Source organism: Crotalus tigris, unplaced genomic scaffold (genome assembly GCF_016545835.1).
Source record: "Crotalus tigris isolate CLP2741 ecotype Arizona unplaced genomic scaffold, ASM1654583v1 scf7180000024506.7606697, whole genome shotgun sequence".
NCBI classification, from domain to species: Eukaryota; Metazoa; Chordata; class Lepidosauria; order Squamata; family Viperidae; genus Crotalus; species Crotalus tigris.
Window position 1 is genome coordinate 5127614 of NW_024100678.1, and position 72089 is coordinate 5199702.

A 72089-nucleotide genomic window follows, 5' to 3' on the forward strand; every position below is an offset into this window, starting at 1 on the left:
AGGCAGGGTGGGGGATGGGGGCAGAGTGGGGGCAGGCAGGGGAGTGGAGCAGGGGCAGGGCCAATTTTTGGGCACTTGGTCTCTAAAAGGTTTGCCATCACTGTCCTAGACTTTACAAAAGTGGTATATTACTACTTCTAGGCATGAGTGGTGTCTAATCTTATTTTGTACTTGAAAGAAGGTAGGCTGAGAAAGAGTGGTTGGTTCACATTCCCTGCTTGATTGTGGAGTGGATCTGCATCTCATGTTTGTGCAACACCTTATCCTCTTCATTATTACAGGCTTTTGTTTTTTCTTTTTATTGCAATTAATTAAATCTTAAGTTTGTCTCCTTGGTGAAATGTTTCTCAAACTTTCTAGTGATGCAACACTTTCTATAGTGATGGAATGTGGAACCCACTCAATTAAACAGATGCTTCCCTCTGCCCTTTTGACTTTAGTACATGAGAGCTCATTTGGGTAGTTTGTTTTAGAATGAAACATAATAAAAATTTAATCTAAAATTAACCATTTGAATTATGTATCTGTTGCTATATAATAAGAGCTCTTAGCGTTAAGACGTTGAAAAATGTTCTTCAATAGAAAACTCTTGAGTACAAAGACCTAGGGGCAAGTCAGTGTCCAGTCCAGTGAAATCCTATTACCCTATTTCTGATCTTTTGAGGTTCCTTGGGCAAGAACACAAGTTAACTTAGCACAGAACATTGATTCAAAATCAGTAACTACTCTTGAGACCAATTCACTACTATCATTTTAAAAGATAATGACAGCACAGTACTTAAAGTGCATATTTTAGGCAAACTCTGCCCACAGCTAGGAGTTCGATTCTGATGGGGCTCAAGGTTAACTCAGTCTTCCATCTTCTGAGCTTGGTAAAATGAGGACCTAGATTGTTGGAAGCAATATAATGTCATTGTAAACCATTCAGAGAGTGCCATAGAGCATAATGGAACAATATATAAGTGCTATTGCTATAAGCTCTCTGATTTTTAAAAAAACAAAATAGATTAAAACTTTTATTTTTTAATGAACCACTGACCCACTTTCACAATGAACCAGTAACAAGAAGGCTTGGCAGTTAATGTGGCAAGGCAAAATCTTAGGTGTAAACGGGCTCTGAGCTGCTGTTTGGCAATGATGCAAGGATTGAGTTGATGAGTGGCTGGTCTGGCCAGCTGACTAGCTGTGAAAGTAGAAAGGTGGAGTTTTGAGGCACTGAGAGATACCTCTTTAGACCACTAGTTTCACAATCACTACTTTAGTGAATTCCTCACATTTCTTGTTTCTTGGCTTAAAAATCAAATCTTGTTGATTTGTATGTCCTTGTTTCAAAGATCTCTCTGTCTCTGTCTGAGAGAGAGAGAGAGAGAGAGAGAGAGAGAGAGAGAGAGAGAGAGAGAGAGAGAGAGAGAGAGAGAGAGAGAGAGAGAGAGAGAGAGCAATTAAAACCAAAATTAAAGAAGACTTTATAGCTTTCCTGCCTTTCTTTCCATGTATTACTTATTTCCTGGAGACCCAGGTGATGGTATAATAAAGAAGAGAAAGTTATCTTCCCTTCTTCTTTTTTTCCAACTTTAGCCTTTCTATAGCTTTAAAAGAATCTCCTTTACTAGTCTCATTGGTAGCCAGAAGCCTTTATGGGCAGCAAATAATGAAAGACATGTCCTGATTAAAAAAAAAAACTTAAATATTTACATCAACCATTAAGAATGCAAGTTAAGGATGGAACTTACAACATGATGTCATTAAAAGTAATAATTTTGCACAATTCATTTTGTGTAGAGGCCTATAGCAGGAGATGGACAGGTGCATTAGAGAAATTGAAAACCTACAAGAAAGTGGTGCACGGATCTGATTAGACTGGAATTTCCAAATTTTAAATTAAAATGTAAGGGGTGTCTCTGCCTTTGAAGACTATTTGGAAACAGCACTGAGTCCAGCAGAATGCAGCAGACCCACAAATACAATGTCTGGCACTTGTCATATTATGCCCATTCTGCAAACTACCACAGTGCCTGCCAGTGGGTTTCTGGATGCAATGCAAAGTATTGGTTTTAAATTATAAAGTCCTCCATAGCTTGGCTTCTAGGTGCTCTGGTCTTTTCCAGCTATAGACAACACAATCAAGATATTCATTCTTATAGAAGCTGCTTGCAGTGCCCCATTTTTAGGAGATGAAAGGACAAGAAATGCTGCCTTTCTATGCCTGAGTTCTCTAGGATATCTTCCCTCAACTTGCTGATTGTGCCAATAGTAACCTTTATATTTTGATTGTGGTTTTAATTACGAATCAACTTATCTGTTCATATAAACTTTATAAAACAGATTTTAGCCAATGTATTCTTTTTTTAATTGCTGTATTGTGATGCATAGGAATAAAAAAACATACACTGAATAAACAAACATTTTAAGCCTAGTATTCAAGCATAGCTTGATTGGACTAAAGAAATACAAAACATTACCCCCTCTCCCTGCTCCACCTATATAGGAACAGGGACACTTTTAGTATTTTACATGAATGTATTACACATACATTTTAATGAATTCTTGCATTAAGAGGGAAAGAAATGAAATAATGTCTGAGAAATTACAAAATCAATGGATAGATATTCTGCTTTTGCATCCTGCCATTTATCATTGGCAAATCTTTCTAATTTAGATGAACAAACACATTTGCTGAAAAAAAAAATAACACTGAGAACCAGCTCTCTATCTCTTTTGTAAAGATTTTGCCTTCCTAGTAAAATAATTATACCTGAATTGTTGAATGTATGTTTAAGTTACATTATTTGAAAGAAAGGCAACTCTCAATGCAAGAGCATCTTGAAATGGAATATGAAACAGAAAAAAGTGTGCCGCCACGTTCTTAATGAATTTAAGGTGACTCTTAAATTAAATTATTTGGAGAAAGCTACTGTTGTCTTTTCAGTTAAATATATTGTTAGTCAATAAATAGTTTGTGTTAGAAAAGCTGTGTTTTAATGCAATGCTTTGTGTATTTTCTTTGTCTCTAATTTTAGACTTGGGACTTATTTTGTGAAGCTTGCAATGAAGTATCTTTTAATGTACCTCATAAACTGAAGATGGGGATGTTTATTGGCAGAGGTGAGATAACAACCTCCCTCCCATGCATTGTTTGTAGACACTGACATTTCAATCTGGGTTTTGTAAAAGTCTTTTACAGCAACAGCAACTTGCTAGAGGCTAACAAAGTCATCACTGTAAGTGGTAGCTAGAAAATTTCTAACTGCTATGAATTAATATAAGCATATATTTATTTTAAATTATTTAGGCCTTAAGAGGCGTACATTCACAAAAAAAATTAATTGTACAATTGGGCCAAGCAATGTAGTTGTTAGAACGGGAGGGTTGGAGTTTAAGTCCTTTCCAAATATACTTATTGGGTGATTTTGGATTCTTCTTTATGCTTTTTCTCTTTTCAACTGGTTTTTAAATTTCTTTCTTTTTTCTTACAGTAAACTTGAAACATTGTCTTAATGATACTGGAATTATTGGCATAAACAATCCCAATTTTATAATTTTGGAAGATGGTTCACTGTATACTAAAAATGCTATTTCTTTGACTACTCATGAAAACAGCATTACTATATTTTTAAAAAATGTTTATACACATGAGCAAAAGCAGATATATGTTACCTTGCTAACATACCCTGAAAAGGTAGATATAATTACAATAGTATATTATATACGTACAATTCCTTTCATTTTTGAGTCTATCATTCACTGTCTCACACACACATCTTATCATCCTCCCTGCATTCATTTTACTTTATTTGAGAGTAATAAAAAAGTAAGTTTAATAAAGTAAGAATGGGACATTTAACTGTATTGATAAAAGAAAAAGACATGTGCTCAAGAATGAATAGGTGATGAATACACATGGATGTTCAAGAAGAAAAAAAGTATGTTTAGTAGGCTTAGTGATGTAGAGAGAATGAATGAGGACTGATTTTCATAACAAATATAACAAGGAAAAGTGAATGGGTTGAAGGCAAAATATGTGGTTGGATGGAGTTAATAACTTTCTTAAAAATGGAGAGGTGAAAAGTTTAAAAAACAAAAGGCAATATATGAAACAGTTTAAAATCATAAGGAAAGCAAGATGGTTTGCAAGGATAAAGAAGTGTTGGTATAAACTAAATTATTAAATGATGAGAGAAAGCCATAGATCAAAACAAATAAAAAACAAAGCATCCAATATAATTCCCTTTTACATAACAGAAAGTAATCTTAACTTTATTGCTTACCATTTCTTACTTGTTTTCTGTACTTTGCATAATGATGCTTATTGCTCAAGAATATTAATCATATGTATATATTTTATTTTCATGTTTGTACTGCATCTTTTAGCATTACTATTTTGTTACATATTGTTTATATGACAGTATAAAAATCAGAAATGTATGTACTGTTAGCATTTTTTTTAATTTATGGATAAACATTCCTATGAAATAAAAAATGGTTTATCAAATAAACTTGATCAGCGGCATTAGTGTTTTAATAATCAATTTAATCATGAAATGGAAAAACAATTTAATTGCGTAATCTGAGATATAAAGTATTAAAATTGTTTTAAAGAACAAAAGAATTATATTTTTCCCATGCTACAATTATGTTAGGAATTAATATTACCTGTTACAATGTTTGCAATAACAGAGATTAAAAGATGTAACTAAAAACAAAAGCATGATTGCTATAGATATGTGTTTAGGTTTCTCTCTTTTATCTCTTCTAGGCCTCAAAAACTAAAAGAAGGCATGACCGAGAAACTGTTGTGGGACGAACAAAACGAAGATGGGCTCCAGTACCAACTACTATAATGGAAAACTCACTAGGGCCTTTTCCTATGCAAATTCAACAGGCATGTTTTTAATTTAGTCTTCATTTGACATTTCAAATGATCTCCACATCTAAATTATACCATAGTCATAGAAGTAGATTTCCTCGCAGAATGTAAATTTTTCTCCTAATTTTCCTGTAGTAGCTTGCTTAAATAGTGTTCTAGAGCACTGGGGGACTCTTGTTTGAGGAGGAACAAAGTCCCTCTGCAAAATTCTTTGCAGTGCTTAAGCAAGGCAAAGTAGCTCCAGGAGGCAAACTGAGGCATATCACTTGCAAAACTGCAGATGCATAATAAACCCATTGTTGTGAGGATAATATTTTCTTCGTTGTAATCTGAAGAGGTCCATACAGTACTTACAATAAAGCAGATATATGAAATGTATTCTACTTAATTTCAGAAATGAAATTAAATAGCTACCAAGTCCATCTAGAAATAACATGCATACAGTAACATCTGATGGAACTTTGTCTTTAAAAATGAAATGGGCAATTATAATTGGCAGAGTCTTATATGGAGTTCTGTTAGATGTTTAGAATTAAAATTAGGAGAAAAATTTACATTCTGAGAGGTAGTCTACTTCTATGACTACATTTCATTTATTGATTGGCGTAATTTAGAGTTGATTGACAGTCCATTGCTAACATTTTTTGAAATTAAGATTGTGTAGATGCATATGCCATATGCTAATTCATTTGGTTAGCAGGTTACAACCATTACACACCTAATATGCTGCCTATTGTTCATTGAAGTGTACTGCGATCTTAATGACCCGTAAAGAAGTCCTTTGCAATAATCCTTGGCTGTTCCAATTCACAAAAGATTCTTAATAAATTTTGAATAAATTCAGTTCAATTGAAGTGAATTATGTAGGCATGAAGTAAAGAATTATATTTGTCAAATTAATTTAATTTCATGTCTTTATTTTCATGCAGCTGTCTTCTGACATGGCACAAAAATATAATATTAGATATTTCATCACTGGCCCTGGTGTAGACAAACCACCACTGAATTACTTTTACATTGAGCAAGAAACTGGAAATCTCTTTGTTACTTGCCCAATAGATCGGGAAGTATTCCCAGAATTTCAGGTATGTGATTCTATACATAGACATAGACATATATACACACTACTCAAATAATGGTATGACTTTGTATGCACTGCATAGATTTCAGAAGTGCAGACATACGCCCTTCTGAATTTATTCTTTGAATTTATATTTAAGCATCAGCTCCATAATAGACAGCTTTTTTGAAATTAATTAAATTGTGTTAATATAATTATTCCCTATTTATTTAATAATATTTACTTCCTATTACATTAAAAATTATTACTTGGGGCAATTTTTAGAGGATTCTTGTGGTTATACTCAAAAAGCATACATAAACAATGAGAACAATTTGATTGTAGGAACTGTTTGTATCTGAGATATGGGATAAGCAGCATTAACTTGTTAGTCAGTCACAAAGTTTCCTGGGCACGCAACCTTTGCCTCAGGTTCCTTCAAAAATCTCCAACTTTTTCCCTATCATGAATCATGCCAGGGAAAATAGACAGTTTACAAATACACAGACATAAAGTACATATCAATCAGAGGCTATCCTGGTCCACCAATAATCTTATGGCTGTAATAATGGGTTGTAGAAGAGGGCAAACCTTATAGTTCTTTCTCAGTTTCCACCTGAACTATCATTTTTCTTATCTCACCCTTTGTCATTTTTCCTGGCTTTATATTGCTTTAGCATCTTATCAGTCTTCCTCCATCAAGTCTCTCTGCTTACACAAAGACATCCTTTCTATGATTTTTGCATCTTTCTCCTTTCCTTGGTTATTTAATGGGTCCTTTTTCCTATTATTATTATTATTATTATTATTATTATTATTATTATTATTATTATTATTATTATTATTATTATTATTTTCCTGTCTTTTTTATGTTTGGTTAGTTCAAGGCAGGGAACATATCTAATATTTTCTGCTGATTTTTTTCTTCTACCAACTTTCCTATGTTTCTTTTATGTCTATGGTTTCTATGTCATTTTATGTTAAAATAGCTTCCTTTGCCTTGTGACCTTCATCTATTATGTATGATAGTTGTATGCTCGTTACATATTTTGAACATCTCTAGGATTTAATACTATACCTTGCTATAAGGAAGGTGTTTACTAATGCAGGAGGATTCTTCCTGTGCACATACAAATACTGTTAACAGCTATTCATCATACAGAAAATTTTGTATGATACATGGATTAAATAATTGTGTCCTGATTTATCAGAAACTTTTCATTTGTTACAGAGAAGTAAGTGCTTCTTTTATTGCATTTTCTGCAGCTCATTTGCTATGCAATGACACCGGATGGATATACCCCAGAAGTCCCACTTATTCACATCATCAAAATAGAGGATGATAATGATAATGCTCCAGAGTTTGAATATGAAATTTATACTTTTCATGTACCTGAAAACAGTGTAATTGGTAATTGCATTTTTAAATAAATCTTTGTAATATATGTATTTGTAATATAGTACTATGGTATAGTGGCTACAAGGCATTGAATGCCAGCATAAGGTCACTGCACAAGGCCACCACTAAACGCGGACTACATGTATCTTTTGATATGTTTTGGATGAAATTATCACATCAGTTATTGAAATGTGAATATAGACTTTGTTATTGAGGAATGCAAAACATATTAATAGGCAAATATAGCGGCAGCATGGAAGGGTATGTTTAATAACATGTCAAATAGTTTTTGTATGTAAGTGTACTTGGAAATCTTGCAAATATTGCCTGTTTTGATTATTGTAATTGTATGACGCCCACATTTTTTCAGTTTTCTTCTGAGCAGATTATTAACAGAATTGTGCAAAAACAGCAGGAATCAACATACCATACTTCATAGAGATATGTGTAGGGAATTTCAAGCTACACTTCTGTAAATATGATTTGTTTAAGAAAGAGCTTGTAAAGTTTGTCTGAGGCAGAATATGATGTGTTAAAATTTGACAATATTTATTGCCTACCTGAATCCTAATGGACTCTAGACATAGAAGAATGAGGCATAAATAAATAAATAAATCAAACACAAATTAATCACTAGGCCAAGTATGCTAGCAAAGCTGTTTCAGATGACAGGTTTGTGAGGATGTCATTGAGGGAAACTAATGAAGTACAGTTGCAAGAATCAACCTGATGTGAGGCCAGAACTGACACTAAACTGAATCTCTTTCTTCCTTAAGTCATGTGCAAATATCAAGAAGTGCACATTTTTACACAGGCAGTGACTGCATAGCTACTTTTTCTAGTGCAAAAGAGCTCTAGAGAAACATAGTGAAGCTAGACTTGCATACAGGGAACAAGTTAAGATCTGTCTGGTCTCCTTTGGGAAAATGTTCTGAATGATCCCATTTGGAATTTAATTAATAATAATTTCTAAATAAGTTGTTTGTTGGAATTCCTAATTCTGGATTCCTCAGTGCAATTTCATTTATATTCATTTCACAAATATTGTCATACCAGTTGATGTTAGATGCGTTTCAGGTTCTAACTTGTTAGGGTAGAAAAAAATTCAAAGGTTAGAAAGATTAAATTCAGAACATTTTTTCTGCTTTAATTTGGAGCTTATTTCTCAATTTGGAAGAGGTGTTCAAATTCGTACATCTGAAATATGTGGCATTCACCGATTCATTCTTTAACATTAATATTATAATCCATGTTATATTTGCACTGGAAAATCTCTACCTTCAGTGATCCAAAAAATATATTAACACATTATTTTCTTTTGAGAATATGCAAAGTTATGCGAAGTAAGTAAGTAAGTAAGTAAGAAATAATAAGATAAAGTTTTAAATTTGTTTTAAGTTTTAAGGTAGGAAAGGTAAGGTAGCTTTGTATAATCTGCAAATTTGATAACCCTTCCCTCAAAGTCCTCATTCGTATCATTTATAAAAACATTGAACACCATTGGTGCCAGGACTATAGCTTTGCTCAATTGAGGTTTTCACACAATGTTTTTAATATGATAGTGGTGGAGATTAAATCACAAGCTTTAGTCATATGTGAGCAAGATACAGCATTTCTAGTTTATGATAAGAAAAGTACCAGTCACTCTTGGAAGTCTAATCTGGGTCAGTCACTAGAGATTGAGTTTTCGGACTCACGATGGGGCCCATCGTCAGGAAACTTCTCTCTACTGGAATATGTGCTTTGGGCTATTCTGTGAGTTGTGTTTATGTGATGCCTTTCTCTTGGCTGATTGGTGTGTTGATGGCTGGCAATTGGCTGTTGTTTCCTTCTGTTGCCAAGCCCTATGTACCTGATAAGTTGGTGGTACATCAGCACTCCTGTTAACTGACAAGGGGCCCATTTTCCAGGCTTCAATCATTTCCCTGGCTATCTTTATACCTGCATGGCTAACAATCTTAGTGGCTGTGAAATTAAATTGTATCCTTGTTCATTGCAATGTGACGCTACCAATGAGTTTGGGTCTCTCTCCTCATGATTGCTTGCTTGGTTTCTTGCAATCTAGTGGTTAGCTTCCTCCCATCTGTCCTACAGAGTCACAGGGGCAGTCCATGCAGGGGATCTGGTGGATTACATTGGAAGTATCTTCCACTTCCAAGCAATCCTTACAATGCATTATTTGTCATCGTGTGCTAAAACTCTTCAAAGTTTTTGCCCAGGATGCCACAAGCAAAATAAAAGCCCATGGTTATTCTTGCATGGGTTCTTGCAATCTAGTGGTTAGCTTCCTCCCATCTGTCCTACAGAGTCACAGGGGCAGTCCATGCAGGGGATCTGGTGGATTACATTGGAAGTAATATTTTATGTAAGCTAGGATCTCTAATCTGGAGACTGTTTTGCCTGCATCCTAGCATCTAGTAATATAATGTATTGAACTATCAGGCCCCAAAACCACAAATGAAATGTGGTGATTTTTTAAAGTTGAATTATTTATTGTTTCCACACCTAAAGAGAGCACCTTGCCAGACTAAGCACCTTATTATATGAATCTATCATATATCTTAAGAACTATTAGAGAGGGGTTATCTTTACCCTTTCTTTCACACAAAATACCTGGACTGAACTGTCTGTTATTCTTTGGGGATGCACTCCCTCCCTCTTGAGAATCCAGCCTACTACCATTACACCACAGAAGCATGCCTACCCGTGTGTATGTTCAGATATAAACATTCAAGGTACATTTTCATTTTTTGTTATCAAATTTGCAACTGTTTTTTAAAATCCCAATTTAAATAGATATTTGTAGAGGTAAGATGCAGGACAGTAAAGTTATTGTGTATGAGTGTATGTGTGCCTTCTAGTCAGTTTTTGACTGTTGATGACTGTCTGGATGAGTTCCTGCAGTTTTCTTGGCAAGGCTTTTCAGTAATGGTTTGTCTTTCCAAGGGCTGAGAAAGAATCACTGGCCCAAAGGTGCTTTGTGCCTAAGGTAGGACTAAAACTCAGTTTCTCTTGGCTTCTAGCCTGCTGCCTTAACCCCCAGACTGGCTCTTCTTTAAAATGATATTAGATGGTGAAATTGATGTAATTTACTTTGATATTTGAATAATATGGCCATAGATTTTTTTTTCTAAAGGAGGATGACCTGAGAATTATGAAAACCTAAAGTTGATGCCTTCTATATACAGGAACATTAGTTGGACAAGTGACTGCAATAGACAAAGATGAGCCCAATACACTGCACAGCAAACTGAAATACAGAATTATATCCCAGAGTCATCAGAAACTTCAGGAATTCGTTGTAGATCCAGATTCAGGCTGTATTACGGTAGCATTACATCTGGACAGAGAGGTAATTTTCAATTTAGTTCTATATCAAAAACGGTGAACTCATAAATGAAATAGCATAAAGCTAACAAATGATAAAATTGGTCTTAGATAAGAGTAGCTGCAATATAGCTGAAGTCAAAAGTCCTTTCGGTAGTTAGGAGTTATGTAGATATTGTGAAGCCAAGTTCAAATAATTTAGTGGGTAACTTTGGAACAATGTCTCAGTCTGTCTGACTTATTTCATAAGATACAGTATTTTTAATTAACCCAGGAAAATTATGGCTATATTTTGTTCTAATGTTTTTCAGACGGTATCAGCCTACACACTACATATAGAAGCAAGAGATATGGGAGGTGAGGAGTTTGGTTTGTACACTACAGCAGCAGTACATATTGAGATTACAGATGTAAATGATAATCTCCCCCAAATAGCACAAAATATGGTAAGTCTATCATAGTAAAACTAAATGATGATGTTAATTCTTTATGATATTTTATGGTATTAACTCAGTTAAAGTGAATATTAAATTTAAGAAAAATAATTTGAACAATTCCATTTACATTCTGGAGTTTCTGTTACATTGCTAATGCTTATTTCATCATGCATGTCCCAAATTTAATAATAGATAATAGAGATAGTATCAGGAAGACTAAAAGTCAGAATGAGCAGAAATTGGGGAACAAAAAAGCATAATGAATGCTTAACAACTAGATATTATAAAAAAACCTCAACATGGTAAAAAGCTGCTCAGTTTCATGACAACACCCTAGAAGATGACAAAGAAATAGAACAATTGTATTTTGACTCAGTCTTCTCTAATAAGAAAGTAATGGGTGAAAATGGAGGTTAAAGTGGAAAGATTAGACTTTGAGATAGTCAGAAAATATTTATTAACTTGGCAAGAATTTTCAGAGAGAGATGAATCCTATCTTATACTACTGAAGGAACTTGTTAATGTCTAACGATTAGCTATCACCTTTGGGAAATACTTACGGGTGGATAAACAGCCAAATAATTGGAGAGCAAATGCTGTCCTTGCTTTTTTAGAAAAAAGTGACAAAGGATCTGAGCAATTAGCTAATAAGCCAGGTAAATCTGGGCAGGATCATGATTATTGGATGAATCTTATCTGGCATTAGAACTATTCATAAACTAATATTTGATTTTTTTTAGTATGTAGTGGAAATATATGAAAACATAGCACATGCAGAAATATTATGCATTCCTGTTGAAGATAAAGATGAACCCAGAACATCATCATGGATGGGTATATTTGCTATTACTAAAGGAAATGAAGACAACAGTTTTGATATTAGAGTTGATCAACAGCAGAATATTGGGTGTTTAAGCACTTTAAAGGTAACTATCGATAATAAAAAGAGTTACTGCAATAATATGAATTGAATTTTACTTAATTTTAAGGGGTGAATTAATTATTTTTCACAACTTTCTAAAGATGTATTTTACATTTTTAAAATGTAATACTATTTCCCATTAAAATATGTTGGGATAGAGGAGGGAGAGAAAACTCAAATTAAAATTTTAAAATAGTTATAGATAAGATAACCTTTATTGTCATTTTTTTTACTGTGGGCACAATGGCACACATCAAAAATGAAATTTAGTTGCCCGCTCTTAAAGTGAAACACAGACATGACACACACCTAAATAGTTATACACACTGTATTTTCATCAGTAACCTAAAATCATAATAGTAAGGTGTCTTAGTAGTAATATATCAATTTGAATAGCATTTACTTCCTCCAGGAACTGGATTATGAGAAAAGCCATGAGAGAAGATTAGAAATTGCCATAAATAATGAAGCACCTTATGTTCCACCTCCAAATTCAAGAGTTCTTCCAACAAGTATGGTGAGCATTGTGATCAAAATTAAGGATCAGGATGAAGGACCTGTATTTGAACCTTGTGAATATATTCTATACATAAAGGAACGCTTGTTGGTTGGTACAATGGTTGGTAACTACCACGCAATAGATCCAGAAACTGGAAACAAACATTTAAGGTACAAAATTATTATATTGTTTAGTTTTTATATAGATTGTGTATAACATCAGAAAGCAATTATAATTAACTTACATTGTTGGAATAAATTGGAGGTACATAACCTTGTTAAAATATTTATTCTTAACAGTTACAGAATAATTAAGGATCCATGCAATTGGATCACCATTGATGAAATAGGAAACCTCAGAACTACTGACATTTTAGAAAGAGATTCACAAAATATAGAATACAGTCACTGCAATGTAACAGTATTTGCAACTGATCAAAGTAAGTATCAAATATTGTGAAATATTGCTATTTTTGCTACATGCATAAAGCTTCCTGCAAAAATATGATCAGCTGTTGATGGCTGTATTCTCTTTTATTGAAATCTAATGATCACTCAATTTTTTGCAACTCTGATCTGTAGCCATAAGTAGGCAGGTCTAATATTTGAAATCCATTAATTGTATATCTTTTTAAAAATCAATCTCCTTTGAATTGTTTCACAATATTTACTTGGGATGATTATTTGACATTTTTCTTCAAAATCCATCTTTTTAGCTGTAGAGCCTGAATTATATTGTCCTATAGTGGAATAGAATCAGCAGAACAGATCCTTGTCCACACTACCCCATACAGTTTCTGCAGGACCTTATCTATCAAGTAGAAAACCATGAGCTGATTGTTATTTAACTTACTTTTGTATGTATTAGATACTTATTGCACTTTTCCTCTGAGAATTTGGGCAACAAATATACTTGGCAGTAATTCATTCTGTTAGCAATGCATAATTCTGCAGTTTAACAAACTACATTACAACTTTGTTGATGTGTGCTGCAGCTGCCAAAAAAGCTAATGCAGTCCTAGACTGAATCAACAGAGGAATAGTATCAAGATCACATGAAGTATTACTATTGCTATATACTGCTTTGGTAAGACCACACTTGGAATATTGCATCAAGTTTTGGTCAAGTGATACAGAAAAGAAGTTGAGACCCCAGAAGGATTGCTGAGGAGAGTAACAAGGATGATTAGGAGGCAGGAACTGGATATGTCTAGTCTAACACAGAGAAGTCTTCCAATATTTGAGGGGCTATCACAAAGAAGAGGGGAACAACCTCTTCTCCAAAGCATCTAAGGGCAAGTCAAAAAATAATGGAAACATATCAAAGAGAGATCCAACCTAGAACTAAGGAGAAATTTCCTGATGAGAACAATTAATTGATGGGATAGTTTGCCTCCAGAAATTGTGGGTGCTCCATCACTGGAGGTTTTGAGGAAGAGATTGGACAGCCATTTTTCTGGAATGCTATGGGGTCTCTTGCTTGAGCAGGGGGTTGGATTAGAAGACATCCAGGGTTCCCCCCCAACTCCGTTATTCTGTTATTCTATTGTTCTGTTACAATGGCTTTCTTCCTTTAGATTATGGATTAGCATTTTGTGAAACCAACAAGATGTTTTATTTAGCTTTCACAGAGAAATAATACTTTTGTAATTTTATATGATTTGATCAAGTTACTTTCATTACTGTCTTAAAACTAAGCATTTTAATTTATCTAGGTGGTAAAACAGGAAAAGGGACAATTGTGATAAAACTTGTGATTGAGAACAATTACCCAGTGAATACCAGTAAACACTACATCATGTGTAAAGATAAAAAACCGATCTGTATAAATGCCACTGACATTGATTTGCCAAAGTCTACTATACCTTTTCATTTTGAAATAGAGAAGCCAGTGGACTTAAAATGGAACTTAACTCCAAATGATGGTATGTTTTTTTAATATCTACAAAATACATTCTGACTAACGTTAAGTATCATATGAAGTGTAATTTGTGGATTTGAATTATTTCTTTCATAGATGCTTCAGCACTGCTTTCTTCAGTTGAAGATATAGACTATGGCTACTATTATATTCTTCTCAGAATATGTAACGGAGAAAGCATCAGAAAAAGAGAAATAATAGTTCATTATTGTGACTGTGCAATTCCAAGTAACTGTTCCGAATCCACCACAAACATGTCACTGGATTCTTCTTCTTCAGACATTCAAGTGGAACGCACTCCAGCAGCAGCACCTGTTTTAGGAGCCTGGAGCATTCCTGCAATGGTCATGGGTTCATTATTAATGCTATGTAAGTATGCGAATGTCTTGAAGAAGTAACATGAACTGTGAAGGGTCAAACTACATTCGGTCCTTGCTTAACAAATATCTCAACTAACTTTAGGTTATAAAAAATTCATTTCCCAACTAATGCACATCTCTCTGACCACGTTTTGTGTCCTTAATAGTGCAAGCTAGAGAGTATAACATGTAACTGTATGAGAACTTTATTTAAATAAGTTGGCAGCAAACAATGATTTTTTGTAGTGTTGTTTTTAATCACGTTTACTTATCAACCATTTTGCTAACAACCAATTGTTGGAAGAGAATTTGGTTGCTATACATATTTGGGTATAAGTATTTTAAAAAGCTAGCTAAAAAGGAAATCCTAGATCCTAACGTAGGGGAAAACTGCTTATTTCCTACCTATGGCTACCTATATAACCGGTGTATCTAAGCAAAATTCTTTCTTTAAAGCTTTTTTCTCTCTCATATAAGGAGAAGAGGTGTGGATAAAATTAAACTCCAATTTAATTTCATTATTTAATAAATTGTAATTCATATAGTCATTTCAAACACATAAATAAGCCGTCTTGTTTTCTGTATTTTTTTTCTTGCAGTAGGCTTTGGTACACCTTATGGTCTTTGGCTCCACAGAAAACGTCACACACCTCAGGAAGAATCTGATTTAACTTTTGAGAATTTAACAAGATCAAACACTGAGGCACCTGGTGAAGGAAACGTAAGACCAAACACTGAGGCACCTGGTGAAGGAAACATAAGATCAAACACTGAGGCACCTGGTGAAGGAAATTCAGTAAGTGACACTTTGCCTTGTATAGTAACAAATGAAACAGATTTATTGGGATAGATTATGAGAAAGAGCGAAAGATGCTGTCTCATTGTTTTCGAAAGCAAAATACATTGCATTTGTATAGTAAGATGGGGATTGTGATGTGCCCATATGCTTAAAGTTAAATACTATTTATTCATATATAGGAACATATAATCTACCATCATTCTTTTCTATTTAAATATTTAGAAGTGTAAATCTTCCATAAAAAACTGCTCTGGCTGAATCCAGAAAAGTAGATACTTTGAATATTTTTATACTCCAATGGAAGAGAATATTTGTAGCTCTGGGATGAACTATAAGGTCATTGGTACTCTCTGAACTTGGGGTTTTCTTGCAGACATTTCATTACCAAACTAGGTAACACATCAGTACAGTGATGATGTTAACTAGTTTGGTAATGAAATGTCTACAAGAAAATCACCAAGCTCAGAGAGAACCAAGAACCTTACATCTGTCATATGATCAGAATAGTAAGTTAACTGGAACACTATATGATTGGCCTCACTGGCTGGTATGTGCTGGGCTATATACATACATGAATCCTGATTGTAGGCAATGGGTAAACAAGATGAAGAAATGGATGACAATTTAGGGGACAAGTGGATTATTATTCAGCTAGTTTGCATACTAAAATATACAATTAGATCGGGGTTCAGGCTGTTCAGGAAAAAAATTTCTAGAATGTTTTTCCCCCAGAAATTCTATTATTATTCTTCACATTCCAGAATTTAAATATATTTCCTGTGCCAACAATGAATGAATTTATAAAGATGAATACAGATGTAGTAAAAACTGAAAAGAAAGGTTTGGAAGCAGGAAAAAGAGGATGGCATTCCACATCAGAATTAATCAGAGGAGGAAAAATGAATCATGTGGCCCTATCTTTACAAGATTGTACGCCTTCTTTAAGGAATTCATTCAGAGATTTCTGTTTAGAATGGCAGAAGTTCTCTAACCCTCGTTTATCTGAAGTAAGTATTCTGACATAGATTTCTAAACTAGTTTTGAGTATTACAAATTTGGAAAGAACAGGCTGTCTTATGTCATTAATTTTAAGGTACTACTCTGTATAACAGTTCTTAAAAATAATCCATAGTGGATTATTATACCATTCATATAAAAATAGTATATCAACTACCTAAAACAACATGAACAGTGAGGCAGGAAGCATGATGAAAATCAGCACAATTTTCCAGATTTTGCAGCAATCCATGTTTTCCCATTCTGGTAACACACACAAACATTTACATCAATTCCCACAGCCATAGGGAATCTGAGACCTGAAGATAATACATCTAGAATATACCATATGGGGAAAACAGCTGTAACATGCTTTCAATATTTGACTTGAAAAACATAATGCTGATATTTAAGACAAGCTATATAACTTAGATCAGAATTACAATTATAGTTGTATTCTCTCAAATAAAACAGTACATTTATACTTGTATTCTTTCAAATAAAACAGTACATTCTTCCAAAAGAGATTTTTAAAAAAATCATTTTATTATGTGTGAAATATAGTATATACGATATAGATGACTGAAACAGACAATTAGAAGACAACTTATTTTTGCATCATACGTATATTTTAAAAAAATAATTATACTTTTATTGTTCCTTGTCCAGATGGTATTTCTTTGTGGAGAAGATGAAGAACATAATCTGGCTAAAGAGTATTTACATGCATATAATTACGAAGGCAAAGACTCACCAACTGGCACTTTAAGTTCCTGTACAGGGGAATCAGAAGAAGAAAAACTGAGTTTTTTAAACCAGCCAGAGCCTCCATTCCGGACATTAGTTGAAATTTTTGTACAGAAGGATTGTGTTTAAACTATTCCTGAAAATCAGCTCACTTCACTAGGAAATTCCCCTGTGCAGATTCCATTGAAATGAATGAATGGTCTTGAGAAACTCTAACTAACTGTAATAGAATTTGAAAAGTATTTATTCCCACAGTTGTGTCTATCTGTTCATTCTTTATGGGATATTTTGGATTTTTAAAGAATTATTTTAAAAAGAATACAATGGAAAAATGATTTAAATTATTAAGGATTTGAAAACTCTTACAGAAATTGATTTATGTGAATAATTCAATTGCGAATTTATATGTTTATTTTTACATCCTTAAATAACTATTTTGTTCAATCTGTGTATTATAGTCTAAAATACAAATGTTTCCATACCCAATCTACTGTTCCCTTTTGAGGTGAACAATAGTATGAAAAGTTGTAGAAAAAAATGTAATTCAGGATTAAGAAAACACAAATCCTCATCTTTAACTTACACTTACAGCATTTTCAAAGGTATCTTCAGAATTGAAGAACCCCATAAAAATGTATGGAACTATGTACTGAGTTTTCAATAATAATAATAATAATAATAATAATAATAATAATAGTAGTAGTAGTAGTAGTAGTAGTAGTAGTAGTAGTAGTAGTAGTAGTAAAGTTGGAAGGGACTTTGGAGGTCATCTAGTCCAACCCCCTGCTCAGGCAGGAAACCCTATACCATTTCGGACAAATGGCTATCCAGTCTCCTCTTAAAAACCTCCAGTGTTGGAGCATTCACCGCTTCTGGAGGCAGGTTGTTCCACTGGTTAATTGTTCTAACTGTCAGGAAGTTTCTCCTTAGTTCTAGGTTGCTTCTCTCCTTGCTTAGTTTCCACCCATTGCTTCTTGTCCTGCTTTCAGGTGCTTTGGAAAATAGCTTGACAGCCTCTTCCTTGTGGCAGCTCCTGAAATATTGGAACACTGCTATCATGTCCCCCCTCGTCCTTCTCTTCATTAAACTAGACATACCCAATTCCAGCAGCCGTTCCTTATATGCTTTAGCCTCCAGTCCTTTAATCATCTTTGTTGCTCTTCTCTGTACTCTTTCTAGAGTCTCAACATCTTTTTTATATCGCGGTGACCAAAACTGGATGCAGTATTCCAAGTGTGGCCTTACCAAGACATCGTAAAGTGGTATTAACAGTTCACGTGATCTTGATTCTATCCCTGTTAATGCAGCCTAGCACTGTATTGGCCTTTCTGGCAGCTGCAGCACACTACTGGCTCATATTTAGGTGATTGTCCACTAGGACTCTGAGGTCCCTCTCACAGTTACTACTATTGAGCAAGATACCCCCTATACTATATTTATGCAGTTGGTTTTTCCTGCCTAAATGTAGAACCTTGCTTTTTTCACCATTGAATTTCATTTTGTTAGATAGCGCCCAGTGTTCAAGTCTGTCCAGATCCTTTTGTATCTTGAGCCTGTCTTCTGGAGTGTTGGCTATTCCTGCCAGCTTGGTGTCATCTGCAAATATGCATGCATATATGAGTGTGCATGTGCATTAATTCCATGCAAAATGCATTCTATTTATTTTAGAGAAAGTTTACCCTATCTCAAAGAATAAGGTTTATATTGAAAAACAAATCTTTGACTATTGGCATCACTTTTGACCTAAACTAGTTAGCATAAAATTCAGCATCTCATTTATCTGAAATACAAGGCCAGAACTGAAGTCTGATCTTCAGAAATTAAACAATGAAATGTCATCAATATATAAGTAGCCTTGACTTATGACCAGTTGTTTAACAACCATTTGAAATTACAATGGGCCCAGCTTCCTTTTAGGACAGTCCCACGGTCAGATGAAACATTGCAATTTGCAATATTTTTCCAGGTTTCTGGCATTTTTTAATTGGTTTTCAGCAAAAGATGCCAATTTGGACTTATGACTGTGGATTTGCTTAATGACTGCAGTGATTCACTTAATGACTGCCACAAAAATGACATAAAATCAGGACTGGTTACATGGGTCCTCATCTTAAAATGGTCCGAAGTTGAGGATTGCCTAAATATTAATTTATATTTTAATGAATTGTGAGATAAACCATGTGCTTTATGATGTTGTCTGATAGCATAGACTGGCTCTAAAAGTACAATTAATCAAAAGAGAAAATGAGCATCCCTGTCCAGTATCTTTACAGGAAAAGAAGATGAAAAAAATTGATCTTCAATTTAGATTGAAGGCCACTTGATCTCGTATTTGAGTCATTTAATAAATCATATAGGTTTTTGTATGAATTTCTGTAGAAATTCAAATTTAGTTACTATAGTATAACATATTGCTTAACCTGTCTCTTTGAAGATTTTTTTGGGATGTTCTGCTTTCCATGAAGTGCATGAATATATGCTTTTCCATTCAGTTTTTATAGATTTTCCTGCAATGAAATGAAAATGATTAAAGTTGCCATAGACAAGGTATTATTAGATGTATTATATCAACACCGATGGCTACTTCAGTGACACATTAGACTTAATTATATATAAAATTATATATTTTTCAATTTCTGTTCATTAATGTTGGCATTAAATATGGTAGTTAAAAGGAGTTGTGCAAGCTCCTTTCAGGAATAATGGCAGAAATCAGCATGCACAAAATTCATACTTATAATACTTAAACAAACACAGACACCACTATATCTCTATTGTTTGAGAACTTGTCAGTCTAGTGGTATACTACACATTTTATACTATATTATCATTTTCTTCCAAATTCCTACATGATTTTTATTCATTCAATGAAGATGATTATGCTGAAGTATATTGATTATACTATCTTTAGTCATGTTTGAACTTCTTAACTGTAGTAATATTACAGTAATTACTGATATTGAATATATTTATTGCTAGATGAATAAATTAAGCATTTTATTTAATACACAGCTTCACATAAGCATATATAATATGAAGGAAGAAAAATGAAGATTCTGTAGATTTCAGATATCTACTTTCAGTAAATATATAAGCATGCATAAATACATGAAAGTATGAATACACGAATGCAGAAAACAAAACAGAAACAGTGGGCTAAAAAGCCATGAGAAGTAAGAAGGTATATTGGGTCCACTATGTTTAAATACACATTGGATTACTGTGAATCAGAATAAAAAAGACCTATTTCTATATCTTCAATAAAGTTATTTTCAAGAATAGCTTGGATGCATACTTTGATAGTTATCACATTTTAATTACTGAAATAGATTACTATTTAGTAATAGAAATAATATAATTACAAAATAAACCACTAATTAAATAATACGCCAAGAGTACTTGCTGTGATTTTGGGCCTTGATTCAAAGCAATAGAATGATATGATCCAGTCCAGGTGACTGCAAAAGACATTCAATTCAATTAAATATCTGACTGTGGAGCAAGATTTTTAAAAAGTTCAATTTTCCCATTACCTGATGTAAATAAAACTCGAACAGTTTTATCTTTTTTTTTTTTTTTTTGCAGAGTGGGATGTGATTTGCACCCATGCTATAGGAGATTAATATATCAAATGTTATGGAAGTACTGAACTTTTTAATTTACATGCTTTTAAAAATAATTTTAAAGTGCTTGTAACTTCGTATAGGGCAAAATATGATGATTTTTGCAGCAATGATATCTCTTATGGTAGGAAAGACATTAAATTTCAAGCAATATGTTAAAAAGAGATTGTGCAAAGAGAAGAGTATTTGTAAACAAAATTGATGTCAACAGTGAAATGTGGTAGAACTGATTTTGGGAGGATTTGGGGAGTATAAAAACATACTATTAAAACTATACAATGACTATCAACATACATGCATGAAATACAAACCCAGATATGATGTTGGAGTTTCATTTATTTTAAATTTATTTAATTATGTTTAATATGTTAGTTACATGTTGCTATCGTTTAAAGTTGATTAGAAAATGGGATGGAGGAAGTCTTTACAGTAATTAATCTTCTGAGTGTGACAAGGTTGTGATTCATTCAGCCACTAATACTTTTGAAAGATAAACTGTTTAAGATAGAAGCTTGATCTCAAAATAGTCATGAAATGGTAAGACCCATCAAGACTAATGTATTCAAAAGTTTCTAAATCCCACAGCAGCTTATTTAAGAGTTACTTGCACTTAAAACTGCCCATTCTATTTACATACAGTGGACTTCCACTGTATTTTACAGGACCTTTGATAATTAAATGATATAGTTTTTGATGTTATGTCATATTTTTTCCTCATAAAACATCTTTCATTCCAAATTAAGGTAGCCAGCTTTATTTTAGACTCTCTTCACAACTCTGTGGAAAAGAAAATAAATTTTATGTTCAGATGATGTTCTTGTTAATTTCAAATTGGCAATTGCTGAAATTTGACCATTCTTGCTCAATGGGGGAATTTTCTTCTATAGCAATTCCCTTGTTTTCCCCAAGATCTGAATCAAGAAAAAATGTGCCTGCCTTGATACTAGTGCAGATGATCTGTTAATCAAATGAAAAAGGTATTGTATGAAGATTAAAACATTTTCAGCTAGTATGTCTTTCCCTAAGCATACACTTCTATCAATGGAAGAGAATATATGTACTTTTACATTGTAATGTACTGCGAAAACAATCTTGGGAAACAGGAGAGATGAGCAGCAGTCTAAACAATGATTTGATAAGAGAAATCTTGAGTCCAAAGGAAGAATAGGGATGGAGAAAGGGGGTCTGAAGAAACCCTCCCTAGTTTTCTGGAAAGTAAACAAAGGAAAGTAGTGCTTTCGGTCTTGGAAGATTCTCTTACTGTAAACTTAAAGATAGCCTCATTATTCATGTTTTTAGTTTCCTGTCTGAAGTAATTTAAAGGGCTGATAATATGCGTGTTTAACTTTGCATTTCAAATACATAAATGTTTATACTGCCACAATTTCAAATGCTAAAATGTTTTAAATAGTTTCTAGAGGCACCATTGTGCCAGTCAATACGCTGACCCCATTAGGTATATTAAAAAAAAATCTTTTGAAGAATTTGTTCTGGGAGGAGATGATTTATACATGTAAAATTCCAAATCCTATTGATAAACCAGTTCTGTAAGAACAGCGTACATTTAGCTCGCATTTGCACAGGGAAAGAAATGGTCACTGGTGAAATAATTCTTGAGTTGCAGGAGGACAGAAGTAAAGAGAAATAAAATAATTGAACTTGCTACTTGAAAAAGGGATTTAGGAATAACTATTCAGTTCTATAATATCCAGTTCCCTTTCCAGGAAAGAAAAAACCGGGAACTTAAGAAATATTCAGTTGCCTTTTTCAGGGAAGAGTCCATTCGTGGCAGGAGTTTTGATGGCGTCGCATCGAAGTTATATCGCTGCAAGCAGACTTATCTAAAGAGAGTAAGGCCACCCGAAGGCAAAGGCAATTACTGAGAGGTAACGAAGCTGAAGGAAGAGCCGCCTTTCTGGTTCGCCTACCCCGTGAGTCGTTTTCTCACACACATTCCTGTGAGTATGCAGTCAGGGACAAAACAGCCGGGGCGGGCATATAATTCCAGTTCATTTCCTACCTTCCCAGAGCAGGGCGGGGTTGGGACTCCATTCCCTGGTCAAATAGAAAGAAAGAACGAGGGAAACTAATTAGGCTATCTCAAAGGGGCCGTTGGTAGTACTAACCTCCCTCCCTCCGATGGCCCCACCCTGGCTAGGAGCGAAATCCTACCGTGGACGGGAGGAGCCGCCAACTGGAGCCTGAGCGAACCAAGAAAGGCAGAGAAAACAAAGTCGTCTCCTCCTCTTCCTCTTCATTAGGGCCGCCCTTGGAGCTGCAGCTGGTGAGCTGGGCGGGGAACCTCAGACTCACCTGGTCGGAGTCGCCAAGAGTTCGGCGCACCAACCCAGTGGCCGCAATTCACGCCAAACCGCGAGCCTCCAGACATGGTCCCACTGGCAAGAAAGCGCAGAGGGGGGCCGCTTGGAGCCGATTGCTTGCAGCTCCTCTTCGGCCTCCTGGTGAGTGGGCACTCCTGGGAAGGGGGGGAGATGCACCTTCCGGAGGGAGTGGAAGCAGGAAGGTCGCAGGGATGGCAGACCAAAAGCCGATGAAGATTTGCCCTCGCGTGGCAAAGACCTAAGTTTGCGCCGGCGTGGCGTGTTTGCTTGGAGGAGCGCCTGTGTCGGGATGCAGCAGAGCGCTCTGACTCGGCGGAAAGTTTATTTGGAGAGATCAAAAGCTTACGCCTGGCATATATTGGTTTCTTTTCTTTTTTCTTAAGAAAACATCTTACACGGTTAGAGGCAAAACCCTAAGACTTAACCTTTTCTTTCACTTCTTTTTCTCTCGCCCGCGCGTGCGCTCAGAAAAATGACGGAAAGGGAGGGGTGGGGGGAAATCCGATAAATGAAATTGTGAAGAAGAACAGCGAAGTAGGAGGATTGGGTGGAAGGTGTCGTCTTTCGCCGTGCCGATTAGATAGCAAAATATGGTTGGTTTTAAAGAAGGGCATCGACTTTTAATTGGAAGTGAAGATCAAACTATACTGAGCGTTGAACTTGCTTTTAAAATAAGGTGGCTGTCTAAGGCTACTTTGCACTCCTTCCTTCCGGAACAAAAGATGATAAATAAAAGTTTCTCCCTATTTTCCTTAACCTGATGCAGAGGTTGGAGGTAGATGGATAGGCAGGTAAGGGATTTTTTAAAACATTCTACTTTAAGCAGCTTCTGAATCACGGGGAAAGAAATAATGCAAATAAAGAGAGGATAGAACCAAATCCTACATATTTCATGTCCTGGAAGGGCGTCCACTTTTAGGGTGCATATAATTTTGAGAGTGGTATTAACTTTTGCAAACTTTGCTGCACTATAGTTTATTTGTTTTTTTGATTTGTCTGATGGTCTCAGGAAATGTTTCCTTTTTTCCTATTTGAAAGCAACAATTACCTGTTTATACCAATAAGATAGTTGCATATTCTTCTGCTGAGAAGAGAGCTGGGTTCTTATTTAATTGCTCTATTTTGGAATATAAATCGCATTATATATATATATATATATATATATATATATATATATATATATATATATATATATATATAGCTTCGAGCGGTATCTAATATTTCTAAGCATTTTTCAATAACCAATATTTTTATTTAAATATGAAGAATGATGGAATATGAAAGAAGTGCAGTTCACTTCATATGTGAAGACTTGTGAAACATAATTGTAATATTTAGGTGGTACTTTCTATTTTGGAAAAAATGAATTTAATACATACACACTTCTTTTATTCAAGATAGAATTAAACAAAAAACCTTGGCTAATACTGATAAATTCAAGAAGTAAAATATTGCAATCATAATGAGTTCAAATAATAATGAATTTTGAAAAGTGACTAGTACATTTTACTTACATTTATTTTGAATAAGAAGCAGAACTTAAAAATATAAATCTGTGTTTAAGTTTTGAAAGTAAACATAGTTTGACAGTGCATTAGTCACTTTCGCCATATTCTGGAATGACTGACCCACCCATATACGACAGGGCCCAGTTCTGGTTTCCTTTAAAAAGCTGTTAAGACCTGGCTTCTTTCTCCAGGTGTTTGGGTTGAGTGGTGTTTCTTTAGTTGTTTAATTATAATCCCCCTTCTGTATTCTTCATATAGGCAACCTTTTTTAATGTGTGGATTTTTTTGGAGGAAATATTGCTTGATTTGTTGTATGCCATACTTTGAGTTGAATGTTGCTGTAAATCCAGTAAAAAATTCATTGTTCAAAGAGATCTATTTTTATTTCTGATAAAACATGAATGTAATATTATTTTACTAAATCTAAACTCTTTTTACTGATTGGTGTACTTTTCAATCTGACAGTCCATATATGAGCAAAGTTGTTGCCTGCTTCTTGCTAAGAATAATGTTTAAATGTACATTTTAGTGTATAAATTTATTATAGTTTGTTTTTCTAAATCATATACTTTAAATTTATTATGAATAACAGTTAATATGATATTTGCATTTATGCTATATCCAACCCTTTCTCCAACAATCAGTACCAGGTAATGAAAATGATGGTAAAAAATGAGTGGTTGAAAATTATCAGAAAGTTAATAAGAGAATATTAATACTTTTTAGTACATTTTTAGTATGTTTATAATTATGCTTACTCTTAAAACTTAAATATAAATGTGAAATTCTTTGTATTATTCTTATGACATAAGTAACCATACAGTTGACTATTTTAACTTCACAGAGAACTGATTTTAATGATTATTTAATGCAATAAAAACAATGAATAATTTTGTATTAAAACACTGTTTATTGCATTTAACCATGTGCATCTAGTTTATGTGCATCTACTGTAGTTATTCTAGATAGAGACCATGAGTTCCAGTCCTTCCTTAGGCACAGAAGCCAATTGGATGACTTTGGATCAGTTATGGTTTCTCAACCCAGCTCATCAATCACAAGAGCTGTGGAAGCATAAAAATGTAATAAACAAATAAATCATCCATTTATTCGCCCTTTAAGATGATAAAATACTTTTTTTCTTTTTATGTTGATATGCTTTCCTTTTGTAGCCTTTAATATTCTTTGCTACTGATATCATTTTATATTATAAACAAAGTAGTAATTTGAGTTAATGGTATTTAATGAAATTGTGGCGTGCTCTTGAATTTAACATTCAATACTTGACAACATTCCAAGAACGTTAGCGAAACCTTTTTGTTCTAATTAATGAGAAATATATACTGTTTATATTAAACGCTACTGATAACTATGATTTGCTGACATTTGTGTTTCCAGAAATAAATTTTACACTCCTTCAGGTAATGTTGAAAAACTAAGCAAAATTGGACCTTGATGGGAGACCAAAAAAATACCAGTGCAGAATTAGATTGTGAAGCAAGAAAAAAATAATAGCCCAAAACAAAACCAGATGAAGGCAAACTTTCTCCTGTTCTTCCCAACAAAATTGCACGGATACTTTCATTAAGAAACTAGACTCAAAAGAGATTCTTCTTTAAAGAGTTTCCAAAGCAGGGAGCAAAGACCATCTCAAGGACAATATCATTTGGGGACATAACCTTTTAAGAAGGATTTAGATAAACAAACAAATGGGTTTAGAGAATGACAAAAAGATAATCAAAAATGGGGAACTGAAGTTATGTGAAGAAAGATTAAAGGAATTGACATGTTTAGTTTTGAGTTGAGAAGACTGAGGAGACATAGAACAGCATTATCAAATACCAGAAGGGATGTTATACAGAAAAGGTCAAAAGTAATTTTCATTCCAGAGTTTAGGACTATGAATAATGACTTTAACATACAGAAAGTCATTCCTCTTGACTATTTAGAAAACTTTCGATGATAAGGGCAATAGGACCAGTTAATCAGAAATATTAAATGCTCCCATTTATTGGGTGTATTTAAGTAGAGTGGACAAATCATCTGCTCAAGAAGCTTTTAGGAACAAAGACTTGGTTTTAGTGGTGAACATTTTCTTTTTCATTGCATTGAGTGTTTTATATGCAATTTGCACTTCTCCCTCTCCCAGCCTTTATAATTTTATTATAACACAAAAGAACTTGATTGAGGATTTGCCTTTAGTTAGTGCTGCATCTCCTGAATCCCTCCTTAGCATTGAGTGATTAATAAATGTTGAAGGAAAAAAAAAATGCACGAGATACACTACTTCCTACAGGAATAGAGTATAATATACAAATGTTTAACATTTTACTTTGTTTCAATATATAATAGGCTATTAAAATCTGTGAGAATATTAAACTATAGCTCACTGTATTTGAGTATGCTTTATAAACGTGTGCTGTTGCAGTCAGTATAGATATCTCAACTCATTATGACCTCCTATTGTAGCTCTTCAACATGCTGGGCAGCAACTCTTAGTTGCCCAACAAAATGCCTGCTACTGTCTTGCTAGATGTGTTGGGGCTTCATCTCTACAATCCTATGCAGAGAAGCCTAAAGATACTTCTCATGTGCCATAGATTCCACTTCAGCTAATGATTATATTGTCTCAGTTTTAGGTCTCCTGAGGGTTGGTCTATTTTTAGAACAACTTCTTAGAGCATTAGTCCTGCCTTGGGCATAAAGTCAACTGGATGACCTTTCTTTCTCAGCCCTAGGAAGTGGCAAACCACTTCTGAAAATGTTGCCAAGAAAATTGCAGAAACTTGTCCCCACAATCTTTAAAATCAAGACTGATAGAGACACACACACACACACATACACACACATACACACACACACACACACACACACACACACAAAAGTATATTTTACAGACATATCTTTTTGGGAAAAAGAACAATGTTGATCTTTTCTCCACAAAGGCAACGCTTTTCAGTGGATTTGCTCAGTAATGACCCTTACTGCTTTCAGTTTTTTATCAGCTATTGTTTTCTAGGAAATTCTAAATTTTTAATTCTAAGAGTATTTTATAATGGAAGGAATGTAGCTGGTCCTTATTTAACAACCATTTGTACTTGCTGACTGAGTGATAGTTGTGACTGGTTCTTATACTTATAGCTGTAACAGCATCCCCAAAGACATCTGATTGTGATTTGCAACTTTCCATGCCATCTTTTGACAAACTAAATCAATGAAGCTGGCAAGGAAGTTGCAAGTCACAGTGACATAACACCCTCGCTTAATGACATGCATGATCCTTGCTTAATGGCAACTGGGATTGCCAGAATTGCCATCACTAAACAATGTAGTCGTGTGGATTTTTGACTTATGACCATATTGCTTTCTGGTACCAATTAGTGTTATTAAGTGAGGACTACCTTATTATTGATGAGAGATCTGTCTATAGTGACTGCAATTTACTTTGGAATGCTAACCTTGTTTATATCCATCTTGTTAACGATATCTTTATAGGCACTTACAATAGAGTGACCTCTCAGATCTAATTACTGTTTACTGTATTGATAATACTTCCAAGAAAGCATTTTGAGAAACTTCCCTGGAAACCCTGTTAAAGCATTACCTCTACTTTTATTCACTACAATTGGCATATTTCATTTAGAGCAGAGGTCACCAACCTTTTCACGCTGGCGGCCCAGAGGGAAAAGGAGCAGCTGGAAAATTTGCACGTGTGTACATATGTACGTGCGGAAACGGAGCTGTGCATGCACACACACACACACACACACACACACACACACACACACACAGCGCTAGCGGCCCTGTTTGTGTAGCCATGCAGGCTCTAGTCTCTGCTGCTAGCCCCATCCACATATGCAAAAGGGCCGCACAACCCGCACGGTGCTAGCAGTCCCTGTTTGCGCAGGTGCGCAGGAGCTAGCTTCTGCCGCTAGCTAGCCCCATCCACATGCACAAATGGGTCCGCGGGCGCTAGCGTGAGTGGGTGTGAGTGCACATACACACTGGCCAGCTTGTCCCACAGCCTGGTGGCCAGTAGGCCGTGGCCCATAGGTTGGGGACTCCTGATTTAGAGCAACAGTTCTCAAACAGTTTGGTTTCTGGACCCCTTACATTCTTAAAAATGATTGAGAATCCTAAAGAGCTTTGGTTTGTATGAGTTATATCAATATTTACTGTATTAAAACTGAGTATTTTAAAAATATTTATGCATTTGCTTTCATGGAGCCCACGGTCCCTAGACCACACTTCGAGAACCACTGATTTAGAGCAAATATGGGTAACTTGCAACCTTCCTCATATAGTTGAACTGCAATTCCTGGCATCCCTCTCCATTGGCCATTCCACTTCAGTTGCAACATTAACCTATGTGGTTTATCTTTTTTTGTTATTATTGCATCCAGGGTGGACATGAACAGGATTGTTAACTTGCAAAATATTTAGATGATTAATGAACAAATTGGCTATAAGAGTTATTGTACCACATAGGAAGAAGGCATCTAAACAAAAACTGTGGACTCTTAATATGTATTGTATTGCCAGTATTTGACAATACAACATTTAACAGTCTTTTTAATAAAGGCAAGGAAAAAGATTTTAGAACAATATGATCAATTTTTTTTCTTCTGTTTGTAGTAATTGCCAGATTTCTTTTTTTTTTAAAAAAAACCTGCTGTGCTTATAAGATTTTGTTGAGCTGTTGATGCTCTTTTAAATATTTGTATTTCTCTTTTGTTGATTAGTTTTGCCTTATAAAATAAATTATATTTAAAATGGGGCATGATGGTGGTATGCTTGGTGCCATCATGTAGCTGAAGACGTCTGTTTCCATTCAAATGAGTCATACTATAGACAAGGTTTCCCAAAGGAAGGCAAAAAATTAGTTTCGGTTCAACTAATAATTGTGTATATTCTTCCAAATCTATTAAACATACTATACACAGGTAGTTTGCTTGTGGTAAGTTAATTTCCCTATGAAGTCAGTGGTATGTCATTGTGATGTGGTTTGTAGTCCCTAGTAAATGTGCATGGATTAATTGATGGAAATTATGGAATTCCCTTCCATAATGGAAACCCAACTTTGTACAACTACTTATGTGGGTAATGACGCTTTATAAAATTTCTGTACCTTCATGTATTATAACAGTATTACTAAACTTTGAAATGATTCACATAGCCATTCAAATGTTTTGAAAGAATAGATGTGGGGTGAGAGTATCATGGAATCCTAGTAATTTGTTCTGACACGTTGCAATTTTTGCTTGTAATACACCAGATATGTTTTTTTATATTTTATTAATTTTCTAATTTTACAATTAAACATTTAAAAAGCAATGTGGTGACTGTGTAATCAATGATTCCATAACATACATAAAACTTTAGCACAAATCTCAAGTTACAACATCAGATATTTCCTCTCTTTTCCCCTTAATATCTGCTATCTCATATTGAATTAATATAATTCTTATTGTTATCAACTAACTAAAACCATCTTTGTTACATTTATCAATAATTTTTAACTTACACATATCTTAATTGTGTTTACATTCAATCTTATATACATCAATGTCCTGTTGTAGCTTTTTCCCCAGGCTTTAATTTCCCCTCAATATTTAACTTAACATTTGGTATGTTACAATTACAAGGTTTAAGTGACTATAGTTTCCGTTATCTCAATCTACATTTCCCCCTTTTTATAACAAAATCTAATATTCTAAATATACATCTTATCTATTTGCATATAATCTTATCCTATTTTCTAAAAATTATCTTTTTTCCACTATATTAAACTGAAAATCTATTAATTTATTATACATTTTACCTATTCAGTTATAATATTACTTTATTTTCTAAAAAAAATATTCAACCATCTAATCAATAGTATGAAATCCCCCCTAATAAATCAAAACCCTAGTTTCTTTCAGCCTTACTCTGGCTTTTTTCTCTTGTCAACTAACCATCCATGTTAGTATTTTTAATTCGTCAAACAGTTCTCCCTCTATTATTGTGTGCATTATTTGAGTTAAGAAAAACCATTTAATTACAATTTTTTGGAAGAACTAGCCCCATTATATTTCTTTGATTGCCTCCCCATTATTCCAATTTCCCACAGTTGTCCTGATAAGTTTATCTTCCATTCAGTCTGTCCTTCCTTTTCCTCAAGTTTCTTCTGATTTATGAAAAAATCTTTTCCTTTTTCAATGTTGTCACTCTCTTTTCTAATTTTCCCGTTGGCTGGATCTGTTGGTCAGTTGGGTCCTCTGTCGTAATATTTAGTTGTTCTATTTCTCCTGTTGCTTTCTGAATTGTTGGGTCTTTGGTTGTAGTCAAAATCTGGGTTTGTATATCTAAGCTGGCATCTTGTTCCTTTATGTTGCCTCTTATTTTGTTACATGGTGAAAGAATTGTTTCATGTATTGATTTCAATTCAGAAAGGATTTTTTTCTGAACTTCATCCATATTCTCTTGATAATGTATTAAGTTAAGGATTTTAAAATCAAATGTTAAAAATATATGTTTTTTGTCTACTGCCTGCATAGCGTTGGAAAAAAAAAACTTTCTATGCCTGGAGATGTATAATTTATCAAATTTTTTTCTATGGAAAAAAGACTAAATTTTCTCTCGCTTATAAATGCTTCAATTCGTGTTTACTATTTGATTTGGAAAATTGCAGAAGGGATGTGTAAGGCTACATTTATTTTCATTATTTATAGTTCTGCAATACAAATATAATTGATTCTTTTGTCCCCATCTAGGTATTAAGCTTATCTTGTGAAGCTTCCAAAAAGGTTATCTTAAATGTGCCTCCAAAACTAAACCCAGACACACTAATTGGCCAAGGTGAGAAAATAGCAAGTTTCTTAAATATAATAATTCGAATCTAATATCTGTGGTTATTTTTGTCCTCCTCCTCATCCCAATAATTTTTCTTCAAGTAAGCCATATTGTATTCAAAAGAGAATTTTCCTAATTAAAGAGTATTAGAATATTAAATGTGCTTATTGAAGAGTGAGTCTTGCACACACAGCAAGGTTTTAGATTTTAAATTTAAAAATACATTAATGAGCAAACCAAATGTCAGCTTGGAAGAAAATGTACTAAAATTACAATTTTTAACTGAAATAAATGGAACTAGCTATTTATTTTTTTCCTTCTACATTGGCATACGTTTGGATTACCAACAACCACTTTCTTTTCTTTTCTTTTCTTTTTTCTTTGCTTTACTTTCAATTTATTTGCTGCACTCAATGTCTCAACAATGTCTAACCAGGTGATATGAATTTAAGATTTATTATTTATTTAAGCCAAGCTAAATAGGTGAACATAAACATTTAAAACTGGATTCATTTAAGTTGCTTCCTTTTATGTTTGTCTGTCTGTTTATCTCTGGACAAATGTTTTATGTTTATGATATGATTTTCAATCACATCTTCCTACCCTTTTCAAAGTCTAAGTGCCAATACATTTAAAATATATTGTATGATATCATATCAAAATATTGGAATTTTATGCATTCCTAAGTGTTTTTTCTTGCTTGCTTGAAATTTTACCTGGTTTCATTTAAAAAACTGAAATCTTGTGACATTTGGCCAGTTTATTTAATTTTGTATTTTCATATATATTTTCTATGGGGATTATAGCAGAGTTTTGCTATTCTCCAATTTATCTAATGCACTTACGTATAAATGTAAATTTTTTAGGCTATCTACATGTATCTTTATGTGGGTGATATTGGGAACTATTCTTTAGGACTTTCCTTTTGTCTTTTTATTAGTAAATCTGAATGGGTATCTTAGAACTCCTCACCTGATCAGTACAAGTGATCCTGATTTTATAGTTCTGGACGATGGTTCTATATTTACATCAAATGCAGTTTCTTTGTCTTCTGGAAAGAAAACATTCACCATTTTGCTCAAGAACTTGCAAAATAATAAGCAAAAGCAAATCCATGTCAACTTGCTATCACATTCCCCAAAGGTAAGTGGCCTATAAAAGTTAATTATTATGTTATGAACATTATAAGAAAATCCTGATTTTTTTGCTACTCTATCCTTATTCATATGTAAATCAACTCTTCCAAACCTGGTAACTTCTAGATTAATCAATCAACATAACCAGTCCCTGGAGGGCATGGATCATAATGTGGAAAATTGAAACAGTCAAAATGCTTGACATCAGAACTTCTAGGAATTTTGACTAATGAAATGCAGTGAGAGCAAATAAACCTTTGCTTGTCTATAGACATGAGGTTCCTTCTGGGATCTTGGTAATGTGTGAATGTTAAATGTATAATGTATTTAAAAACACATTAAATAAAGAATAATAATAATAGAGAGACAAGACTATGTGGCTTCTTCTGACAGCCTTGCAGTTCCTAAAAGATGTCATTAGCATATATAGTTCTAACAGAAGCTTTTAGCACCCCTTTAGCTATAGATGAAAGATAAATTTTTAGTTTATCCTGTTAGCATTTGTATCAAAGAAAGAATGATGCTAATAAAGACATCCCATGAAAAAAGGTATATTTGGGCCACTGAAAATATAAAAAAGGAAGTCAGCCGAAAATACTAGAATAAATTATATATATTAGAAATATATTGCTTATTTGTATATTTTCTGAACTTAGACACACAAAACAGGAGAGAAAGTTCTTAGACGCAGTAAACGAAGATGGGCTCCTGTACCAACCACTATAATGGAAAATTCACTGGGACCTTTCCCAATGCAAATTCAGCAGGTAAGTTAATAAGTTTCCTTTTCCTATTTTAAGTAGGAATATGTATTATTAGCAACTTGTATGCAATACAATCAGTCTCATGTGTAGTCACTTACACAAATATTAGTAATACTTGCTCATCTTGCTCAAATGGCAAATTACATAAAAAAGTTGTATAGAATGTTGCCTGGTATAACTTACTCACTTTGTTATTCAAGTTGTTTCAAAATTAACCACATATGATACAAATCTAGTTTTTAATTTCCTTTTTATTTTGATACCACCTTTATAGAAGAATGATGTATCCAAACTCTGTAATGAAAGAATAAAATTACAGATTTGCTTACCATTCTATTTCCATTTAAAATTTGGTAAATAAAGAAATTTCACTTTTGAGGAAGCATGCATTTTTTTCAAAAATTATGATTCCTTGTTTCATGTGTCCTAGTTAAGTAAACACTAGTATGTATTTGACTCATATTTTATGAGTTGAAGCTTCCGACAGACTTCATCTTTTTGTTCAAACACTGAGATTGAACAGCAAAATAATATAAATTGTTTTTGCAGTTTTGAATGTGATTAGTTGTTATATATGTAGTGCCTACTGAGATTTCTAAGAGCTTATGTAAGAGATTGATTTTTAGATTATTTTCCTGATGCAGATGTGTGGTAAACATCTACTCTGACATAGCTCTCAAACACAGTAAAGGAAGGTTGAGCAGCAAAACTAGTTTGTTTATAAAATTCTAAATAGCAAATGTTATCACTGTTTAATTTATAATATATATAAATTGCTTATAAAATTGTATATAAAATTGCTTATATTAAACTATTGGTGTTTAATATAATATTGATAAAAATTGCTAAGTACATTTAATTATTTTATAATATGAAAAAGTTTATACTAAAATCTATATTATTTTTATTATTTATAAGTACTGAAAAGGGGAAAAAAGGAATAGAAAAAAATTACTTTATATGGAAAAATAGGAAAATTATAGGTATTTTATCTCTAACTATCCCCTTCTTTGTACACCAACTATTTGCAGTATATATGAATATTTTAAATTTCCTTAAAACCATATTAAGTGTTTCTATTTGCCTTCTTAGTGTACATCAAAGCAAACAATATATAATTAATACATGCATCCATACTGTAGCCCTTTAGATTCTAAATTCCAACTCCTATCCACTTTAACTGCTATCTGAAGCAATGAGAAACAGGGTATTATAATCCAGTAACCTCTGAGGACTATGTTATCATCTTTGGCATATACACTGAATACTTTTTAAATATTTAGATATTTTCTAAGGATGAGAGGATTGTTTTACTTGACTTCTGGATGTAGGATATGACTGTATTTTTATTTCACCCCCACTTTTTTTTTCTTTATAGCTATCTTCTGATTCAGCTCAAAACTACAACATTACCTACTCCATTAGTGGTCCTGGTGTGGATCAGCCACCTCTGAATTATTTTTACATTGAAAAAGAAACAGGAAATCTCTTTGTTACTTGTCCAATAGATCGGGAGGAGTATGCAGAATTTCAGGTAAGAGTCATAATTTTGTCATTTTCTAAATTATAGGTTTGTCCTCAGTTTATGACAGCAATTGGGACTAGTTAATTGATGTGGTTATAAAATGCAATATCATGTGGCCACATCACTTATCTATGGCAATTCCAATAGCAGTTCTGGTTGCTATCGTTAAGTGCATTTCCCCAATTAGCCTGCAAAAAAGGTCACAGTGACTGCTGGATGCTCCAATTTCATAATTACAAGCTGAGTACCTGGATCATGATCACATGATTGTGCGGACACCACAAAAGTTGGAATGCTGAGGAGTGATCTTAAGTACTACTTGTTCAAATTACTAATAATTAGAAGAAAATCAAAATTTAGATTTTATGAAACTCAGAAAAGCAGTTTTATCTCTTGGAGATCCATATAAAGTTAATCTTACTAGTACATTTCAAAAAGAACTTGGCTGCTAAGCTATTATTACTTCTCCACCCTTATTGCAATTGCTGATTGCCATTCAGCAGCTCTGATTAAGATCCCTTGATCTCTGTTGGGAAGGGAGGGCCCTTGGTAATATCTGTTGGGCCACTGTAAGAATTATTCATGCTACCTGATGTATAGCATCATTCAAATATGCTCTGACATGATTCAGCTAGTGACTTTTGACGAAGTAGATAGGGTTCTCTGTGCTGTCAGCTCAGCTGCCAGTGTCTTGAATCAGAGTTCTTCTTGCATCATAAAAGTGATCATGGAGGTGACGTGCATTTGGTCCAAGCTGAGGTGTCTGCCTCCTTGACAGGGGTGGTATCTCCTCCCTTGAAAGAAACGGTGTTGCATGTCCTCTTTAACAAGCTGTCCTTGGATTCAGTGGTTCTCAATAACTACCATCCAAACTCCAGCCTTCTAATTCTGGGGAAGGTTGTTGAGAAAGTGGTTGTCCTTAAGTTGATAAGTACCCTGGAGGAAGCAGATTATACCTATTTCAGTGAGGTTTCAGGCTGGGATTTAATAATGAGACAGATTTGGTTGCATTGTAGATGTCCTCTGGCAGAGCCAAGATGGGGATGGTACATGTGTGTCTGTGCTTCTTGATCTTTCAGTGACTTTTGTTATCACTGGCATTATGTCCTTCTGAGCTGACTTCATGACTTGGTGATGGGGGCAAAGTGTTACAATGGTTCTCTTCCTTTCTGGATAATTTGATCTGACAAGGTTGGTGCACTCTGGAGTCCTTCAATGAAACTATGTCATTTAAGCTATGCCAGACGTACCTCTTCTCTGTCATAGAGTCTGCACTCTGGAATGAAGCCCCCCCCTTTGCCCCAAAATCTGGATGCTTCATACCCTATTGATGTTTCATAAGGTGGTGAAGACCTAGCTTTTCACCCAGGCTTTTGGCTAGAATGGTTGAAATCCCTTCTTAGCAATCTGTAATGATGTCATTGTTGCATACTTTTGTTATCTTTTGTTTCTTTGTCTTTCTTATTGTATGGCTTTATTTCGTGAACTGTCCAGAGTTACTGGAAGTCTGATAGCATACAAATTAAATATGTAAATCAATAAATACTAACGTGCAAGGAATGTAATAGCATATCGTGTTAATTGTTAAAATAGATTAGTAAAAAAAAATCAACTCTGCATAGATAGCAAATTAAAATAGTTTCTTTTTTTACAGATAATTTGCTATGCAAAGACATTAGATGGCTATACACCAGAGATTCCACTTGTACATTTAATCCGAATTGAGGATGATAATGATAATCCCCCAATTTTTAATCCTGATACAGTTACTTTCAGTATTTTAGAGAATAGCAGATCTGGTAAGCATATACACAATTGAAAACATTTTAGTTTTATATTGTTAACAATTTAATCTGTCATTGGGACTGCAATTTAATGGCTAAGATTCAGCTGTTAAAAGAATGAATACCGTATTCCCCCAAAAGTAAGACCTGCCCCCAAAATAAGCCCTAGCTTTATTTTTGAGGATGGACCTAATATACCTACCTAGGTATACCTAATATACCTACCTAAAAAATAAGCCCTAGTTCTGGGGCGAGGCGCATGCCTAAAAATCAAGCAAGGGTGGGGGTGGGGGGTTGGAGCTTACCATTGCAGCCAGGCCTCCCTTAGATTGACACTTGCCTCACCGGCCCACTTCTTTGGTGGCTGAAAGAGCAGCTTCGTTCTGCAGCTGAGAATGGAGCTCCGGCCTGCATTTCGCAGTCAGAGGCCTTTTCGGAAGGCCTCTGCAGCTGAAAACTGTGCCTTCCGGAAAGGCTTCTGACTGCAAAATGCAGGCCAGAGCTCCATTCTCAACTGCAAAATGATGCTGCTCCTTCAGCCACAGAAGAAGTGGGCTGGCGAAGCAAGTGTCAATCTAAGGGAGGCCTGGCTGCAATGGTAAGCTCCAACCCCCCACCCCCACCCTTGCTTGATTTTATAAATATTAAAGATAGTGGATTCTTCCTGGAGAGAGCGTGGGAAGTGTTTTTGGTTTAGTGCTGCTGCTTTGGTTTAAATCTGAGTGATAGCACGTTTTCTACAAAGATGTGATTCATTCTACAAAATTTTCTCTTTGTTTTGCAGTTTTCTAGTTAGAAAATAAAGGTTTGTTTCAAACATTGCATTTTAATGTGAACAGTGAAATCAAACATTAATTTGCTGAATATTTTAATTTTTTTATTTTTAAGCATCCACTGTAACATTATAGTGAAATTGACAGTCAGAAATGGATATAACCTGAATAAACACTTTCCCCAAAATTCTTTTAGCGGTTTTAAATTTAAGTGTTGTTGACAAAAAAAAATGACCAATTTTATTCAGTATGATAAATCACAGCTTTAGTGAAACAAACAAGGATGGATTGTATAAATATGTATGAGAAATTGTAAAAATTTGTATGGAAAGAGGGCAACTTAAAGGCAACTGGAAATGTCTTTATTGCATTAATTTAAGTATTGCTTGATATGTAGCACACATACAATACTATTTGGAAGCTAGTTCTCTAATAATAGTGCAAGAAGCATATTGTAGTAGATCACTGCATTTTTTTTTCATGCAGGAACCTTCATTGGGCAGATGACTGCAACAGACAGAGATGAACCCGGCACTCTGCACACTAAATTGAAATACAGAATTGTGGGACAGACTCCTGCTTCATTTCGGGGTGGCTTTTTATTTACTGTCCATGCAGATTCTGGTGATATTTCTTTGCATACCCCATCCTTGGATAGAGAGGTATTTTTTTTTCCTAAAACCTAATGTTCTTTACCTTTGCAACTTTCAAGGACAACTGTTAAAGAGTGTTTGGAACCTAGAAACCTGCTGTTAAACTATAGAACTGAACTGGTTTTAAGGAATATACAGTTTCTTTGTAACAGAAGTTTTATTGATCACGGAGCCAATTTGAACAACAAAATTCTTGAGCATGCTGCTGGTTTGATTGATGATGCTAACAAAAAATTTGGTCTTAACTTGACCGAAAGATGGTGGATAAAATTTTCATATATAAAGGGAGGACTTCTGGTTTGCCAACGTGGCCGCCATGGATGTCTGGAAGGCAAGTTCTGTCTTCCGCGTCCAGTTTCGCATCAATGGAGGACCCTGGAAAGGGTCGAAAGTCGCCCTGTAGGGGCGACCAGCAAGGAGGGGATCCCCGCTTGATCACGGAAGCGCGGTAGCCCTCCGCTTGATCCGGGGTAGCGTTAAATTTAAATATTAATGAGAAACTAAAAATTGGGAAAAATTAATCAGGACATTGATTGTTGAAAAAGATTGAATGTTAAAACAACTAAGATATGTATAAAATATTCGTATATGAAGTACAGTCAAGGACACATGCAAATTCTCTGGGCTGAACTTTCAAAGAGACTACGGGAAGCAATGGAAGCTTGGAAATGGATTGGTAAATCAGTTGCTAGCCAGGGACATAGAACTGGAAGAAGAAATGCCCAGTAGAAAGTGGTTTGAGGAAGAAGATTGCAATTAGCCATATTGAGAGCTTATACTTTTCAGATAAATATAGTGTTAAAAGAGGACCTTTCCTTCTGTGTGTTGTAAGGCTATTCATTCCATAGAGTGAATAGAAGAAGAGCATGCCAATTAATAATACATTGGTAACAGCTTTTTTTTTCTTTTTCTGCCATACTACTCATTTAGTCAGATGTATTTTAAACAGATTTCTGGATCACAGAAATTGTCAGCAGTATATAATTGGCAGTGCAACAATATATAAAAATTATTGCAGCCTTCCTCAACTTGTCTTCTTCTACCTGGTTTGCTAAGATTTACCAGGACTGACATAATGTTAAAAATCTGCATGTTGGACTCAGCATACTTGTCTGTACCATCTGTGAATTTTAAAATCTATGAAAGACTGCTTCTCTTTGTGTGGGATTTACAAGCAGCAGCCAACTCCCACAAAATCTCAATTATATGGAATAATGGCAACCTGAAAAAGATGAACATGAAGGGAAGATGGGGAGTGGGGTTGGCAGGAAACTAGAAAAAGCACTTGCTAGTATTCTGGAAAATAAAGAAACCGTAGTACTTTGTCTTTCTTTCATAGAACATGAAGAAGAAAAAGCAAATATTTCTTCTTCCACTTTTTCTGCACGTACAGGACAGATGTATCAGTCAGGGTGAAGTTCTTCATTAGGGAAGTGAATTTATGGAACTCTGCATCATTGACCTGAAAAAAGTATTTAATTTATATAATAAGTTTCTGTAAATTTATATAATTATATAAATTATATAATATTTATATAATTTGTAATTTATATGTTATAAAATTATAATATAACTTTAATAATCATATTTTTAAAAAATCCTCATGATTCATTTCTCTGTGTTTATAAATTATATGTAATTTATTTCATTTTTAAGAATGAATAAACAATACTGATGTCTACAATGCTCTCTTTCAGAAAGTAGATAGATACACGGTATTAATGGAAGCAAGAGATATGGGAGGTCAGAGTTTTGGTTTATGCAATACTGGAACAGTTATAATTGAAGTTGGTGATACAAACGATCACGCACCGATGTGCGAACATGGTGTGGTATGTCTGACATTTTCAAGCTAATTTTTTACTTTTGTCATTATCTGTTTTCAATTTTTATTGTGTGTGTGTGTGTGTGTGTGTGTATGTACGTACGTACGTACAGTATGTATATGTATGTGTATATTGGATATACAGTATATATATTAATTATGAGTCTAAACCCTGCATATTTTAATCTATTCCTGTACGATTAGTCTAGTATAGAGAGTAAATAGAATAGCTTTGAAGAAGAGAGGGGATCTCCATTACCAAAGAGATGTGAAGGAAAACATACATTATGTCTGGCACATGTAGAAAGCATACTGTATGCAAATATCTCAGACAGATATCTCCCTAATTTTCACAAATTAGGGGGGGAGCATAGCCAGACTTGCAATTTTATGTCAGATTTATGAGCCAAGAAATTAGTTCTGTAGAGGAGTAAAGACTAGTTTAGATTGGCTATGATAACATGATCTTGCAAATCTGGTATGTTCTCTCTTCCTTCTCTTTTGTATCAATGGGAATGTATTCTCTATACCTAATAAGGGGATAGTGCAGCAGCGTTGTTCCATTGTTCTTTTTGTTTCCTAATTCCCTTCTACCGCTAATTTATTTTTGCCCCAAATAAACCTACAAGTTAACGTATATTAAACCATGATTTCTGTCCTCTTGGTTGCAGAGAAAACAAATGACCTTCTCCACAACACTTCCATGTTTAGTTTGGAATGGCTTAATCTACAAATAATATATAACAAAACTAAAATTTGAGAACAGTAATAGAGCTAACTAAAGGAACAGGAGAATGTAGCAATTATTGGGGAGGGTTTGATTCTTGTTGATCACCTGGAAAAGTCTCTACAAGTTTTTTTTTTTTTTTTTTTGGCAAGATTCCAGTAGTAATTTGCTCTGGTATTCTTCCTAGGTCTTAGAAAGAGTGAATGGGTCACCCACCTGGCTTTGTGCCTATGGCAGGACCAAAATTCATAGTCTTTTTATTTAGATATAGTCTGTATAATTATGTAAAAAACAAATAGGGTATTCTATACCAATGCTATCTGGGATTATTGCATCTTGGAATAATAACATTATTTTAAACTTTGCACAATGAAGTTAATCTATGAACATTTTGCTTATTTCAGTATGAAGTATTTATACCTGAAAACACAGTGAATGCAGAAGTCACGAAAATTGATGTGATAGACAAAGATGTACGGGGAACTCCAGCCTGGCATGCTACTTTCAATATTATAAAGGGAAATGAAGATGGTTCTTTTACAATTGAAACAAACCGGGATTCAAACACTGGCACCTTATGTATTAAAAAGGTAATAAGAAAGAAGATTATGCAAAATGTTACAGGGTATATTTCCACTTTCATTTAGAGTTGTATTAGGAGTTGCAGTGCTATTTTCCAGTGTTGAAGGTGGCAGTGGTTTTCATGATATTTTAACACTGCTAACTCTGTACTTGTATAGTTTTCCCTAAAAGTTACATTTGCAATAATTTTTCAGCGCTGAATTTTCCCAGATAATTGTGTTTGCTGTATTGACAACATAGTTTTCTCACTATTTTTGTTATAAAACTGATAGTTTTTATTTTGTAAACATTTGAATACACTCTGTTTTTCTTTATGCTATTTCAATTTCATGGCTGAGTGCTTTATACTAGATTTCCAATGCTATGGCTCTATCATTTTCATTACACACAGCTATGCCCAAGAGGAAATAGGACCAGGTTTGCAGAAATAATAAGAAAACAAACCTGTACTTGCATGATGGCCATTGAATTTGACTGGAGAAAAGGAATCTTAAATGGCACCCTCTTTATGCTATCCTGTTTTGCTACTTGTTTTATCCCAAGCATTAAAGAGCATTCAATGGTGAAAAAAGCAAGGTTCTACATTCAGGCAAGAAAAACCAAATGCACAAGTACAGCATAGGTGGCACCATGCTCAATAGTAGTAACTGTGAGAGGGACCTCGGAGTCCTAGTAGACAATCACTTAAATATGAGCCAGCAGTGTGCTGCAGCTGCCAAAAAGGCCAACACAGTGCTAGGCTGCATTAACAGAGGGATAGAATCAAGATCACGTGAAGTATTAATACCACTCTACAATGCCTTGGTAAGGCCACACTTGGAATACTGTATCCAGTTTTGGTCAGCACGATGTAAAAAAGATGTTGAGACTCTAGAAGGAGTACAGAGAAGAGCAACAAAGATGATTAGGGGATTGGAGGCTAAAACATATAAGAAACGGTTGCTAGAATTGGGTATGTCTAATTTAACGAAGAGAAGGACAAGGGGGGACATGATAGCAGTGTTCCAATATCTCAGGGGCTGCCATAAAGAAGAGGGAATCAAGCGATTTTCCAAAGCACCTGAAGGCAGGACAAGAAGCAACGGGTGGAAACTAATCAAGGAGAAAAGCAACCTAGAACTAAGGAGAAACTTCCTGACAGTGAGAACAATTAATCAGTGGAACAGCCTGCCTCCAGAAGTAGTAAATGCTCCAACACTGGAAGTTTTTAAGAAGAGACTGAATAGCCATTTGTCCGAAATGGTGTAGGGTTTCCTGCCTGAGCGGGGGTTGGACTAGATGACCTCCAAGGTCCCTTCCAACTTTACTACTATTATTATTACCCAACCTTCCTCTTATTCCTACAAACTTCTTGGGGCCAAATAAAAATATTTTTATTGATGAAATGTTCTTTTTATTATAAAATAATAAAAATGTGAGACACACAAAAAAGATAGAATCAGAAGCATTTAAGCTTTTTATTTAAACTCTCAGTGCCTCAGTGACTAGTGTGATAGTGTAAGAGTTATTTTGCATGGGCCTGATCCAAAAATTATTGATTAAAGTCAAATGAGATGAGGATACTTAAATACTTAATGGCATTCTAAATTAGCACTGTTAGAGATTCTGTGTTGCCATTTTTTCTGAGTTTGTTGTATTAATGGAAGCATGGAAACGAACATTCTTTCTTCAACAGAATTTATAATCAGCAAAAAGAAAGGAGAGAGGTAGATTTGATTTTGCTTCCTGTCTTTCCAAAACTTCAAATTGTTGCTAAACAGGAAATTGGTTTTTTTTAATGTTGGTTTGTACTTCATGATTATAATTTAGAATGGAATTTTATTAAATTGTAGCAAATCTTGCAATACATTTTCTAGGGTCTGGACTATGAAAAAACCAAGGAGAGGAGATTAGAAATTATTGTGAATAATGAAGTACCTTACATTTTGGCACCAAATTCAGGACCAATTTCTACAAGTACTTGTGTTGTTGTTGTTAAAGTAAGAGATGTGGATGAAGGGCCTGAATTCAATCCTAAAATATATATTTTGGATATAAAAGAATGTTTGAAAGTTGGAACAGTTGTTGGCCATTACACCGCAAGTGATCCAGAGACCGGAAATAGTGAAGACATACGGTATTGTACTTTGTTGCTTAATTCACTTTCTTGTCCTTTTTGTTATGGACAAATTTGGCTATTATGGTATTATAGGTATAGAGCAGAGACTGGCATGTTTCTGATGCAGCTGGAGGACTGGAAGGATTGTTGGAAGTAGCAGAGGCAATTGGGTGTGTGTTAAGAGTGAAAATGGAAGTAGCAAACTTTGAAGAGACCAACTGCTTCCATTTTCATCCTTCAAATCTTCTAACAGCCTTCCATGATCCAAAATTCAGCTTGGGATGGGGGATGGGGGTTGAAAGACAGTTTAAAAGTTAAAAGAGGACAATTTTCCTTCCAGAGCAGGATGATGGAGGTTAGTGGTATCAAAATGGTAGGCATGATTGGATGATTGAAACCTTGACTCCCCACGCTATTTAAAAAAAAAAAAAAAACCAGAAATTTGGCTTTTGGTTGCACAAATATGGTATGTGGGGATTAGGGTGCCCTTAAAACCCTGAATTAAAACCTCATTTTCACATAAGGATGCTATTCCATCCTCATCCTACTGGTGAGATTATCTATATGTGCACTTCTTTTGCTATTGGCATATAGCTTCTTTACAGATCTGGAAGTCTTATTTTCCTATTAACATATTTCCCAATTTAGGAAAACTGTTGTTCTGCTTCATGAATATTTGAGACTAATTTATGAAAAAAATTCAAAATAATTATTTTTCTGTCTGTGTTACCTTTTACTATAAAAGTGTATTCCTGAATAAGATGTTTTGTGGAACTGATGTAATGATACATTTGCACTAGCCTATTTTGCAAACAATTTAAAGATATCAAAGATACTATGAAGAATACCATTTCATATGTTTGTTTCTAATGTGTTTTTTCCCCTTGCAGTTACAGAATAATAAAGGACCCATGTAACTGGATCGCCATTAATAATGAAGGTCAGATCAGCATCGCTAAAATGTTAGACAGAGATGTACCAGATTTACCGTCACATCAATGTAATGTAACAGTTGCTGCAGTAGACCGAAGTGAGTAGAAATGCCACAAATCTTATATGTTTTAAGTCATTTTCTCCTATATATTTATTATGATTTCCTATGAAAGATCCTCCCTTAAAGAAATGACAGGAGTATTGATGAGATTGAAACATAAAAATAAAGCAGAATGTAAATCTACTTTTCAAATATATTGGATATACAAATAGTCCTTACAAACTGTAATTGGGGCTTGCAACTCCATCATTAAGTGATATGGTTAAGTGGAATGTCACATGACTGTGCTGGACTTATGTCAGTTCCACCACAGTTTTTAAGGTCGTTAAGTGCAACATTCTATGACTGCAACTTGCAACTTCCTGACAGCTAAGCCATCATTACTTGTCAGAAGCCATCTGTGATTGTTGCAAATGGTGGTCGTATGACTGCAGAATGCTGTAACCACCATAAATGCATGCTGATTGCAAAGCACCTAAATTGTAATCATGTGACCATGGGAACACTGCTATGACTGCAAGTTCGAGGACCAGCCATAAACTTACTTTATCAGCATTGTTGTAACTTGGCAGTTGGTAAATGAGGACTACCTGTATTTATTACTAGGCTGTATTTTTTTTGAAAAAAACTGATGAAAATATTTTTACTTTAGCAGTATTTACATTCACTACTCCAGAGTCTGTTTTTAAATATGTTTAAAAAGCTAAATTTGAACATACAATATAGTGAAATGAGTTTTTAAGAGATTATTTCAAAATTACTCTCCCTGCCTGGATTGAATCTATTTGTTCCATTATTAATGGAATGCTGCTTTTTTTTTTTTTTTTTTGCTTTTTCTCAATTCTACTTATTTCCTGCTTTATATCAGGATCATTATAAACATACTCTTGCTTAATGAGTAGAACAACCTGATTGCAAATAATTTCTCTGAGTTTTTTCCCCAGTCTGTTGTTTATTTATCTGATTTGCTTAACTGTGGTTAAATCAGGAACTCATCACTTCTTCTTTACTAATATATGCCAAGCTCATTCAGGAAGCTTCCAGCATTATTTATTAATTGATAGCATTATGTTTCTAGTGACCAGAATATGCACCCATGGTCTCTTCTTCGTTATAGGAGCTGTGCTTGTTTGGATATAGGAAGGCTGTAATCCAGATGTATACATAATGTTATGTTTCTTACTTTATTTATGCACTGGAAAAGGGAACACTTTGGGAGAAATCCTTCATAATATGTTACCACACTATTCTTTACTATTAAGTAAGAATCCCAGCACTGCAGCTGAATTAATGTATTTTCTTTTGTGTTAAATCTTTTCGAAGCCGTGATTTAACATGGCTAGTGCTAACTGAATTTGGAGATTCATATTTTTAAGAATTTTTATTGTACCCTCTTAGCAGACATCACTGTGCACTAAATAGCTTTTAAAAGCTCAAATATTCATATGTGTCTTTTGAAAGCTCATTTAATTCATACGCATATAATTTACTCATCTTGCAAAAATTGACAAAAGGCATCAAGTTATAAATTTTCTTTTTCTTGTAGAATCATAAAAATCAAGTTTGCTATCTAATGATTGTTTTAAGAAATGGTTTTCTTGCAACACTGTAAGAACCAATCAGAATATTTGCAGTATTTCTCTATTACTAACAATGTCTAGATATTGATATGCCTAATCCTAAACAAATGCACTCTTCCAAATAACCAATAACATGATCTGTTATTACTTCTATCATTCTTAAATGCCAAGTGTGTTGTACTTTTTGAATATTGACACATGTTCTTACCTTTCTTAATCAAAAATACTAATTTTCTTTCATTTTGCACTTAGTCACACTTTCAACTCAAAATTTAGGCTGGTGAAGTGAAAGTGAAAAGGATTTAATACACAGTGGCACCAGTTTTTTCTTTAACTACCAAAGTTCTCTATCACTGTATACTTACACCAGCTACTATCATTTGGCATTCTCAGTCCAGGTAGTCTTTGACAGTATAGGTAATTATGATCATAATTGAGGCCAGAATTTGTGTTGCAAGGTGGTTGCTAAGTGAATTGCACCAATTGTTATGACCTTTTTGCCATGATTGCCATGGTGTCAATATTTCAGGCTAATTCTGCTAACTGCTGACTGCCAGCAGTTCGGTGGTTCAATTCTTACTGGATCAAGGTTGATTCAGCCTTCTATCCTTTCGAGATTGGTAAAATTAGGACCCAGATTGTTAAGTGAATCACTGCAGTTTTTAAGTGAATCGTGGTCATTAAGTGAATCTAGCTTCCCCTGTTGACTTTGCTTGTTGGAAGCTGGTTGACAAGGTTGCAAATGGTGATCGCATGATCCTGGGATATTGCAGTTATTGTAAATACATGCCGATTGTCCAGCATGTGTTCATGCAACTGTGGAGCTGCTATGATAATTATAAGTGTGAGGACCGGTTGTAAGATGTTTTTTTCAGTGCCATTGTAACTTCAAACTTCAAATAAATGTTTGTAAGTTGAGGACTATCTGTACAATGCTTCCTAAAAAAAAGAGAATCTGCCCTCAGTGTAAAAATGCACAGCAAAGATCTAAGTTCCATAGTTAGAATTGAAATAAGCCCAAACAATTTTTAAAGATGTCACATTCATAGTATTCCTATTTGTTTATTATTTATTTTTTGTCATATGTACATGGCTGCCCAGATCACAAACAAGTGTCTTTATGCAGTGTATAGCAAAGTTAAAAGCAATATATAGAAAATGATCATTAATGTTATTTTGGAAAAACTTTAAAATTATAAAAGGCACAAAATATTGGACAATTAAGCAGGTGTTAATTTACTTGGGTTTTGGAGGAGCTACATACAGCCATTGTGTTAATACCTTTGTAAATGTCACCCTGTTTACATGATATAGTATATGGCCTTCTCTTCAGACTCCCAGTCTTCCATGTGAAAAAGAGAACCATGGTCTTTCTTATATTGCAAATGAAGGCAATTACCGTAAATGCCGGCGTATAAGGCGACTTCCGCGAGCGCTAAAATCGGCGCCAAAGACGGGGGTTGTCTTATACGCCGTCTTATACGCCGGAAATACTGGTAGTTTCCGGCGTATAAGACGACGTTCTAGGAATGCAGCCCGGCTATAAAGACGGGGGTCGTCTTATACGCCGGGTCGCCTTGTACGCCGGCATTTACGGTATATATTTTTAAATTGATTGTAAAAGTCATACCTTTCCTAATGCTAGCGATTATATGCAAAATTGAAAAGTCAACCTGAAATGCCTTGTGAAATTTTTAAATGTGGTATTCATTCCTGGAACCATCTTTTCCTTTATTTAAACTTGTACTTAGCTCACAAGCTTATCATGGTTAGATTTGGATTATAATTGAATAGGGGAGCCCAGGAATACAAGAGCTTCTAATCTATTTCTAAATTGCTTATATTTTTAAGGTGGCAAATCAGGCACTGGAACAATTGTAGTTAATCTACTAGATGAGAACGATAATTACCCAGTCATTGTTCAAAAAGAATATATAATATGCAGAGACAGAAAACCAATTTGTCTTACTGCTGTGGATGCTGATATAGATCCTCACACAGTTCCCTTTACTTTTTCCATTCCTGAAAGAGACACTCCAAACTGGAAATTAACTGAAAATGATGGTAAGTGCTCATTTCTAAAATCTGATTTTTTTACTATTGACCTAATACATTTGAAATAATATTCTCTCCTTTTTAATATTTTTTTTCTGCAGACAGATCAGTATATTTGGAACCATCAGATGCATTAAGCTTTGGCCAATACATAATTCCTATTAGAGTATCTGATAATGAAGGCAACTTTGGGGTTTCTGAAATCAAAGTTACACTGTGTGATTGTATAGCTCCTAAAGATTGTATTTATCCACCAAAATCATTTGAACCACGTCAGAGCCCAAATGTTACTCTTGGTATTTGGGCCATCCTTGCTATGATTTTGGGATCATTGCTGCTATTATGTAAGTTTACTTTTTCTTCATTTGACTATAAAACTGAGGTATTGAATTATGGAATGCTTTTGACATCTTAAGTTTGCAAATCAAATTAGTTGATTTATGTATAATTTATTTATAGATAAATTTGTCCATTGAAATATTTGAAGCAAGTAAAAAAAATATTCCAACCGTACTTCAATCTATTTAGATGCTCCAATATTGTACCCTGTTTTGCATGTCTCAAGGCGATGCTGTGATTTTCCTTCTGCAGCACCTGAAGGCTGTTAGGAGCTGGATGGGGAGCAATGGGTTGAAACTGAATCCCTGGCAAGCTTGAGTGGCTTTGGGTTTGGGGTTCTTTGGTCCATAGAGAATTGTCACCTTTGCTCTTGGATAGAGTGGCACTGCCCCAAATAGATCCTGTGCATAATCTAGGGATTCTCCTGGACTCATGAGTCCTATTTGAAGAGCAGGTGGCAGTCATGGCCAGGAGGGCCTTTGCACAACTGCTCGTTGTGCATCAGTTATGCCCTTTCCTGAACCAATAATCCCTACTCACAGTCACTCATGCTCTAGTCACCTCCACCTTGTCTATTGCAACACGCTGCCCTTAAAAAGCATCCGGGAGCGCCTGTTGGTGCAAAATGCAGCAGCTTGCATGGTTTTGTGCAGACCTCTGTGTGCACATGTATGGGAACTGTGGGAACTGCATTGGTTGCCGATTTGCTTCCGGGTGCAATTCAAGGTGCTGGTTGTCACCTCTAAAACCCTTCATGGCTTGGGACCAGGTTATCTGAGAGTCCATCTTTTGCCAATCACACCTATCTGGTCCATTAGAGTGGGGAGGCAAGGAATGTTGCAGGTCCCATCTCCTAAGGCAGGCATGTCAAACTTGCGATGTTGCATGACATCACGTGACTTTTCGCAACTTTTCCCCCATTGCCGGCAATGGGGTGGGCACGGTTTGGACATGACGCATCCAGCCTGTGGGCCAGCAGTTTGACATGCCTGCCCTAAGGAGATACATCTGGTGGGACCCAAAAGAAGGGCCTTCTTAATGGTGGCCCCCTCCCTCTGGAACATCATCCCTCTGGAATGATCCCTCTATTCCCCACTCTCTTTCGCAAGGCCCCAAACATGTGGTTCTGCCAGCAGCCCTTGGGAATCCAGAATGGGATGGAGCCCATTAAAGGGCTGGTATGAATGTGTGTTGTCTCTGGGATGGGGTGGGGGATAGGGGCTTACTGTTTTATTATTTTCATTTTTTATTATTTTTATTTCTTTTATTTTTGTCCTGTAAGCTGCCTTTAGTCACCATGTGTGAATAGGTGGCAAAATAATAATAATAATAATAATAATAATAATAATAATAATAATAATAATAATAATAATAATAATTTGGAAGGGACCTTGGAGGTCATCGAGTCCAACCCCCTGCTCAGGCAGGAACCCTACACAATTTTGGACAAATGGCTGTCCAGTTTCTTCTTAAAAACTTCCAGTATTGGAGCATTCACCGCTTCTGGAGGCAGGTTGTTCTATTGGTTAATTGTTCTAGCTGTCCGGAGGTTTCTCCTTAGTTCTAGGTTGCTTCTCTCCTTGATCAGTTTCCATCTGTTGCTTCTTGTCCTGCCTTCATAAATTTTATGAATGAATGAATGAATGAATGAATGAATGAATGAATGAACGAAGGTCAGTGTGGCGTACATAGATAGGTCTGTAGGGGAATCAAATGTTTTGTTTAAAAAGGTTGCTTTTATTGTATATTTATCCCAATCTTCTCCTTCTCTCATTCTTTCCTTTACATCAACATATATAACACAACAGTTTACATATCTATAAAATTAAAAAATAGTGGATTCATATTTAAACAGGCCAGAGATTGTATACATTGTTAATAAAAGATTCACCGGTCTGCTGTACATCGCAGTTGAGCAATTTTCTTCTTAAAAAGCTTTAGAATTTCTTTTTCAGTCAATATAAGCCATTCACTTTATAGTACAGAAGCACTATAACTCAGGGCCAACTACTATTTATTTAAAATGCTACTGAATCTGGATTGACCATGAAGATGGATTTTCAGTTATCCCTGTATTGAAGGTAGTTGAAACTAAATGTAGTTATATAAGGCTACACATAGTCAAGTTCCCAATGGTGATTGAGCTGAAGAAGTCCCCCACCCCCCCCCTTTAAATCAACTTCAGGCATTTTGTTAGACAGATGATTCCAAATTAGGAGGCTCTGTGGGCTAGCCAAATGTTAAAACAGTAAATTTTCTTACACATTGAATGCATAGGCAAGTTTCAGCCTGCACCTTTGCTCTACCTGTCTGCCAAGCTCTCCTATTTTGCTCCCATGCATTGGAAAAGTGAGGGAAGGCAATTCCTTTCATCCAATACACAAACTCTTGTTCCAGGGTATGTAGACCATATTAACATACAATTTTTTGAAGGAATGGCTCTCATAGTTTGAATGACAGGAAAACTACAAATAGCTTAAAGCTTTCCTGTGACAACCCTGAGTAGTGGCAAATAATAGTTTAATGTACTGGCTCTCCTCACTTTTAAAATTTTACATGATAATAGATAGCATGCAGCTTCTGGAAACTTAGAGAATTAGAGAGTTAAATGGCTGCATTAGAGGGAGACAGAGGAGTTAACACTATCTTTGATGGATAGTGGATGTAATAAATACTACTAACAATTAAATGTGCTGTTATCTCATTACCACTGATTTTTGTCCTTCTCTAGTAATCCTGATCACGCTTTGTGGATGTTTTGGTGGTGCAGCCATGGCTGGCACTAAGCATATTCATGATGATTTGGCCAATCAGAATTTAATTATATCTAATACTGAAGCACCTGGACAAGAAGTGATGGTAAGTCATATTATGATGCTTGGGAAATACTTGTGCCTTTTCTGAAATTCTTGTATTGCTGATTAATTTAGAGTTGATAGGATGGATACTGAAGTAGGAGGCAATTAAAACACGTGCTAAGTCTGTAACAAATAATATCATACTTACTTAAATTATCCCTATTAATTACAGCATCAGGGGCTGCTCCTCTATCTGCCACAGTGAGCCGGAGTAAAGGAATAGATTTGGTTGGGCACGTTTTACAGCCCTACAACCTCTTCTTTCACCCTCCACCACCAGAGTGAGCAAGTTAATAATGAGGATTAAGTGTCTAGTAGACACTGGATGCTGCTAAAACAAAAGAAGAAAATAATTATCTGATTAGAGTTAAAGCTAGAATTTTGTTATCTCACAGCTTGCAAGAGTAAATAGGTAGAGCTAGCTTGTCTAAGCAGCCCTGCTTCCAGGTATTAAAAGAAAGATGCAAGTCAGACACAGGGCAATATGGGAAAGGAGAAAGTGAAGAAGATACACTAAAAGAGTAAAAATATTTTAAGAAAACTATTTAAACTTCAGCTGCGTATAAATAGCCTTCCCAAATTCTGAATTCTATTTTTGGATAGAGAAATTTGTAATGGAAGAGAAATTTTAAACAGCCCCTTAAAAATAAAATAATAATAACAACAGTAACAACCACAACTTTTGTGATGCTACTGATGCAATCTTGGGTTCTTCCTAAGGATCTTAGAGATTGGTGGCAATGACAGCTGTGATAATTCTCATTCCTTACACTTCCTGGAAGGGAAAGCCATAGCTTTATGGGTGGGATTCAAAAAATATTTTGTAATATTCCCATTAATATTAGGCTTCTTTTAAAAAAATTATTATGGCTTTAATTTGAAAAGCATATTTTTAATCATTATGTTCTGAGTATTAATTAGATTCTTATATTGCATGGGAGTCTGCTATTTCATTATTTTAATGGCTCAGAAATAATGCAAAGATGTTATTTTCTAAAGCATATACTGCCCTGTTTTAAATAGAATTGCCCATGCTGAGCAACGTTTTCAGTAATGCTTTTCTGATGCATATGGCATTGTGAAAAATCTAATTTCAGTTTCCACTGGATTATGATTTTTGAATCAAAATTAGTATTCTATCATGGGTTGTATGTGATGACTGCAAGTATCTACGCAGCCTGGTAGAAATGAGATGTAATTATGTAATCCAGTGTTTCCCAAACTTGACAATTTTAAGGCGTTGCTGGCTGTGGAATTCTGGGAGTTGAAGTCCACATGCCTTAAAATTGTCAAGTTTGGGAAACACTGATGTAATCTAATATCACAGAGCTCTCCAGATTCTTTCTTACACAAGGGTGATGAACTTAAACCAATGACAGCTACTTGCAACTAACCAACTTCAGGAATGCTTAATAAATTGTTCACATAGTAAATCTACATGTTGTAAGTGGAATATCTATTGGAAAATTTTGTATGTTTTGTTTCTATGGTTCTTCTAATATCTAAGCCAATGTGTAAAATAAATCTTCATTGCTTTCTCTTCAAACATTCTAAAGAAAAGCTTTGTCCTTTGCCCCCTTTTTAGGATCCGAATATACTTCCTGTGAAAACAGGAAACATCGTTACCTCTGATCACGGTGCTGCTTCTGGAATAAAAACAGGGGGACAGGAAAGTTTCGAAATGGTCAAAGGAGGACACCAGACCATGGAATCGGTTAGGGGAGGAGGTCAGCACACCTTGGAATCTGTCAAAGGAGCAGGCCATCATACTTTAGAATCTGGAAGGGGATATGGGCAGTCCATGATGGATACGTACAGATACAACTATTCAGAATGGCAGAATTTCACACACCCTCGTCTGAGTGAGGTAAGGTTGCTAACCAATTTCTTCAGCATGTATCTTTAGAGTTAGACTTAACTGTCTACATCTGTGGGATGATGAAGTCTGACAAATTATTTGCGATCTCACTGAATTCTCTATTGTTTATAGAATCTTCTTTTTAATTGCTTTCTTGTCTCTGGATTTAGGTGAAATATTTTTGCTTTTGTTTACGAATTACCATATTGTTTAGAAAGATTGTTTATTTGGACTTGGGATTTGTAATGTCTGTTTGCTTTGTTTTGTCCCTACTTGTCATATTGTTTGTTCTTCTTTCTTTGACCGATTATAATAATTTTTAAAAATTTGCCTGCTAAGCCTCTTTGAGTGCCCTCATTATAGAAGGGCTAGGTACACATGTCAATAATAAATCTAAGCCAATATGATCCACCAGTATAGCATTAGTAATTTATATACAAATATTATTTAATTTTATTTGCAATTGCTTTAGAAATGCTAAGTTGTATATTTGTGATCAGTAGGAATCTGATTTTTTTTGTTAAAGTTTTCATAGATTGAATGATATAGACCAATCATGTGCATTTTTTATATATAGGAACCCATTAGAGGACACACTCTGATTAAAAATTAAACATTAAAAGGTAAATCAATGAAATTTATTTTATGAGATATGTTTTGGTTAGTTTAAAGAAACAAATGATTTTTTTTTTCTTTTTCCTGTGCAGAAAGTATATCTGTGTGGGCAAGATGAAGAGCATAAGCATTCCGATGACTATATTCTTTCATATAACTATGAAGGAAGAGGATCGCCAGCAGGCTCTGTAGGCTGCTGTACTGATCAGCAAGAAGAAGAGGCACTTGACTTTTTAGATCAGTTGGAACCAAAGTTTAGGACATTAGCAGAAACCTGCGTGAAGAGATAGATGACAGGGTGGAAAATCATCACTGCTTTTGTGCAGAATAGCTATTTCGAAGCTTGAATACACCAGATTTATGTTTCTTGTTTTTCCTGTAATGGGTGTGGTTAGTCTAAAGTACAGTCTAACATTAGGCTTGCCAGGACTAAGGTTTCTGTATCTAAACTTCAGGTGCTGTGTTCTGTTTTGTTTTAGACTCTCTTTAGCTGTAATGTCAATTTGTAATTAACTTGCTTTCCAAATGCAACAGTTTTATTATTTTTCTTCATTTCATGGGGATTATTTGGGGCTGCTACTCCCATAATTTTCAGGTTTCAACCACCATCACTAGGAATTCTGAGAGCTGCAGCCTTTCCACATCTAGAATATCCTCACTGGAGAAATTGACCGTAGGAAAACCAGGTTCATTATTTCCTACTTTTAGAGATTTTGCCTTAAGCTAGCTATTTTTGCCTGGGTGTCAGCAAGCTTTCTTTAACTTAGCTAAATCTTTAGCTTTATAGGGAGAAATGACAAAGGATTGCAGTTATTAATTACTTGCATCTTATGAAAACAAAGATTCTTTTCTATTTTCAGATCAAGATACCATTTTTTTTTTTCTGGACGAACTTCCTTTCCATTCATATAACCTCTAGCTTTCCTGTGTTTTTCTCCTTAAAACCCAGTGTTTTATGATCACTGAGCATAATTAGGCTTTATCATCCTTTTTTAGGATTTGGAGTGGGGATTGGTAAAGGTACTTTGGCAAAGGTTGGTTTTCCCCCTAAGCTTGCTAATGCTTTCCTCCTTTTATGTGAATGTTGTTCTTTTGACTAATAAAGATATTTTAACAATGAAATTGCTTATATACCATGAAACGTCTCTCTTAAATAAATCTTTTTAATACATGGAATGAAAAGTAGAAATAATTTAGTGTATACATTGATAATCTTAACAGTATACAGTAGCTAACATAAAGGGATGTACTTAATATCATTGCAGAATTAAGCACAGAAGTGCAAATGCAACAATTTCCCCCAAGTGTTTAAATTAATTGCAAAGTTTATTTGCCTTGTTGTTCACCTGACGAATACTTTCCTTTGGTGTAATTTTTAATCACATCATAAGCAGAGGTAAAACTTGTGAGTGGAAAAACTACTAATATCAGCATTCCATTTTCTTTTCTTTCATCAAAAACAAAATACAGAGCCAAACTGGTTAAGGGACAATGTATGCTGACTCTTCATTTTATCTAATGAATCATGCTTTGCAATTTTTATGTGTGAACTTACATGATCCTTATTATTCTGGTGTAATATAGATTCATTATATTTGTACACCTATAGTTAGAGAATTGGAAAGATACATAGAAATCTATAATCATAAAAAATGACAAAAAGTATATAATATTTGAAGGTACTTTTTTTATAGACTGAAGCTTTACCTTCACAAGTATAGCCTAAACATGGAGCTGAATCTAGTCTTCCTTAAACTAAATAATTGGAAAAATTATAACCTATTTATCTAATTAATTTCGGTTGAGGTGCTCTAAATATAATTGGGACCAGATACATTTTACAGATCTTTTAATAAGAGATAAATAAAAGTTCTGATAGTCTATATATACTAGCAAACATAAGTAGTTTCAGAGAAAAGTGTTGTTGTTGCCATTGCTGTTGTTGCTAATAGTAGTTTGCATTGTAGTCCTGATATGAACATTTAAGTGCATCAGTAGGAAATGACCAGGTCTTATATAATTGGATATAAAAGCATAAAACACTGTTACTTTTGATGCACCTAATATCTTAAATATTAAAAGAAACATCTCGGAAAAATAGGAAATAAATTATGGGTCAAGGTTTTACTAAACAACTTGATTCCAATTTCTGAAATTTAATAGTGTTATCTCACAATCTACCCCATACGTGATCACTTAATGTGACTAAGCCATGCTCAAAGTAGTGGGAGTAGTTAATAGTAGCTGCATTTTGCATTGGTTTTAATGTGATAGACTTTACTAATTTTAGCTTACTCATATGTTTGTAAACTAAGGGCAAAACAAATATGATTGAGTAGAAGCAAGAAAAATGGACTCTATCAAGGTTTTATTCTTAACAATTTTTCCAGAGATAATAGAGAATGGGTTACTTTGTAAGTTTTGAGAAACTTTTTTTTAAAAAAACAACAAAACTATAGTTAGCTTAGTTATTTGCTCAACATATTGCATCATTTAAGCAAAAATTCTGGGTGGGAATTCTGTGAATTCTAGTCCAGGAAAACTGGAGGGTGCAGTATTGGGCGCCCTATAATACTCCATGTAAATTTTAACTGTTATGTGAGTATTGCGATTGAGGGTAGTTGTGGTTTTCCATCTTTTGCCCCTTCCCCTTCCTCCCAGTTACATGACATTTATAATTTAAATGTATCTTCTTCATAACTATTATAGAAAATAAAACCCTCCAGAATAATTTATGTTCTAAAGAATGCTACATTGTCTTAACATGGCGATTAAGTTTGAATTTATTCCTCCTTATCAAACTTCATCAATGTTTGTATCAGTTTATTACAACTGAAGTCCAGTTTTTGTCAGTTTATAAATTATGGTCATTGCAAAAGCCTATGGCTGTAATTAAGGGGGGGGGGAGAAAATAATGTACTAAGTACGAAATATAAAATAGAAATTCATAATCAGACTCTGTATAAATAAAATTGATAAGAGCACGTACAATTGGGACTAGACATTTTCAGGTAAGCTTTCTTGGTCATAAAATTTGTTCATTTCTGAGTCCTGTAGTTGTAATATAGGGATAATACTTAGTATTGCACTATATTTGAGGTGCTTTGAATGTTCAGGCAAAGTTTTGTACATATATTATTACAGTTTCTGGTTTTTAAGTAGCTTAGATATGGGTTTTCTTTGCTTTCATCCTCCTTTTTATACTTGCCTAGTACAGTACTAGCAAATATTTTAATTATGATATTAAGACTTCTTCATTACTATGGGGTGCAAAGATTAAAATGTCTGTATTTTTTAAAATTAGGATGTTTTTAATCAGAGGTCAATAGCAGACAAATATCTTTCTAAAAGACAGTTGTTGGTTGTTATCCAGATTTTTTCCCATACAGCAATGCTGAGACATATGGATCAGGCTAGAGTGGGACATAAACTTCCTCCTCTTATGCATTTTTGGCAGATTAACTAATAAGGAAAATCTCCCTTAAAAGAATGTTAAAAGTCGTGGTAGTCCTTAATTTCTCAATTGGAAAAAAATAAAGACTGAAATAATGCTTGTTTAAATCTTAGTATGTAAAGTTGATATTTTATGTATTAAATTACAAAAATATAATAAAAAGTATCACAATTTACCAGTAAAATATGTTCCAACTTAAAATGAGTTGTTGTTTTTTGCAACTCTATGTATAAGTAGTTGTTTAAACATACTGTATAATTTCATATTTTAAAAGCATTTTTACATGAACAATACAATGTCTTCTGTGTGAAAATAAAGATAACTTCTGTAAAACCTGTTTATTTTTTTTGTTCTAACTAATGTTCACTGGTAAGAATAGATGCAGTTTGAGGTTGTAGCTGGAGCTTATTTATTACTCAGGCTTTACCATTTTTCTGTCTACAATACAGAAAAATAATTAACAGTTAACATCCTTTTCAAGTGTTGCAGTTGCTCAGTTATATAATAACTCTGCTGCGCTTTGAATATCATTGTCAATCAAAAGGCATTTAACAGAAAAGAAAATGCAGAAACAGTTTTTACATTTGAGTTGATGAGTGAAAAATCCAAGCTAAAGGCAGAGTACACAATGTAAATCTTTTCTAGAATTTTCTGATTGTGTGGATTTTATCAGCTTCAGTGATGGTAGATGGTAGGAATACGGCCAAATGGTTCTTAACTGTTACAGAGTTTGATTACTACACAGAAACATTTTTAAATTAGAATCTTCACCAATTGCTGCATAGTAATTTCTGTCAATCGTATTTCATCCTTGATTTATCAAGGATTATATCACAATATTGTATATCTATACTGTATTCACGTTTAGCCAATTTTATATAAAACGATACAGTAAAATTCATCTGCCTGTAAAAAAAAATTGTAATGCAAAGCAGATTAAAAGCACAATGTACATTTTTACTAAGATATTTTTCTGTTATTTTATTCCTGCCCTATTTCACAGGAGTTTGATACACTATGCTTTGCAATATCACACTCTCCCAGATCACTGAAAATCATTGTTGCTTTGACCTTTTTCTTTCAACATATGTTGAATTAAGCACAATATATGTAAACAGATACCACTCAGATTAGCTAATTACTGTGATCTGATCAGTTCACATGCTGTTGCAGTTTTATCATCTTAACACAGTTTCAATTGATATGTCTAAAAACTAATGCTTTTGTCATTTTAATTATCCTAAAGGAAATACAAAAAAAAAAAAAAAAGAATTCTGGGGGAATATATGAGCTGATATTTTCTTCATTCATTCATACAAATTTAAGGAGTTTTTATAACTTTGAGGAATCATTTTCCTGTTATGGTGCACCAGGGTTATAAACATTGATTATTTTAAAAACTGAATTACTTGGGATTTGTTTTTGAAAACGTAATCTCTTGCTTAGTGAAGGGCTAACCCCTTTATTTTACAAAACTAGTAAAATAGCTCTTCTGAGTATAGTCTTACATTAAAATGCTTCCTATCGGATCCATGAAGAAGGTTTAGAGTCCTTATAGAGTAATTTTGAGGGCCTGTGTATGTATGTTTTTCGATGTGTTTATTGGGTAAAAACCAGACAAGCAGATCTGGCTCAATATGAGTGCAGTAAAATGGTTTGCTTACCAAGAACATATTGCTGGCAATTTTGTTAACCTGAAATTAGTTAATCTCTTTGACCAAAATGCAGTCTTCATCCTTGATTCTAAGAAAAGAGATGTCAAAAGATTTAATTGTTTGAAGTTTAGGTGACTTCCAAGGTCCCTTCCAACTATATTATTATTATTGCAATAAATAATTTCAGGTTTTCCTTTGCTTTTTTGTTTCACGTTTGTTTTCTCTTTCGGTCAGCAATATATATTTGATTGCTAGTTATAGGTGATTAAAAATAGCTTTAAGATACTTTTGAACATGACTAAAACAGGCTTGGAAAGTGTATTAATGGGGTGATCTAAATTTATCTAGAAAAAAAGTACCCTACATAGAAATTACTTAAAGCAGCATTTGTATTTTAAACACACTGGCTGAACATTGAACAAGAGAGCCAGTTTGGGGTAGTAGTTAAAACATCAGGCGAGAAACTTGGAGTCCTACCTTAGGTACAAAGAAAGCTGGATGACCTTGGGCCAGTCACTTTCTCTCAGTCCTAGGGAGGAGGCAATGACAAACAACTTCTAAAAAACCTTGTCAAAAAAGCTGCAGTCCCCCATAATTCATTGGTAACTTAATAATAATAATAATAATAATAATAATAATAATAATAATAATAATAATAATAATAATAATCCAAACTGGCCTACAAGAAAGACCAGATGAAGAACAGAATAGAGGCATGGGAAGACAAAGCACTACATGGCCAATACATTAAAAAAATAGCTGGGAAAGCAGATAATAACAAGACCTGGCAATGGCTAAGAGCAGGAAAATTGAAGAAAGAGACTGAGGGACTAATTCTGACTGCACAAGATCAAGCCTTAAGGACAAATCCATATAAAGTCAAAATTGAGAAAACAGCAACAGACAGTAAGTGCTGCCTATGCAAAGAAGCTGAAGAAACAGTGGACCACCTGGTAAGCTGTTGCAAGAAGATTGCACAGACTGACTACAAGCAGCGGCATGACAAAGTAGCAACAATGTGCATTGGAAGATCTGCAAAAAATATCATTTGCCTGTAAGCAAAAACTGGTGGGATCATAAAATAGAGAAAGTCATAGAAAATGATAAAATTAAACTGCTCTGGGACTTCAGAATTCAAACAGACAAGCACTGCAACATAACACCCCAGACTTAACAATTGTCGATAAGAAAGACAAAAAAGTCTGGATAGTGGATGTGGCAGTGCCTGGAGACAGCAGAATAGACGAGAAAGAACTGGAGAAGATAACAAACTACAAAGACCTACAAATAGAAATAGAAAGACTGTGGCAAAAGCAAGCAAGGGTAGTACCAATAGTCATAGGCTCCTTGGGTGCAATCCCAAAACAACTGGAGCACCACTTGAACACCATTGGCATTGACAAATTCGCTATTAGTCAATTGCAAAAGGCGGCCTTACTAGGAACTACTTCCATCCTGCGACGATACCTGTAATACCATCAAACATCCACATCTGCCTATCCCAGGTCCTGGATAAGGACTCGATAAATAGACAAAATGCCAAATCCAGTCTGAACATCTGGCTGACTGTGCGATGATCCATAATAATAATAGTAATAGTAATAGTAATAATAATAGTAGTTGGAAGGGACCTTGGAGGTCATCTAGTCCAACCCCCTGCTCAGGCAGGAAACCCTATACCATTTCAGACAAATGGCTGTCCAGTCTCTTCTTAAAAACTTCCAGTGTTGGACCATTCACCACTTCTGGAGGCAGGTTGTTCCACTGGTTAATTGTTGTTAACTGTCAGGAAGTTTCCCCTTAGTTCTAATTTTTCCTACATTGTTTCACAAAGGAAAATCTAAGCAAATCAAAGGGACAGGAATTAAAACCTGACCAATTACTACCACCATCTTTGTTTTCTTTAAGTTTCCTAGGTTTTGGAAGCTCTTCATTCCCTTTATCAATGTACCTTTAAAACAGGCATGGGGAGTGATAGCCCCTTTACAACCTGTGGACTTTGACTCTCATAATTCCTGAGCTGGGAGTTGAAGTCCATAAGTCATAAAATGGCCATAGTTCCCCACTCCTGCTTTAAAGAGATAAAAATGATAGTCATTCAATGTGTTTATAATAAATTGTTAATTTGACTTTTGGATAAAGTAGTAAAGGACAGGATGATGTTCTTTGCCTATCTCTTCCATAACCCTCACTTTGTACTGAAAAAGAAACAGCAGGTGAATGTCTTGATCAGTGAAAAGAAAATACTAATTATTTTTCTGCAGAGCTGCCTAATAAAAGAAGAAGGCTAAGAACAAAGTATTGCTGCAAAGACTCTTGCAGCTATTGTCCTGCCATTAGCAGATGTCGTAATATTTAATCATTGTATTGTTTTGCTGCCAGGCATGGCTAATTGAGAAATTTGTAGGTTGTAGGTTGGCAGGCAAGGTAATGGTTTTTAATTAGATATGGAAGGCATAATTCTACTATCTTGGAGAAATTATCCAGAATCTTATCAGCAGTAGTATATAGCTTCTTCTCCTTGATTCAGTTATGCACACTGGAGCATAATAAAATACCCAATGAAATCCATTTTGTTCTTGTCAAATCTTCATACTGCTCTTGCTTAGGCAACCCTGTCCCAAAATAAAATAGAGCAGGTGCTTTAAGCCAAAATCTCTGGCAAATCTCAGGTGAAATATAAAGCATTTAAATACATTGAGAGAGCATGTTGAACAATAAGTTATACTTGCATATCTCCCATGAGATTCTGAACTGCCACATTGTAAGTACTAAGTTGCTTTCAAAAATAGACTCAGGTAGATGTTTCTATTAGCAGAAACGTGAAAAACTGAAAAGCTTTATTCAATACAAATAGAATACATGGCTACCTATTCAGCATAAATGGATTGAGAAGGCAAAGACTATTTAATTGGAATGTAATCAATTCTAATCCAGAGCTTAAAATGGATAAGCACACTGTCCTCCTCTCACTTTTTTTTCTTTCCTCTTTTCTTTCACAAAAATATATTCCGAGTGAAAGGACAGATGAATTTTATGAGAATCATGACAATATGTTTGGCATATGAGTTTTGAAATTAGGCTAAAGGCTGCATGAAATAAAATTAAAGGTCTATGTATTTGACCTTTGCCCACTATGTCTGAAGTTATAAGTACAATATTTGCAGTATATATGAATTATGCAATAATTTTTTCAAAGGACTCCAAAATATATATTCACCATCATTCTCAAGCATTTAACTTTTCATTATAGCTTTCATGCTGAACAAACAGAAAAGTCGCACAGTACTGTTTGTAACTGCAATTACATAGAAATGTCATTTCATGCATCAATCCACATTCCTTTAGTTATTAATTTAGCTCTACCAATAGATGGAGTGAGTCATTTATCTCAAGGGACAATAGATGATTGGGGAGGAGAGGCAGTGTGAGTCACTGGAAGTTGTTGTTGTATGCTGACTGTTTAGTCTGCCCAGCAATACTATGATACAGTACTTACTGCACACGAGTCAATCAGCACTGAAGTCAGATTAGCTTGGTCATCAGTCTGCTTTGTGCATGAAATGGATGTAAAACGGGGAAGTACCAGGTTCTTTTTGCCTTAGTGGCAAAGTGACATTTTTAAGAAAAGGCAAGTGTATAAATTCAACATACATTCTTGCAAGATTTATATGAAACTGCAATCCTACTCTTTAATTTGGACAGCTAGAATTGTGCAAATTTTATTGTCTCTCTTTTACATCTTTGATTAAAGGCAAAACCAGCAATCAGTTCAAAGATTGTAAATAGCTCACATACTCCTTGGATTCTTAATCCAAGTAGGGTTTTCTGGAATTTGAGTTATGGCAACTGGACTTATTTTGTTGGTTTGAACTGTTTTGCTGCTCATACAAGTGGCTTCTTCAGTCTGAGCAAGTTGGTTAGTTAATTGGGGGGGGGGGGTATGTCTTCCAGGGAGGTTTCATTTCTCACCTAATCTGGATATGCTCATTAGGTGAGTAGACAGAAAGTCATTGGAATGTAAATGTTCCAATTTCTAACTCCTTTATCCTAAGTAGGTCATTAAATGCAACTCCCTGGTGAACCTCTGAAGTGGTCTTGGGGACCACTTGGGGACTGATGAAAAAGCAGCATAAAAATGGGGGCCAGGTTGTGTCAGAGGTTTCCATCCCTATTGAGGGAAAGACTTTCCACTTTGGCATAAATGGATTCCTTCACTCTTTTCTCAAACCATCTATCTTCCCTTCCAAAATGTGAACATTGTCCTCAAGAGTTTTCCTTTTTCTTTTAAATACTCTCTAAATAATGCTGATTTTGGTCCCGAGGTGTGGCTTCTCCTATGCTGGGCCATCCCTTGTATAAAGGCTGCATGGCTTCTCCAATGTAGAACTCTGAACACGCTTCACTGCACTGGACTGCTTTATATGTTTTGGCGTCTGATTTTTACTCTTTATGTTTTGGCGTCTGATTTTTAGGGTTATTTTCCAATTATTTCCCAAATGCATTGGTCAGGTAATACTGACTGGTGGAGTCTGAGAAAAAAATCTGCTGTGGCCCTGGCTTTTGGAACATCTTGCCCCCTGAGGTGAGATTGGCCACCACCTCCTGACTTCCACAAGAGCCTGAAGATCTGGCTCTGCCAGTTGGTTGGGGCCCCAATGGTTGGTTGGGGCCCCAGTGGGAGTATCACACTGGAGTTGGTTGATGGACCAATAGCAATAGTTAATGGACTCCCATACATTCTGCTCCCTCCCTCCCCAACTCTTAGTCTCTCTTTCTCACACACACGTGCACACACACACACGCGCACACACACTGGTATACACACACACACACACACACACTATACAATAAATATGTTTTATTCTAATGTTGAAAACTGACCCATAGTTGCCTTGTAGTGAGATGGGTGGCAAACAAATTTAATAAAATAAATAAAGAGTGGCTGTTGCAATCTTTATATGTATGTTATAGATGACTCCTGTTTTTCTTCTGGGGATGCTGGGGCTGTTGCTTTACTTTGGATGTTTTGGAGGGCTTTCATTGGTTTGTGTGTTATGGTGATTCCATGTAGTTATAATAGTCTGTTGATGGTTTCTGAGATGTTTTTAATATATGACTGTGTTTTGTGTTGGCTGTGCTATAATGGAGTAAGAGTCAGGGACTTCTGTTCATATCCATTTTGTTGGAAGATGGTGTATAGATGATCTGCTTCTTTTTTCTAATGTTCAGGGTTGGTGCAGTATGTTTGTGCTAATCTGAATAGTGCTTCTCTTATGGGAGGTGGGTTGTTACTTTGGTAATGGAGCACTTGGATGGTGTGGGTAGTTTTACGATAGACCTGTGTTTTTAATTTTCACCACTGCTTCTGCTGATGAGGATGGCCAGGAAGGTTCTTTGTTGTTATCTTCTTCTCTTGTGTGTTTTATTCTTCTAAAAATGTTGATTTCGTGTGTTTTCTCTAGTTGGTCTTTTTTATTATGATATCTATGTACTGGATTCATACTTTGGGTTGTATGCATGGGAGGGCTACAGATTCTAGGCGTTACATTATGGTCTCTAAGAAAGATAAATGTTCTAGGTTTTCTTTTACCAGAGTTGGTCTCTGGCAGAGAAACTGGTCCTACCTAGTGCAGGTAGCCAAAACTACAAAATAGAACATCCTCCTCCTTTGGAAGTTTTGACATTATTGCAGAGATATACATACTTCCCACAAAACATGTTTAAAAATGCAGATACCGGTGCATGATTTTTCATGTTTAGTGTGATTCAACCCTGCTATTAGAAACAAGATTCATAAGATTGTTCAAACATGTTTTATCAGTCCAAATGACTGCACTACTAATATTCTGAAGAACAAAGATTGCAAAATAATATTTCAACATGACTCATTTGCTGACAAGTTAAAACAAACTCCAAAGAACACACAGGGGTTATGAACATTGACTAATCTTAGTCACTGCCATGTGAAGAATACTTTCTCAAACGTTCTTAAAAATAAAATCTCCAAAATTGTTACTATTTTCAAGGGTTATTATACAAACTTAAAGACAGAAATGCATGGTCATGTGAAATCAGATAGGGATTTTTGACTTTTTGCAGACCTCAGCAAGAAAAATAAAAATGAAAGAGAGAGAGATTAAAGTAACTTTATCAAATGTAAAAGGGAGGAGCTCATTTGATTAATATGCATCTGCTCAATTAGCATGGATATCTTTGCTAAAGCTTGTTTAGCCATGTTATTAATCTCTCTTTTTACCAAGCCAGCATTTTGCACTCAAACAGTGTATACCTGGCTCCAAGTCTGGCTTTGAATGCATAGACTTAAGTAACTTTTTATTTCAGCTTGTAGAGGAATAACACTTAAAATAGGCCTACTTACAAACATCAGATGATCTAAATCTAGATGGATGCCTGTTGCAGGCGTTGTTGCAACCCCTACAAGCCCTGTTGCAATAGGTTCATATTTTCAGGATTTTATTCAGAATCTTTGCTGGTTTTTGATAATCAAGAATGATTTATTTTCAGTTACTATAAAATAACTCAGATTATAGGTTAAATAGTAACTGATGTTATTGCGCTAACATACTCAGTGGAAGAGTTCCTTTGCAGTCAGTCTTCCCAGTTGTTTCAAAAGGCTTTATTTTTGCTTCTGCAGCCAAGTGATCTACCAAACAAGTTTTTTCCCAACCTGGCACCTTTCAGACAAGTTGGGACTGTGATTCCTCAAATTCTCAGACATTATCCTGGCTGGGAATTCTAAGTGTTATCTCAGTACATCTAGAAAGTTGTAGATTGGGAAAGGTTTCACCAGTTTGGCTGATTCCCAGCTATGGGTCTAGGCTCAGTTCAAGGTTTGGGTTTTTCCAGAGCTGATTTTTTCCTATCCAATAACTCTTCTGCTCCCTCATTTTTTAATAAGAAGCAAAAATAATTTTAATCCATGGATTTCCTCAGATCCCACTTTTCTTATGTATTTTGTTGCTACTGCTACCAATCTTGCCTTCTTGCAAATACTTCCAGAGCATTCCAATTCTTATTTAATTGTTATTTAATGTTAACTACACTTAATCTGAGCCAAAAGGCCAAGAAGCGATGGGCTGATAAAGTCAAACAGTGAACCTGAAAGATTTGAGAGATGGAAGAATTCTAGCTCAACTGAGAAACAAAGGATTCCAACTATGTTTTTAAGAAGAAGAAAAAAGGAAATTTGCATTCTCAGTATTTAGTAAATGAGAGGGACAGCCTGAATTCATTACCACTTGGAGCAGCTGTTGAGCCCTTGAACACAGAGTCAGTGGATCCAGATCAAACCTGCTAATATTCAGTCTTACAACAAGGACTATTGCAATTGAGGGATGAGAGAAATAAATTAGGTGATAATGTATATATATAGGCAGGCAGAGACAACTGGATATAGATGGTGTTTCAGATAGCTGAAGGTTTTACAAATGAGAACAAGAATCTTGAATTGCATCTGGAAGCTATCATTATCTTGAAACATATATAAGATGGATGGCTCACTGGGACCTGGAGTCTAGAGCAACATATTTTATGTGTGAACCCAAATATTACATATAAAATTTTCTCTTCTTTGAATAAAAGAGAGCAATTGAAAACCATATTTATATATCAGGGTACTATAATTATAAGGATGGTGATTTTAATTTTTGTTTTTAGTTATGTTGTTATAGATTGTTTTATTCATGTTTTGTATTATGATATGCCTTAAATGTTGTTAAAGTAAATAAAATATCATTTAACAATAAATATTTATTATTTATAATAATTTTTGTTATGAATTTTGGACAGTCTTCACTATAATATATATAGAAAACCAAGGAACAAAATGTAGGAAATATATCTATAATAGGACAACACAGCCATATTAAATTACGAGCTTCAGATTTTTAAAAAATATCCCAGTAAGCAAACATGATCAGAAAAAGATGTTTTCTAAAAAGAAAAATAACTTTTAATATGCTAATAAAAGTTGGGTATCTGCATACCAGATGTTTGCAGTTGTGTGATTCTATGCTACTGTCTTTGGGTAGTTCCACCCTGGAACTTAAGTTGCTTATCTCCTGACTGCTCCCAGCTGTTTCTTAAGCCAACTGTAGAAATACCAGTCTGGATTGCTGTGGGGTGGCTCAGTCTGGACTACAGTCACCACAGGACCTGACTGATCATCCCTTGATTCTGGGCAGGGAAGACAATCCTTGCTTGCTGGTTCTGTATGGACTGCATTGCCTGCCTTTTCCTTTCAGGGACTGATATGTCTTTACTTTACTAGCCTATTTTTTTTTGCTTTTCAGATGTTTGCACATGTAGGTGCTCTCAACGTTTTCCCCACATTATCTTCTTTAACCAGATTTTTTTTTCTCCATATGGTACCACTAGTGCTCTGATGGTACAGTAATCAGACCAACAGGGGAGCAGGTAGGAGCAGAGGAACATTCCTATAATTTTTGTGTAGCTCCATGGAAATTTTATAGCAAGGGAGAATGGATAACTCGGCTTCACGTAAAGAAAGGAACATTACTATATTAGAAATTATTATTATTATTATTATTATTGTTAAAAAGTAGGGTGGAGGAAGAGAAGCTTTGCAGTATTGTGGGCAGAGTGGAAAAGAAGCCTGGACAGGAATGGAAAGGTGATATAGGTGTTGAATAGAGCATGTGTTTCTAGAGGAAGATTTAATGATTTAATGAGCCATTGATGGATGAATTACAAAATTACATTAAAAAATAGCACTTGCCGACCAGTAGAGAACATAGCAGCCTGGCAGACCAGAATGAGTAGGCTGCAAAATGTCATGTGCAGTCACTGGAAGGAAGAGAGGGTGTATGTAGGCACTGCAGCTAATCGGAACTGGGATTGCTATGACTTCCTGATTTGGATAGCATTGAACTGAAGTTGGAAAACAAGGATACAGGATACATTTGCAATGGGCTAGCCCAGGGGTAGGCAACCTTGGCTCTTTTATGACTCGTGGACTTCAACTCCCAGAATTCCTGAGCCAGCTGGCTCAGGAATTCTGGGAGTTGAAGTCCACGAGTCATAAAAGAGCCAAGGTTGCCTACCCTTGGGCTAGGAGGTGGAGATCTACCTCTGGGGTTGCTAAGAACTGACACTCACTTGATGGCACATAATCCATCAGGGATGGGAAAAGGACATCATCTTTTCCTGTACTCAAGAAGCAGTGAGTAACTTATATTGCTAAAAGGCCAAGCAGAAAGAGCGCATCGGCCTTCAGGTAATCCCACTTGTGGTGTACCTCAAATTGCAGTTTAAGCAATTTCCCTTTTACTCACAGGAAGCTATGGAGAGTTTGTGGGTAAAACTGAGCTCTCAAGGTCTGGTGGCTGGACTGGATTCTTCTTAGCTGAAACTTTCATGTAACCCATTCCTGATGGGATGCAAGATATTCATTTAACTTTGGGCTAAAATGGAACTTGTCCATATACCTACAGATTCAGCTATAAGAAATATAAGAAAGTGCTGCATAGAATCTTTAGGAGAAAGTATCTTTAGGCTACTGAGAAAAATGAATTTTTCATTTAGGATTCATGTTAAAGGTGAAAGATTCAGATAAGTCTCTTGCAGTTGTTTATTATAATACTAATAAACACTTATTGATTAAACCCATTACTGGACTTTACTTGCTAATTAAAATCTGACATCCTAGAACATTGGTAGTGAACCTGTGGCACAGGTGCCAGAGGCGGCAGTCAGAGCCCTCTCTGTGGGCACACGCGCCGTTGCCCCAGTCCTAGGCCTTCAGTTGGGTTTTATAAAACCTTTTCACTTTAGGCCTCCACTGCCGTGTTCCCCCCCCCAAAAAGGTTCAATCAATCAGTCAATTTCAACTTCTTGCAGGAAAAGATCTTGCAAAGTTGGAATTGATTGATTAAACTTTTTAGTCCCACCCAGTCTGCCATTACCACTGCAGCCACATCCACCCAATGGGCCACACTCACCTGGCACCCGACGATGCATAAGTGGGTTTTGAGTTGCAGTTTGGGCACTCGGTCTCTAAAAGGTTCACCATCACTGTCCTAGAACCAATACCGGGCAAACAGAATGTATGAGAAAGGTAATAAATGAATGGCTGAAAGGCTGTGTTGGGAACCTGAGAACAGAATGCTAATGGAAGCTGAATCAGTACTCTAACTGAAATGTTCCCTTCCAGGCAGGGTTGGATCACATTTATGGAAGTATCAGCATGGGAGTGTCATCCGCAAACTGCCAAATTTTTCTTCAGAAGTATTTTGCTATCCCAGGAAAATGAAACTCTGTGTGTACTTGTGTGAGCCAGAAGAACAGGCACAAAACCCTTCAGGGTCTTTTTGTTTTTGCTTCAGAAACTATTTCATATCCAGCTGTCTATAAGAAATATTTCCAAGTCTTTCTTTGCAGAACAACACATTTTATGAACTTCCCATTCTTCCCTTACTGATCTCCAATGGTTATGAAGTTTACCAAATACATAAATTCAGATATTTTTGGGGAGGAAAATTCACTGCACGTAGAATTATTTGGCAGCAGTTTTAAGGGAACTATAAGATAGTGGCATACAAATTCTATAAATAAATAGACAAATAAATGTCAGCTTTGCCCATCTTATGTGTTTTGAATCCTATAATGAAGAATATCTTAAAACAGAGCCAAGCAACTTGGAGCACTCCAGAGTTCTCTTTGCAGTCAAAGACAGCAAAATCAGTGATGAAGAAAGACAGAAGGTATTGATCAATGGTATCTGGAGAGATAAAGATTTTTCTCTTCTCTCCTATAATAATCTGATGAGTAATTCTATCAGAGTAGTTATGCTTATATAGCAAGAATTGGCCACAAGATGTCAGTATGTGATGAAAAAATGAAAGGGTCCCATGGCCCTTGTGTAAGTTAAAAATAGAATTATGCACAACAACTCAATTCAGAACACAACATTAATTAAAGGGGATACTTAGAAAAGAAGAGTATCTTATCTGTATTTCTATCTATCTATCTATCTATCTATCTATCTATCTATCTATCTATCTATCTATCTATCTATCTATCTATCTATCTATCTATCATCTCTCTGTCTCTCTCAAAACTGCCAACTGTGGATTAATACTTTTATGGAAAGAATTATAAGATTTAGAATCTTGCTATAAATCAAGTTCAGATCTTAATATTTGAAATTGAATGAGGGCATCTATTATAACCTCTACTGTCATTGGTTTTTCATCTTAATCTGCACTGTACATTTTAAAAAAGCAAACAAAAACAATTCCTCACAATAAATTTTGTTGACCATCAGTTTGTATGGTTTTCAGGCATTCTGCCTCTGATATTCTTGCTTCTTAAATTCTCTGCCTTCTTAACTTTACTGCTCTTTTCTACTTACCTTCCTATTTTTTCAGTTTGCAAAAAAAGAAGAAATCTTTAGTACTAATCCCAGCAAAGTATTTTTTAGTTCTAGCACCTGGATTACAATTCTTTCATTGCAGCACGTTCTTTGAGTAATATTCATAGATGTTCTTTACAGCTTAGCCCATAAATAACAGAGACCTCATTCCTTAATTGCTATATGATTCCTCTTTTGATAGTAATTTTAGTGTCATAGTATCCTGCTCAACAACCAGGAAGACAAGAAGAACAAGAGTGTGAAGGAGGGCATTTCCATGCCATCAACATTTTTTTATAAATATTTTTTTTTCATCAACATATGTTAATTTTTCCAATTAACAAGTTGTCTGGAATTTGCTATGCTAATACATGTTCAATTCCTAATCCTTCATTCTTTCCTCTAGCCAAAAATAAAATAGGTTCCAAATTTCCATCAACATTTTTACTGCCCAGACTCTCACAAACTGTCTGGAGGTGATCTAACATTGTCTTTATTTCTGCTGACTAAAAATATTGAGAACAAGGAGCCCAAATTACTACCCAAGTTCTACAATTCTTTCAACACAAAATGAATGGATGAATGAAAAAGAAAGAAATAAGGAAGGAAGGAAGGAAGGAAGGAAGGAAGGAAGGAAGGAAGGAAGGAAGGAAGGGAGTCATAGCAGCTTGAGCCTTTGGTTGCTCTAGAGGTGAAGATAAGTGGAAACAGAAAAAACACAATAAATAATGTTACTAATCTTTTTGTCTAAAGAATCGAGAGAATTGTTAAGCTAGGGTTTCTATACCAGGATCTGAAACTCAGTAGCCAAAATGAGGGGAATGAACCAAAAATTGATAAAGGTCTGCAATGGGAAAATGGATCCACAGTATAATTTTCACTTTGTTCACTGGAGTGATCCAGGAGGGATTAATAAAAATATATAAGCTACAACCCAGTGGAGCCAGAAACAAATCACTTCAGTTTTTTGATACTGCTTGATGTCATGGAATCCAGAGTTGCTTTCAGACGTCAAGATGTGCCTGTAAGAGGAAAACTGCCACAAATTATTTTTAAAAAATATTTTTAAAAATGACTTATTTCAAATTTATTAAGAGTAGAAGGAGAAGGCTGTGAAGGAAACTTCTCTACGTGGTTACAGTATTTGAATCTCTTTGTTATTAGATCTTCTGCCAGTATTGGTAGTTTCAAAGTCCTCCATGCCTAAGGATTTGCATGAAGGTGTGTAAACATTAACAAACTTTGATGAAACTTGAAAGAATTGGTATACATTTACAGGCTCACACGCACATGCACAATCTCTCCTTACTGTCTGATAAAGGAGAACCATTCAAAATCATATCCATCCTGCAGGGACCATAAACACTCATCCCTTAGGGAGCCTAAAAAATACACATCATTAATTAAAGAAAGCAAGAAACCAAAAGTTGCCTCCATTAAAGCAAAACAATCGAAAAATTATTTTAAAAACATTTAGTATAAGCATATTGAAAGCCAAAATCTGTGTGGAATAATATATTATGTTTCTGCATGATATTATTTGAAAGATTAAAAAAACATCATTAGAATTGTTAAATGAGATGGGAAATGGGAAGAGAGAGGAGGGAAAAGTGAGCAATGTGCTTGTTCCTCAGTCCAGGATTCATGAAAAACTTGAAATATAAACATATGGTGATGAATCTCTTATTTGATCAGGATGTTTGTGAAAAGATGAAAGAAAGTAGACAATAATTTAGCATTTAAATTATCTATTTTTGTACTTTTGTACATATTTTTATAT

The 72089-nt window shown here is 34.9% G+C and overlaps 2 protein-coding genes across 3 annotated transcripts; both read left to right on the forward strand.

Annotated features, from left to right (window-relative positions):
• Window positions 1-2835: 2835 nt before the first annotated feature.
• On the forward strand, window positions 2836-18066 carry LOC120303771 (desmocollin-1-like). Its single transcript, XM_039333540.1, has 16 exons — window positions 2836-2880; window positions 3021-3105; window positions 3477-3679; window positions 4757-4882; window positions 5797-5952; window positions 7194-7338; window positions 10515-10678; window positions 10965-11099; window positions 11831-12016; window positions 12425-12681; window positions 12811-12950; window positions 14226-14435; window positions 14528-14800; window positions 15390-15586; window positions 16351-16596; window positions 17255-18066. The coding sequence occupies exons 1-16, from the start codon at window positions 2836-2838 to the stop codon at window positions 17459-17461; spliced, it is 2775 nt and encodes a 924-aa protein (XP_039189474.1). The 3' UTR covers window positions 17462-18066.
• A 5132-nt stretch (window positions 18067-23198) lies between these two features.
• On the forward strand, window positions 23199-57592 carry LOC120303759 (desmocollin-2-like). 2 transcript variants are annotated; one of them, XM_039333518.1, is made up of 16 exons: window positions 23199-23417; window positions 31561-31645; window positions 32580-32782; window positions 33432-33542; window positions 34918-35073; window positions 36719-36863; window positions 38108-38283; window positions 39972-40106; window positions 41231-41416; window positions 43265-43524; window positions 44397-44536; window positions 47932-48144; window positions 48237-48479; window positions 51206-51333; window positions 52918-53199; window positions 53898-57592. In XM_039333518.1, exons 1-16 carry the CDS (start codon window positions 23343-23345, stop codon window positions 54093-54095), a joined length of 2736 nt encoding a protein of 911 aa, XP_039189452.1. In that variant the 5' UTR covers window positions 23199-23342; the 3' UTR covers window positions 54096-57592. The 2 variants fall into 2 exon arrangements, with proteins under 2 accessions (XP_039189452.1, XP_039189453.1); XM_039333519.1 differs by lacking the exon at window positions 53898-57592 and adding an exon at window positions 53768-53813.
• Window positions 57593-72089: the final 14497 nt, after the last annotated feature.

Excerpts from the sequence above, each read along its gene's own strand:
- LOC120303759 (XM_039333518.1), top strand. The coding sequence starts at position 23,343 with ATGGTCCCACTGGCAAGAAAGCGCAGAGGGGGGCCGCTTGGAGCCGAT. Across the intron at positions 31,646-32,579 it reads AGACACACTAATTGGCCAAG|TAAATCTGAATGGGTATCTT; the intron begins GTGAGAAAATAG and ends TCTTTTTATTAG. Across the intron at positions 48,145-48,236 it reads GAAATTAACTGAAAATGATG|ACAGATCAGTATATTTGGAA; the intron begins GTAAGTGCTCAT and ends TTTTTTCTGCAG.
- LOC120303771 (XM_039333540.1), top strand. The coding sequence starts at position 2,836 with ATGAAACAGAAAAAAGTGTGCCGCCACGTTCTTAATGAATTTAAG. Across the intron at positions 12,017-12,424 it reads GGTGTTTAAGCACTTTAAAG|GAACTGGATTATGAGAAAAG; the intron begins GTAACTATCGAT and ends TACTTCCTCCAG. Across the intron at positions 12,682-12,810 it reads ACTGGAAACAAACATTTAAG|TTACAGAATAATTAAGGATC; the intron begins GTACAAAATTAT and ends TATTCTTAACAG.